General features: G+C 39.3%; 1 protein-coding gene across 1 annotated transcript; it reads left to right on the forward strand.

Moving 5' to 3' along the window:
- The first annotated feature begins 18,865 nt into the window (after nt 1–18,865).
- Nucleotides 18,866–44,491, forward strand: NEIL1 (nei like DNA glycosylase 1). The gene is made up of 10 exons (XM_053717401.1): nt 18,866–19,470; nt 22,453–22,572; nt 22,775–22,838; nt 24,940–25,039; nt 25,163–25,287; nt 25,681–25,708; nt 27,045–27,100; nt 27,658–27,976; nt 38,512–38,644; nt 44,298–44,491. The coding sequence occupies exons 1-9, from the start codon at nt 19,055–19,057 to the stop codon at nt 38,544–38,546; spliced, it is 1,263 nt and encodes a 420-aa protein (XP_053573376.1). The 5' UTR covers nt 18,866–19,054; the 3' UTR covers nt 38,547–38,644; nt 44,298–44,491.
- Nucleotides 44,492–72,089: the final 27,598 nt, after the last annotated feature.

The raw sequence follows: 72,089 nt of genomic DNA on the forward strand, positions 1-72,089 counted from the left end.
CAAGTTACTTTTAAAAAAGGTAAAATATATTCAGTGGCAAGGTTGGCACAAATTTGTTTGCCATATAAAGCATTGGGTCAGGCTTAGAACTTAAAATATGAAGTGGTTCATGCCCTGTATATATGCACACAGACAGAAATGAGTGACTCATCGGATTTCAACCCTTTTTAAATACCAGTTTAAATACCAGTTACTTATTCAGAAAAGGTAAAATATATGAAGTGGCTAGGTTGGCACAAAAAAATTGCTATAAAAAGCATTGGGCACGGCTGAAAATATGTATATTCTATGAAGATGTTCATGCCGAGTATATATCATCACAGAAATAAGTGACCAAAAAGATTTTAACACTTAAAATACCAGTTACTTATTCAGAAAAGGTAAAATATATGAATTGGCAAGGTTGGCACCAGATTGTTTGATATAAAAAGCATTGTGACAGGCTGAAAACATGTATATCCTATAGAGAGGCTTATGCCATGTATATAAGCACACATTAATGAGCGTTCCAAAGGATTTTAAAAGTTTTTAAATACCAATTACTTATTTAGAAAAGGTAAAATATATGAAATGGCAAGGTTGCCTGCAATTATTTTGCTATAAAAAGCGTTGGGCCAGGTTGATAACGTCTATTCTATAATGGGGTTCATACCCTGTATATATCCACACATAAATTAGTGGCCCAAATGATTTTAACCCTTTTTAAATACCTTTACTTAATAAGATAAGATAAAATATATGAAGTGGCAAAGTTGGCACCAGATTGTTTGCCTTAAAAAGCATTGGGCCATGCTGAAAATATTTGTCTATTCTATGATGAAGTTCATGCCGTGTATTTATCATCACAGAAATGAGTGACCCAAAAGGATTTTAACCCTTTTAAAATAACAGTTTATTATTCATAAAGGGTGAAATATATGAAGTAGCAAGGTTGTTACCAATTTGTTTTCCATAAAGAGCGTTGGGCAAGGCTGATAACATATCTGTCCTATGATGGGGTTCATGCCGTGTATATATCCACAAATAAATAAGTGGCTCAAAGTATTTTAAATCTTTTTAAAATAACTGTTACTTTTTGAAAACATAACCAAAATTGTTCCACATTTGCTATCTGTTTATTGCAATACTAGTGTTAAAGTCCGTGTAGACGGTCCAAAATGTGTCCAACTTACTAACCACTCCCTTATTTACCCACCTCTCCCTCCAAGAACCTTTGCCTACCATCTGACCCCCCCCATCCACTCAGATCTCCTCTCTCTTATCCCCCCTCCCTCCTTCACCCTCCCTGCCACTTTCAACATCTAATTTTCTGCAGCGCAGAGGTACCACCCGCTCCTGTCTATATCTATCACCAATCCCTCTATCACTATCCATATATCCCTCTATTGCTGTGTCCATCTATCCCTATCCATCTATCCCTCTATCTCTATACCTATCTCCCTATACCTATATCCATTTATCTCTATCCATCTATCACTATCCCTCTATCCCTATCTTAACATATATTTTTTTATGCAGCGCAGTGGTCCCAGCCTCTCCAGCCCCTCCAGCGATGGGGCTCCCACCTGCCTCCCTCCTTACCCTCCCACGCCACCGATTGGCACCACTGCTGCACAATACAGAAAGGGACACAGATTGCAGCAATGCCTCAATATTGAGGCATAGTGCATTACCATTTTCTAAGCAACCGCTGCAGAGAGGGCCAGTGATGGTGCCGATTGTTGGTGGCGTGTGAAGGATAGGAGGGAGACAGGTGGGTGGCCCATCACTGGAGGGAGCAGGAAGAAGGCGGTAGGGTGTGTGAGAGGGGCAGGAGCGGGTGGGAACGCTTATACTACGGAAAAAGTTGGAAGCTAGAAGGAGGGAGAGAGGGATAATAGATTAGTAAAATAAACTGGGAGAGGTAGAGTGGTAGGGGAATGAGGGTGGGCAAATACACTACAGATTTTATTTTATATATCTACTGTAAATAAAAAAAATACAAGCAAATAAATATAGTAAAATGGCTACTGGCAGACAGCTGAAAGTACATAACATGTACGCTAAAAGGTAGAAGGGGGGGTTAGAGAGCTGTTTGGGGGGGGTCTGAACAAAGGAGATCCCAGAGAAGCATTTACAACCATTTGTGCTATAATTGCACAAGCTGTTTGTAAATAATTTCAGTGATAAACCCAAAGTTTGTGAAAAAGTAAAAAAAAAATTTTATTTGATCGCATCTGGCGGTGAAATGGTAGCATGAAATATAGCAAAATGGGCCTAGATCAATACTTTTGTCTACTAACACCTTCACTGCTGGGCATAATACAAGTGTGGTGCGCAGCAGCATTTAGCGGCCTTCTAATTACCAAAAAGCAATCCCAAAGCCATATAAGTCTGCTATTTCTGAACAAAGGGGATCCCAGAGAAGCATTTACAACCATTTGTGCCATAATTGCATAAGCTGTTTGTAAATAATTGCAGTGAGAAACCTCAAGTTTGTGAAAAAGTGAACATTTTTTTTGTATTTTATTGCATTTGGCGGTGAAATGAAATATACCAAGATGGGCCTAGATCAATACTTTGGGTTGTCTACTACACTAAAGCTAAAATTAACCCTACAAACTCACTATAAGCTACTGAATTAATTCCGTCAATACTGGGCATAATACACGTGTGATGCACAGCGGCATTTAGCGGCCTTCTAATTACTAAAAAGCAACGCCAAAGCCATATATGTCTGCTATTCCTGAACAAAGGGGATCCCAGAGAAGCATTTACAATCATTTGTGCCATAATTGCACAAGCTGTTTGTAAATAATTTCAGTAAGAAAAAACATTGTGAAAAAGTAAACATTTTTTTTTATTTGATCGCATTTGGCGGTGAAATGGTGGCATGAAATATACCAAAATGGGCCTAGATCAATACTTTGGGATGTCTTCTAAATAAAAATATATAAATGTCAAGGGATATTCAGGGATTCCTGGCAGATATCAGGGTTCCAATGTAACTAGCGCTCATTTTGAAAAAAAAAATGGTTTGGAAATAGCAAAGTGCTACTTGTATTTATAGCCCTATAACTTGCAAAAAAAAGCAAAGAACATGTAAACATTGGGTATTTCTAAACTCAGGACAAAATTTAGAAACTATTTAGCATGGGCGTTTATTGGTGGTTGTAGATGTGTAACAGATTTTGGGGGTCAAAGTTAGAAATACTGTGGGGTTTTTTACATTTTTTCATCATATTTTAAAATATCATTTTTATTGGGGAGGACAAAATGCACATACAAAACAAGGTTATCTGTTGCTGTCACATTACAACAAGAGGTGGAGTTTCAATACATTGTTCATTGTATAGAATGCAGAGTCCATGTTTGACACGTTGCTTACTATAGCAAGATACCATTTGAGATTTAAATTACAGTAAATATCATGATACAGGCATGGCAATAGTGCATAAGTCCTAATCCCAAACTCTACTTCTTTCCTTTTTCTTTGTAACAAATAAAACCATAAACCTAACTAAACAATATAACCCTAACTAACTAGTTGTAAAGAAAAATCAAACCTCTGTCAGAGGTAACGAATACGGGCCTGCCGTGGCAGGGCCAATGTAATGTTGGGGCCTGGCTGGCAAAAAAAAAAAAAAGGGGGAAAGAGGGGGGTGAAGGGGGACTAGGTGTATAGGTTAGGATAGGTTTTTAGTTGAAAAGGTGGTCCCAGTCTCCTCTAAGTGTGTCCTCCATGAAGGCAACGGAGTCCCTAAAAGGCCTGAGGAGTAACCTTTGAACCTCTAGCTCGAAGGTGAGTATAAGTCTGCGCCATTTGCGTAGGAAACGGCTCAGTCTATCCTGAACACCGGATCTCACATCCATCTGCTCTACGAAAAGTTGTGATTTTAGAAGGTTTTTAAAACCTCCAAAGGAGGGGCCTTTATCTGATATCCAGTGTTGTAATAGGTGTTTCCTAGCCACTAAAATAATCAAGCTTAGTATCGAGTCTTGTTGTCGAAGCCTCTCATCCCATATCAGAAATATTATAGTCTCAGGCAGTAAGTCAATCTGTATCTGTAACTGCCTTCTCAGCCAAAATTGTATCTTCCCCCAGTACTGTCTAATTGGGGGACACTCCCATATGCAATGGAGAAGCCCGGGGTTAGCTAAGGCGCATTTAGTACACTTGTTCAGGGAGGAAGGCGCCCATTTTGCCAGTGCCCATGGGGTGAGGTAGGCCCTGTGCAAGAAACGTGTTTGGGATTCCCTGTATGAAGCCGACAGAGTCGCTTTCCTGGTTTTTTCCAGGCTATTCCTTACTTCTATCCAAGAGACCTCTCTCATACCCTCTCTGACCCAGCCTGTCTGTATCAAAGACTGATGGGAGGTGGAACGGTGGTGCAGATGTGTGTGGTAGATTTCCGAAAGCGAGAACCTACCCATGGCGAATAGTGTCTGAGAGAGGCGGAAGGGAGAACCTTCCCAAAAATCAGTACTGTCTCTGAGCAGAGCCCCCGTATAGTGACGAACCTGTAAGTAGGCATAGAAGTGCGTTCTGGGTATGTTGTAATCTCTCTGTAAGGCACCAAATGTTTTGATTGTTCTTGATAAGGGGTCTAACAGGTGTTTGAGTGAAGACATTCCCCACGTCTCCCAAATACGAAAAGGCAGGGTCTCAGAACCTGCTGGAAAGTCGGGATTCCCTCTGATCGGCAAATAAGGGGAGGCATGGCAAGTTTTGCCCAGATATTTATGTGCCAGCAACCAGGCCTTCAAGGGATCTTTGTATAACATGTTAAGACCCAGGGATCGGAGGGATTTTGCGTCAGGCGCGTGTGGAAGGTAGGCTAAAGAGACATTACCCAGCACCGCCTGTTCAAGATTTAAACGACAGAAGTGTCCAGTACCAACCTGCCAATCCACCACCAGGCGGATCAGTGCGGCCCAATTGTACAGGCGGAAGTCTGGGAGCGCCAGTCCTCCCTGGAGAAAGGGCAAGCTGAGTTTGTCTCTTGAGATCCTTGATTTTTTCCCCTGCCAGATAAAGGCTCTCGCTGCCGAGTTCAAGAGTTTGACAACGGGTTTGTTCAGCAGTAAGGGGAGCATGAGCATTGGGTAAAGCAATCGTGGGAGCACCACCATCTTGAGTAGGGCCACCCTTCCCGACAATGAAAGTGGGAGAGATCTCCAACTATTCATCTGGGCTCTGAGTTTCGCGCAAATGGGAGTCAGATTATTAGCATATAGTCTGTTGGGATTGGCAGAAATCCTGATACCCAGATATGTAATATCCTGGGTAGCTACCGAGAAGGGGTAACTCGTATCTGAGCCTCTAGTGCGGTTCAACCAACGAATCTCCGACTTTTGCACGTTGACTTTATAGCCGGAGAAGAGGCCAAATTCAGCAAGATTTCGCAGAATGTTAGGTAGGTGTGTTTGGGGGTCCTGCACGAATAAGAGCATGTCGTCCGCATATAGAGCCAGATGTTGCGGGACACCCGCAACATCTATACCTGGGAAAGTTTGACGAAGCTTGATGGCTAGCGGCTCTAATGCTAAATTAAAAAGGAGGGGCGACAAAGGGCATCCCTGTCTAGTACCCCTATGCAGTTGGAGGCTGGGAGAGAATGTGTTGTTCACTAGCACATTTGCCATTGGTGTCTGATAGATATTTTTGATAAGGTTAAGGAAGGGACCGGTAAAGTTGGCTTGAGCCATGGTATGAAACAAATTACCCCACTCCACCCGGTCAAAGGCCTTTTCCGCGTCTAGAGAGAGCAGAAAGGCCTCTGGCCTATCTTCCCTGTGAGTATGGGCACCTGACCAGAAGTGTTGGACAATCTGTAGGACCCTTCGCATATTAGCCGTCGATGAGTGCGCGTGCATGAAGCCAGTTTGGTCCTCGTGAATGATGCTGGGCAGAATAAACTTCAGCCTCTCGGCAAACAACTTGGTAAGAATCTTATAGTCCGAATTCAATAAAGAAATCGGCCTATAAGACTCAGGTAGCAGACAATCCTTTCCCGTCTTGTGGATTAATGTAATTGAGGCCGAAAGGAATTCCGGGGTAGGGGTTCTCTCCCCTTCGGAGTAGGCCGAGAACAGATCCACAAGGGTGGAGGCCACTTGCGATTTAAGAAGGCGGTAGAATTCTATTGGTAGGCCATCAGGGCCTGGCGCCTTTCCCATTGACATGCTCATAATGGTTTTTTCCACTTCGTCTCTTGTTATGGGGGCATTTAGCGTGGCCAGTTGCTCCTCCGAGAGTTTTGGGAGAGTGATCGTCTCCCAGAAGCGGTCTCTCGCCTCACTCCCCGTGGGGAGCTCGCTTGCATACAGAGAGGAGTAGTAGGAGGCAAAGGCTTCTGCAATGGCCCCTGAATCCCTCAGGACTCTGCCCCCGGCCTTGATCGCCGCGATATGTTTGGAGGAGGTGTTCAGTTTCACCAGGGTAGCCAAAAGTTTTCCAGATTTGTCTCCGTACCGGTAATATTTACCCTTGGTTCTTATGAGTGCCTGAGAGGCCTGGTATGCAAGGAGTGTATCATACTCCAGTTTGATGCTGGTATAAACGCGGTAAGTGTTGTGGGAGGGGGTAGAGCAGTACGCACGGTAAGCCTCCGCCAGTCTATCTCTCAATCCCGCAACTTTCTCCGTGCATTGCCTTTTTCTGCTGGCCATAAACGCTATAATGTTACCCGAAAGAACGGCTTTAGCCGTGTTCCAGAAGAGTTCTGGCGAATTTAGGTGCTGGATATTGTTTATCCTATAGTCATCCCAGCAATGAACTAGGTAGGACTGGAATTCTTGGGAGGTTGCCAGGTATTTTGGGAAACGCAGGGTACGCCTGTTGGGCACCTTGGGTGTGATGTCTAGAAAAAGTGCTATAGGGGCGTGATCAGAGACAATAACTTCACCTATCTTTGTATCTATGACCTGAGAGATCATCGAGTTTGAAATCAGAAATAGATCTATGCGTGACATGGAGGGCGTCGCCCTGGAAACACAAGTATAATCTCTGCCATCGGGGTTGAGTTGGCGCCAGATGTCAGAGACATCTAAGGCGCCCCCCAGACCCTCGAAGACTTCTCTCTCAAATTTGTCTGAAGCCCTGGGCAGGATTCTCGCAGCGCATCTGTTTGGGTCTCTAAGCCTATCACAGTGGGGGTTGGGGGCGAGATTGAAATCCCCACCTAAAATGATGTGTGTGTCCAGGTAGGGCGTAAGTAGGGTCGTAATGGAATCCCAAAACTTTCTGTCCCTTTGGTTCGGGGCATAAATGTTACATAGGGTGTATGTGTTGTCTAGGACTCTAATCTGCACCACTAGGTATCTACTTTCAGGGTCTTTAAGCACATCCAGAATCTCATATTCCAGTTGCTTACCGAAGAGTATAGCCAGACCTCTGCTAGCTGATTTGTAGGAGACGAATTCAACTCTTCCCACCCAGCCAGTCTGTAGTTTATTATGTTCTAGGTCTGAGAGGTGGGTCTCCTGTAAAAATACAATTTCGGCCCGTTTTTTCCTTAGGTGGGTTAAAATCGACTTCCTCTTGATAGGGGAATGAATTCCCCTACATTCCAGGAATATAAATTAAATCTTATCTAGTCGGTGAGGTGTGAGTGTCATGGGTATTGTCATAGCTAAGGTAAGTATGTTGTAAGTGACGTTGCAAACAAGTACAGGGTAAGTAGGCAAGAGGGGGAAAGGAAGAGGATAGTGAAATCGAGGAGAGGGGAGAGAGAGGAAGAAAAAAAAAAAAAAAAAATTCAAACCTTTGTGACGTGGGTGGAGGCTCCCGGTTCAGCCTTTCACCATGTCGGGCCCCAGCCAGGCCCCTTTGAACAGACATTGTAAACAATGGCGCTGTAAAGAAAATCAGATTTGTCATCAGAACCCAATCTAGTACAGCATTTATAATAAGATCAATGAAAGTTAACATATCATGACAGGCATTTTTTCCAACATGTGCGCCCAGAATAGAAAGCAGCCATAAAGAAGCTGCCTCAACTACAATCTCAAAACATTTGTAACAAAACCTTGTGAAGTCACAGCCAGGACAGTCCAACGGGACTGTCCCGGGTGTGGACCCTGTATCCAGGAGCGGGCCAGACACCTGGCCCCTCTCCAAGGAGAGTCCCTGCAGTAGTGTGATTAACTGAGACAAAGTCAATATCCATGTCCAATTAACCATTATTGCAATTTAAGTTTGAAACAATAGACATAATTAGACATTTATTAGCTGCGTCTAAATTTCTCATTCAACCCTCCTCTCCTCTCAGTTGTCTCTGGGGGCTGTGTGAGGGGCTGCGCACTAGGGGTTCATAGTTGTCTAAGAATTCCTGAGCAGCGGCGGGGGTTTAGAAGAATCTGGAGCCCTTGGAGGTGACCAGTTTGAGTCTAGCGGGGTACAGAAGGAAGGCCTGTTTACCCTCCTTGTGAAGCTGTGAGCATAGGGGTGAAAATTCTCTGCGGCGTTTCATTAGGTCCGCAGAGAAGTCCTGGAACAATAATAGTCTTGAGTTTTCAAACATCAGCTCGCCTACTTTTCTGTAAGCTCTCAATATGGCAGTTTTGGTTTGAAAATGCAAGAACTTAATCATTATGGGGCGAGGTTGTTCCAGATTCTGACTGGGTCTATCCGGCCCTACTCTGTGTGCCCTCTCCACCCCTCCAGCAAGGTCTTTAATAGATACATTCAGTAGCGATGGTAAAGTGTTTTCTATAAAATAAATCAGCTCCTGTTGTTTAATGGATTCTGGGAGACCAAGGAGACGCATATTATTGCACCTCAATCTATTTTCTAGATCGTCTATTTTCAGCTGGAGGGATGTGTTTTGTTTCTCTAAGTGTGCAATTCTACTCGATGTATTAATATTGGAATCTTCTAGATCAGATATTCTACCCTCCGCCTCCCCCAATCTGGTTGAAAACAATTTGACTTCGCCCGCCAGGGTGTCTACACCCCTTTGTAGGTTGTCAATTTTAGGCATAAAAAGTAGGGTGATTTGCTTTACAATAGGGTGTGTTTCCATCTGTTCCCCTTCTAACAGGAATATATACAAAATAGCACAGGAGTTTCAGCGCTAAAATCTAAAAAGGATACCTATGCCACTCTCCACTATCTCCCCAAGATAGAAATGGAACAAACAATATGGTGAATGAGAGGGCGCTAAAAGCTGGGTATACTTAACACACCTAATTGATTAAGATTATTATCAAAAGTAAGAATTCATCAAAGACGGTTAATTTTATAAATCATTTACTAGTGGGAATATTCCCTATTTGGTGCAATACATAAATTCATAAAAACAATGTATAAAAACAATTTCAGACACATAAAATATTTAACACGATATCTTCAATTTATACTTTTGGAATACCACCCTGATAAAAAATATATATATATAATATGCGCTTAAAAATGGAATTGATTAAATGCTTAAAACCTTAAAATCAATTTATTCCAGAATATAATGGACAGTCTCTGTAGTCCTTATTAAATCTTCAGCAGATGAAATCCCTTTTGGTTGTTATGGTATATTATGTATGAGACTTGTCTCCGTGATTATAATCAATATAATGGGTAAAAACGACAAATTGTTTCTTATTTTGGATACTTTGTATCTTTGCTTTGTTATGTATGTAGCTTTAACTCACAGATAGTTGCAGCGGCTGTAGCCAAATGCCGCTGTAATCCGTCCAAGATTCTGTGGTCCTTTATCACAACACGCTCCTTGCGTGTGGGCCGCTTTGTATGCTGCAGCTCCTAATCTCCGGCACAGGATTCACCACTCCCTCCGTGGGGAGGTGACCGGCTAAGGTACGCCGCTCCCTGCGTGTAAAAGCCCACATACACGGGTGAAACGCGTAGAAGTAAAAAGTTGCCTGTTTACCAGAACTAAACCCACTAGGTACCTAGTATTTGCCTGCGCGTATTAACGCTAAGAGCGGGTGCTCATTCCACCTCCAGGATTGCACTTACGAAGATCCAGATAATCTTTCACAAGCAGGGAGCTGTGAGGATTGGAAGCCAAAGACAACAGTCCGTCAGGTACTTACACGCAGGGAGCGGCGTACCTTAGCTGGTCACCTCCCCACGGAGGGAGTGGTGAATCCTGTGCCGGAGATTAGGAGCTGCAGCATACAAAGCGGCCCACACGCAAGGAGCGTGTTGTGATAAAGGACCACAGAATCTTGGACGGATTACAGCGGCATTTGGCTACAGCCGCTGCAACTATCTGTGAGTTAAAGCTACATACATAACAAAGCAAAGATACAAAGTATCCAAAATAAGAAACAATTTGTCGTTTTTACCCATTATATTGATTATAATCACGGAGACAAGTCTCATACATAATATACCATAACAACCAAAAGGGATTTCATCTGCTGAAGATTTAATAAGGACTACAGAGACTGTCCATTATATTCTGGAATAAATTGATTTTAAGGTTTTAAGCATTTAATCAATTCCATTTTTAAGCGCATATTATATATATATATTTTTTATCAGGGTGGTATTCCAAAAGTATAAATTGAAGATATCGTGTTAAATATTTTATGTGTCTGAAATTGTTTTTATACATTGTTTTTATGAATTTATGTATTGCACCAAATAGGGAATATTCCCACTAGTAAATGATTGATAAAATTAACCGTCTTTGATGAATTCTTACTTTTGATAATAATCTTAATCAATTAGGTGTGTTAAGTATACCCAGCTTTTAGCGCCCTCTCATTCACCATATTGTTTGCCCCTTCTAACAGGGTTTCAGAACTGTGGCCCTGAGTGGTTAAATCACTAGCAGCTCTATGGCGGCGGTCATTGGCTTTACTGCGACTCGCCATTGGGGTGTTAGTTAGAAATGTATCCATATACCTGGGGACTTGCAGGGTGGGAGGTGTGATGCTGAAAAGCCAGATATATGCTGTTTTTACTGAACAAGATGAGAGGTGTAACTTACAAAGACAGCAATACAAGGTGATATAGACACAGTATGTAGTACATTAACCATCAATGAGCATAATAACATACAGCAGATTAAGTAATGCAAGGATCTGCCAACAGTTAGAACATGAAATTTTTACATTCCCATCCCAGTCTGCAATCTCCTTGCAAGAGAATAGAATCCCAGTGTGAGCTAGGAACCAAACTGTGAATAAAGGCAAAAAAGAAAAAATACTGGTAGCAATTATATAACATACAGTACAATTCAATTGACCCTGTGGTTATAGGAGAGTGACCCCTGCATAGGGTTCTGTGAAGTTTCTGTCCTCTGGGAGTCAAAGTGTACAGGTATATTGTGACTTAGTTCCCCTCTCCAGGGGTCTTGGAAAACAGAGTGACCGCTCTCTTTCCCTTTTTTTTTCCTCCCTATGGTGCAGGGTTGTGAGAAGATGGTCAGTCACTGGGAGAGGGAACGCTTTAAATATTTGTTTTCCCAGGGTCCATAGTAAAGTGTCCTGTTAGGCTCAGGTGTAGGGCCAGTAAGGGCTTCCAGTAGGGGTCTGACCCCCAAAGGCCAGGCAGATATCGGAGTGGACACCTCCATGAGAAGTAAGAAGAGACCCAGTTCAAATGTTCAGAAGGAGTGTCAGGCAGGCCCAGACTAGTGCCTCTAAAATGTGGTAATATAGCCAGTAGCAACGGCCGAGTAATGGTGTGGGCAAAGGAGGCTCATGTGGGGGAGCAGGTGTAGAAATCTTACCCAGTATAGCGGGAGTTCACTGCTAGCATGGAATCTTTCCCCAGCGTGGCCGAGAGTCTGAGTCACCCGCACCCGCAATCCATTCCAAGGTGAAAGGACTCTCCCAGGTAAGTGAGTCGGTGTCTTGAGCAGTCGGTCGGTTACTGGCCGGCAGCGGCAAGGAACGTGGTCAGTTGCTCAGCAGACCATTAAAGCAGAGATCCGGAGTCTGGGGTGTCAGTCGTCGGGTGGAACTACGTTCTGTCTGCCTTTTCATCATATTTTATAAAAAAATGTATAGTAAATTATAAGATATGATAAAAATAATGATATCTTTAGAAAGTCCATTTAATAGTTAGAAAAACATTATATGTGTGGGTACAGTAAATGAGTAAGAGGGAAAACATAATTTATGTAAGAACTTACCTGATAAATTCATTTCTTTCATATTAGCAAGAGTCCATGAGCTAGTGACGTATGGGATATACATTCCTACCAGGAGGGGCAAAGTTTCCCAAACCTCAAAATGCCTATAAATACACCCCTCACCACACCCACAAATCAGTTTAACGTATAGCCAAGAAGTGGGGTGATAAGAAAAAAGTGCGAAAGCATAAAAAATAAGGAATTGGAATAATTGTGCTTTATACAAAAAAAATCATAACCACCACAAAAGGGAAGGCCTCATGGACCTTTGCTAATATGAAAGAAATGAATTTATCAGGTAAGTTCTTACATAAATTATGTTTTCTTTCATGTAATTAGCAAGAGTCCATGAGCTAGTGACGTATGGGATAATGACTACCCAAGATGTGGATCTTCCACGCAAGAGTCACTAGAGAGGGAGGGATAAAATAAAGACAGCCAATTCCGCTGAAAATAATCCACACCCAAAATAAAGTTTAAATCTTATAATGAAAAAAACTGAAATTATAAGCAGAAGAATCAAACTGAAACAGCTGCCTGAAGTACTTTTCTACCAAAAACTGCTTCAGAAGAAGAAAACACATCAAAATGGTAGAATTTAGTAAAAGTATGCAAAGAAGACCAAGTGGCTGCTTTGCAAATCTAATCAACTGAAGCTTCATTCCTTTACGCCCAGGAAGTAGAAACTGACCTAGTAGAATGAGCTGTAATCCTTTGAGGCGGACTTTTACTCGACTCGACATAGGCATGATGAAACAAAGATTTTAACCAAGATGCCAAAGAAATGGCAGAAGCCTTCTGACCTTTCCTAGAACCGGAAAAGATAACAAATAGACTAGAAGTCTTTCGGAAATCCTTAGTAGCTTCAACATAATATTTCAAAACTCTAGCTACATCCAAAGAATGCAACGAGTTTTCCTTAGAATTCTTAGGATTAGGACACAATGAAGGAACCACAATTTCTCTACTAATGTTGTTACAATTCACAACCTTAGGTAAAAATTTAAAAGAAGTTCGCAACACCGCCTTATCCTGATGAAAAATCAGAAAAGGAGACTCACAAGAAAGAGCAGATAATTCAGAAACTCTTCTTAGCAGAAGAGATGGCCAAAAGAAACAAAACTTTCCAAGAAAGTAATTTAATGTCTAGCGAATGCATAGGTTCAAACGGAGGAGCTTGAAGAGCCCCCAGAACCAAATTCAAACTCCAAGGAGGAGAGATTGACTTAATAACAGGTTTTATACGAGCCAAAGCTTGTACAAAAACAATGAATATCAGGAAGACTAGCAATCTTTCTGTGAAAAAAAGAACAGAAAGAGCAGAGATTTGACCTTTCAAGGAACTTACAGACAAACCTTATCCAAACCATCCTGAAGAAACTGTAAAATTCTAGGAATTCTAAAAGAATGCCAAGAAAAAAGATGAGAAAAACACCAAGAAATGAAAATCTTCCAGACTCGATAATATATCTTCCTAGATACAGTTTTACGAGCCTGTAACATATTATTAATCACAGAGTCAGAGAAACCTCTATGATTGAGAATCAAGCGTTCAATCTCCATACCTTCAAATTGAAGGATTTGAGAACCTGATGGAAAAAAGGACCTTGCGATAGAAGGTCTGGTCTTAACGGAAGAGTCCACGGTTGGCAAGTGGCCATCCGGACAAGATCCGTATACCAAAACCTGTGAGGCCATGCTGGAGCCACCAGCAGAATAAATGAATGTTCCTTAGAATCTTGGAAAAAGAACTATAGGCGGAAAAGATATAAGCAGGATGATACTTCCAAGGAAGTGACAATGCATCCACTACTTCCGCCTGAGGATCCCTGGATCTGGACAGATACCTGGGAAGCTTCTTGTTTAGATGAGAAGCCATCAGATCTATTTCTGGAAGTCCCCATATTTGAACAATCTGAAGAAATACCTCTGGGTGAAGAAACCATTCGCCCGGATGTAGTGTTTGGCGACTGAGATAATCCGCTTCCCAATTGTCTATACCTGGGATATGAACCGCAGAAATTAGACAGGAGCTGGATTCCGCCCATACAAGTATTCGAGATTCTTCTTTCATAGCCAGAGGACTGTGAGTTCCTCCTTGATGATTGACATATGCCACGGTTGTGACATCGTCCGTCTAGAAACAAATGAACGACTCTCTCTTTAGAAGAGGCCATGACTGAAGAGCTCTGAAAATTGCACGGAGTTCCAAAAATGTTGATTGGTAATCTCACCTCCTGAGATTCCCAAACCCCTTGTGCTGTCAGAAACCCCCATACAGCTCCCCAACCTGTCAGATTTGCATCTGTTGAGATCACAGTCTAGGTTGGAGGAACAAAAAGAAGCCCCCTGAACTAAACGATGGTGATCTGTCCACCACGTCAGAGAGTGTCGAACAATCGGTTTTAAAGATATTAATTGAGATATCTTTGTATAATCCCTGCACCACTGGTTCAGCATACAGAGCTGAAGAGGTCACATGTGAAAACGAGCAAAGGGAATCGCATCAAATGCAGCAGTCATAAGACCTAGAATTTCCATGCATAAGGCTACCGAAGGGAATGATTGAGACTGAAGGTTTCGATAAGCTGAAACCAAATTCAGACGCCTCTTGTCCGTCAGAGACAGAATCAAGAACACTGAATCCATCAGGAAACATAAAAAGGTTACCCTTGTCTGAGGAATCAAACAAACTTTTTGGTAAATTGATCCTCCAACCATGTTCTTGAAGAAACAACACTTATAAAAGACTGAAAAGGTTCTTTCTAGAACTTCTATGCATATATAGCAACTGAAGGAAATAATAGAGACTAAAGGTACCGATAGACGGAACCCAATAACATTATCCCTTGTCTGATAGAGACAAGGACAGTGACACAAACTATCTGGAAACCTAAAAAAGGTGACCCTTGTGTGAGGGATCAAGAGCTTTAGAAAAGAAGATCCTCTAACTATGTCCTGAAGAGTAAGTGAATCATATGAGATTCCGCATCCTCAGAAAATAATCTGAATGAAAACAGAAAAATGAAAATATGCATTTATTATATCTAATGAAAACAAATAATGCTATCAAAGACCATAAAAAGGCAAAATAGTATGAATAAAACTCCAAAACCCGGTTCCTCAAAAGAAACTGGAAGAAATACCCCAGAAGATTCCAGGTCTGAGCAGCGCTTGAACCCCATGGGTGCCCAGCCATACTTCAACAGTACCCAAAATATATAGGACAGAAACACAGTTAAAGAAAGTGTTAGCCTTGCTGGAATAAAATCAAAGAAATTTTGGACAAAATAAATTTCAAAGAAGCCTTAACCTGCCCCTTACCAGCCAAGCTGGAATACGGCACGTACATCGCAAAATTAGGGAGCTGATTTCGAACTCCAATTATAGACATGTTACTTGGGAAAGAACTCAGGAATTTGTTCCTTAATAAGAACAACCAAACTAGTATAAGCTTAAAGTTTTAGTCTTAGAACTCAACCTTGAAGCCCAGAGTAACAGTTAAGAATTGAATCCAATTATAAAACAAATAATTGATTATCTTAGAACAAAAGAAATATGGATTTTTTTTTATTTTTTTTTTAAATCACAAAATTCTTCTAGCTAAAAAAGCTAAAGACATAGATTAACCCTCATTTGCGAAAATATTCAATAAAATGAAGACACAAATGAAATTATTAGCATGATAGTCCGGTTTAAAGGACCAGCCAATACAGTGGACTTGCATAATCAATAAATGCAAAACAACAAGACAAATGCAACAGCACCTAGTCTAGTAAATGTTGTCCCTTTAACAATGCTAAAATAAATCATAATCTGATACTTGATCTTAAAGTAAACAGAGAAAATGAAGCAATTGCAATATCCAAATAAATCACAGGACCAAGAAAAGTACCTGAAACTAAATAATTTTCCATAAATAAGATACAACTATCTAAAGGAAAATAAATACTATTTTGCTATAGAAACAATAGCATAATTAGTAGAATTAGAGATAGCCCCAATAAATTGGAGAATCCTCCAAATTGAATTTAACTGCTGGCAAAGAATATAGTTTAAAACCTTTGAAGAAGGAATAAAGGAAAATTCTCAGCCTATTCCATTCCCTAGTATAGGGAATTGGAAAGAAAACCTCTAAAGAAATAAATAGGCAGAAATAATGTCAGCTAGTCTTAAAGAACTAGTTACCTTAATATCCAAAATAATCAACACCTTTTCAACAAAGAACAAATGTACTTTAATAATTGAAAAATAATAAAAAAGTAGATTTGTTAGTGTCAATATCTGATGAAGAAAATTTCTGAAAAAAACATCATCAGAGAAGGATAAATCAGTATGTTGTTGGTCATTTGAAACTTCAATAATTAAAAAAGAAGTGAAAAAGACCTAAAAATTTTATTAGAAGGCACGAAGTCAGACAAAGCCTTTAACATAGAATCAGAAAAATATTTCTTATAAGTCTTCTAAATATTTCTTGTAAGAAAAGAAAATATATAAAGCATAAATACTAATGGATTCCGCATGTAAAAGTATAACAAAATATCTTATTACAAACCATAGCTAAAGATAAACATTTATAACATTTAAAATAAATGAACTTAGCTTTGGTAGAACTGAAACTCAGTTAAGCGTTTTTCCAAAAGTGGCTTCTGATTCAGAGTCCATTTGAGACATCTTGCAATATGTAATAGAAAAAACAACATATAAAGCAAAATTGATCAAATTCCTTAAATGACAGTTTCAGGAATGAGAAAAAAATGCCAATGAACAAGCTTCTAGCAACCAGAAGCAATAAATAATGAGACTTAAATATTGTGGAGACAACAATGACGCTCAAATTTTTTAGCGCCAAAAAAGCCGCCCACATTATTTGGCGCCTAAATGCTTTTGGCGCCAAAAATGGCGCCACATCCGGTAACGCCGACATTTTTTGGCGCAAAAACGTCAAAAAAGTACTCAAAATTTTCTTGTCATTTCCGGCGTCATACGTGTCGCCGGAAATGACAAGAAAATTTTTGCGCCAAGAAAGTCTGCGCCAAGAATGACGCAATAAAATGAAGCATTTTCAGCCCCCGCGAGCCTAACAGCCCACAGGAAAAAAAGTCAAATTTTAAGGTAAGAAAAAATTGAATTATTCATATGCATTATCCCAAATATGAAACTGACTGTCTGAAAATAAGGAACGTTGAACATCCTGAATCAAGGCAAATAAATGTTTAAAAACATATATTTAGAACTTTATATAAAAGTGCCCAACCATAGCTTAGAGTGTCACAGAAAATAAGACTTACTTACCCCAGGACACTCATCTACATGTAGTAGAAAGCCAAACCAGTACTGAAACGAGAATCAGTAGAGGTAATGGTATATATAAGAGTATATCGTCGATCTGAAAAGGGAGGTAAGAGATGAATCTCTACGACCGATAACAGAGAACCTATGAAATAGACCCCGTAGAAGGAGATCATTGAATTCAAATAGGCAATACTCCCTTCACATCCCTCTGACATTGCACGCTGAGAGGAAAACCGGGCTCCAACCTGCTGCGGAGCGCATATCAACGTAGAATCTAGCACAAACTTACTTCACCACCTCCACAGGAGGCAAAGTTTGTAAAACTGATTTGTGGGTGTGGTGAGGGGTGTATTTATAGGCATTTTGAGGTTTGGGAAACTTTGCCCCTCCTGGTAGGAATGTATATCGCATACGTCACTAGCTCATGGACTCTTGCTAATTACATGTTATATGTGTGGGTACAGTAAATGAGTAAGAGGAAAATTACAGCTAAACACAAACACCGCAAAAATGTAAAAATAGCCCTGGTCCAAGGGCCACTAAACCCAAAATCTTTCTTTCATGATTCAGATAGAGAATAGAAATTTAAAAAAACATTACAATTTACTTCCATTATTTATTTTGCTTCATTTTTTAGATATCCTTAGTTGAAGAAAAAACAATGCACATGGTGAGCCAATCACACAAGGCTTCTATGTGCAGCAACCAATCAGCATCTACTGAGCATATCTAGATATGCTTTTCAGCAAAGAATATCAAGAGAATAAAACAAATTAGATAGAAGTAAATTAGAAAGATGTTTAAAATTGCATTCTCTTTCTAAATCATAAAAGAAAAAATGTGGGTGTCATGTCCCTTTAAGGGTAAGAAAATGTAACAATGGTCTGGTCACTAAGGGGTTAATGTTCATTCACAGTGGTTACCTTATAAATCACAATCTGCATAAAACACTGTGAATGGACATTAAGAGCAAGAAAGCTACAACATTTTTCGTTTTCATAATCATTGTCTATAGCTTGTTTGTTACATTAAAGTTGATTAAAAAAGAAAAAAAAGCTTTGAGTGGAGGTCACATGTTTCCTGTCTAGAGTGGAGCTCCACTCAGTTGGACCCTTCTCCTCAGCTCTAGTCTGCACTGCAGCTAGACTACTTTGGACCCTTCTCTCTCAAACAGCAGCACAGGAAATATACAGAAAGATATTTTACGTAAACTACAAGTCCCGACATGCCTGTTATACAATGGGAAATAAAACTGCACAAACCATTTACAAGAACTACAAGTCCCGACATGCCCGTTACACAACGGGAATGGGAAATAAAACAGCACACAAACCATTACAAGAACTACAAATCCTTGGGTATCACTTTTGCACAGAACCCAGTTTTAGTAAATAAAAAGCGCGTCATGGCAGTAAGATTATCAGGGTAAAACGTATGCCGTGCAGAAGACTATGGTAATAACTTTACAGCTTATGTATTGTACACACACTTCTGTCCTTACATAACCCGCCCCGTGGTGCAGTTATACAAGCAGTAGGCGGGTGTGTATCACACGTGTATGCTTTGTGTAATATTATTGTCATCAGTGTGTGCTTGTACAGTGAGTACAGTGTTTTCTTTGCAAGACTCGGTTATCACGTTTGTCTCCCACCTGAGTCCCCAATCGAAGCGATATGCCTGAGGGTCCGGAGCTTCACCTGGCCAGCATCTATGTTAATACCACCTGTGCTGGGCTGCGTTTTGGGGGCGCCGTGGAAAAGTCTGCGGTAAGCAAGAACCCCGAAGTGCCGTTTAGCAGTCGGGATTATACGGTTAGCGCTGTGTCCCGTGGTAAGGAAGTGAAGCTGATTCTAACCCCGGCGTCAGGCGATACTGTCGATATCATCTTCAGATTCGGGATGTCGGGTAGTTTCAAACTCTGCCCTGAAGACGAGATGCCCAAACATGCCCATCTGCGCTTCTACACCAAGGAGTTACCGCGCAGAGTTCTCAGCTTCGTCGATCCGCGGCGATTTGGTTCTTGGGAAATGAACGGCGATTGGCAGTCGGACCGTGGCCCGTGTGTAATGCTGGAGTATGACAAATTCAGGTGCGTTGGTACCGGGCAGGCCGACTGCTTGGCTGATGCTCTTGTGCATGTGCAGTTATTCTGCACTGGATGTGTGAAACTATTTGTATATTATTTTGATATTGGCAAAACAAATTGGCTATAAGAGATGGCTGCAACTGGATCAAATTAGAATATTTGATGACGAAAAGTGCACATACATGACATTATACACCAAGTTTTGTATGAAAATCGTTGTTTTCCCAAATGGCCCATTTTACCTACTGGAGTGTGTTTGCAAACGACTACTATACCTGTTTTTGTTATTTGAAGTAACTACTTTTGCCACAATTTTTTTAATACCTAACATGATAACTTGCAGGCTCAGCCCATTGTGATAGGTATGTTTTTGGTGATGGTTTTAATGAGAAAAAGTAATTTCAAATGCAGAAATATATATGAAGGAACAATTTCCCTTACATTTAACACTCCAAAGTCAGGTGAAACACATTAAGAGGAAAAACATTTTATAGTACTGTATACAGACAAATAATGGTAAAAACACCAAAGTGCCCTGGAATATATCTATATATCTTTTACTAAAAAGGAAATTAAATATTGGAAAACTTCCCTAGAATGGACACTCTGCCAAGTGTCCAAAAGATAAGTAATGTAAAAAAAACAAAGGAAAGGGAAGCGCTATGGATAGTTAGATTCAATATGAGAATATAAAATCAAAACCTATAATTAAATACTATTCAGCTCAATATATACGAGTGAGATTTATTCAAATAAAAACAATGATGTTTATAAAATATAGCAAATCGGCCAAGATGTTAATGTAACATAAAAATGTGTGATGAAATGAAGACTAAAACATATGGGATGGGTTAATAGCCCATAAAAGAAAATATACAGACAAATACGCAAACAAATACCACACACAATTAACCTTTTAGCGCCGTTATGGCGTTTGTATTCTGTCCAAACGGTGCTGGGCTTTAGTGCCGTTAGGACAGAATACAACGTCATAGCTGTGCTGAAGCCAACGGTGCTTCCTGGATGTGATCGCAGTCTGGAGGGCGTGTTGAGCATCATAGGGACGACCCGATCCCATAATTGAAATCTCGCAATCGTGTGATTTAAATTTGTCTACATCGGAACGTTGTTCTGATGTAGACATTATGACCCTATCATGAAAGGGTTAAAGTAGTAATACTGAATGATTGCAAATCAATGCCTCAGAGTAAAAGTTAAAGGGACACTAAACCTAATATTGTTCTTTAATGATTCAGATAGAGCATGTCATTTTAAGCAACTTTCTAATTTACTCCTATTATCAATTTTTTCCTCATTCTTTTGCTATCTTTGTTTTAAAAGAAGTTTTGTTCAGCCACCAATAAGCAAGCGCTATTCAGGGTGCTGAACCTAAAATGGGCCAGCTCCTAAGCTTTATACTCCAGCTTTTTAAATAAAGATAGCAAGCTGTGCCTGATACCCAAACTTGCTGCAGTCTTCAGTGTATTTACTAAATGCACAATACAACCCCTGTAAGTTGATACGCTTACTGATTAACTTTTACTCTGAGTTATTGGTTCGCATTTGATTTATATTCTCATATTGGATCTAGCTATCCATAGCGCTTCCTTTTCCTTTCTTACAACAAATTTTATAGTACAGTGTCTCTTTACAGCAGGGGCTCGGAATCATTTAAGAGTGCTTTGTCGATGTAAATATGGCATTCAGGAGTACCAGTCTGCGTGGCTAGGGCTATTTTCTCCCTTCTCAGTACAGTTAGGTGCAGCCTAAAAATTGTTTTGCACCACCATAGCACTGTCACTGGATCAGATCCCCCTATGCAGCATCTTGCTTAAGCCACATGCTCATAAGACAGATTAGAACCCTGATGTGCAGCCACACCCACATCAGATCAGACCCCTTGTTTTTCAGAACCCCTCTGTCAGCCACATGCACTCTTCACCTTCCAATAAAACCCTGACCGGCCGGCCCCTCATTCATCCCCATATACGTATCAGATCTCTACCCTTGACTTTGAAGCCTGTGTCAGTCTCATAACCACATCAGACCTAAGTTCTCAGACTACAAGCTGCAAATGCCATCTGTCTGCTTCTAATCTTATATCCCCGGGCCACTTAGAGAAAACCAAAGAAGCAGACGGCATCTCTGGGCTGTGCACTGTCTATCTCACACTGTGTTCTAGTCTTGTGTGGATGTAAGGAAGATAAGTGCTGGGTCATTCTGACAGCTAGACCAAAGGCAAATCACTACTTAGTGCAATACACCAAGTGCCATTGGTTGCTGAACCTGGGGTTATATTGTCTCAATATAGATATATCAAACGTGGGACATAGTCCCCAGATAGACAGATGGTTAAAACAACCCAGTGATCCTTCAATACACATGAAGGATGACATAGTGAGATCTGAGGGCTACCACTGTAGGAACTTGGGAAGGTTAAACAGCAATCCTACACACCACATGGTCCCTTTGCAGGCTGACACTGAAGTCCTGGAAATGGATAAAGTGTGCAGCAAAGTCTTTGGTTACATGGCATGCTGAGATACAGCCAAAAAGAGATGTGGAATACTATGGCCAGTATACTTGTAATATCATGGCTGCTAAATCCTTGTCCCCGTTTTTAAGGGGCCACTGGTGCCTTGAACCATGGGCTTTTCAAGTCCTGTTTCAAATACTCAATAATAATAATAGACTTTGAAATAAAATGTATCTTAACTACAGAGACATATATTCACTAATAAAATGTTCAAATGATCCAGGATCATTTCATAATTGCAAAAACAAAACACTTCTTCAAAAATAAGCTTCCACAAAAGCTAAAATAGAAATAAAGGAACCAGATTGTATGTTATAGATTTATTTATGACTTTGCAACATCATCAAATATGCAAGTTAATGAACACTGTGAAATATTTCTCAAAGTTGAGGCCTGTGGGCCTTACTCTCTTTGTTGATTTTTTTTTTTTTTTTTTTTCCCTCCCATAGGGAAAATGTCTTGAGTCATCTCACAGATAAAGCTTTTGACAAACCAATTTGTGAAGTTATGCTGAATCAGAAGTATTTCAATGGCATTGGGAATTATCTGCGGGCTGAGATCCTACACAGGTACTAACGTAACTGTATAATAGGCTTGTACCAGGAAGAAAGGTCTGTGTTTGTGCTGAAGGTGTCAGAGCAAAATGCTGTATCAAAAACGTTAATAACCCAGACACCCGTCTGTCTGATGTTTTTGTTTTTCTATTTTATGATAATACTTTTTTGAGGTTTTGCTGCTAAACCAATATTCAATGCATTATTTCTGTTTCAGGCTACAGATTCCCCCTTTTGTGCAAGCTCGCCCCATTCTTGAAGCTTTGAAGCATCCGCATCAGGTCTGTTTACTCTGTTTTAGATAGTTTGATTTTTCTGTTATCTTATTAAAACTAGTTGTAGGAAGAACTCTATTTCAGGGAAGACCAATTGGTGACCCGAGGGCCACATGTGGCCCTCTGCACTAGTTTTTGGAGCCTTCTCGGGGAAAAGGCAGAACTAACCATGTGTACCATAGTTTTTGCCCCTGGAGAAGCAGAACTAAAACTGTGGTTTTTGGGTTGGCACAACTCAAAGGAGTCCTCTGGAGTTGAGAGCAGCATACAGAGGGTACCTTGTAACCTAAATCTGGCCCTGTGACATGAGACATTATTAGGCAACATTATTTGTATGATTAATAGACATCAACTTATATGCAGCGCATTGGGCTTCTAAAATGTTAATCTGTGGCCCCATGTGTTAGAAAGCTGCTCATAACTGCTCTATAAGACTTAGAATTAGTCTATAGTTATAAAAAATATATACACAACTGAAGCAGAATTGTTTCCCCTGGATAATATACTGATTCCCATGCTTACAAGAATATTATTTTAGGTAAAAATTCCTTGTTACTTCAGGATGTTTTATGGACTTATAGATTTTCCACGTGCTTCAGATGCAATATACAACGTAACATATAGCTAGGTGTTGCAGCAAAGTGCTTTTTATGGCACCAAGTTTATAAAAAAGAAAAAAGATTTTAAAGGGACATTAAACCCCACATTTTTCTTTCATGGTTCAGATAGAGAATACTATTTTAAATAACATTCCAATTTACTTCTATTATCAAATTTGCTTTATTCTTTAGATATCCTTTGTTGAAGAAATAGCAATGCACATGGGTGAGCCAATCACACAAGGCATCTATGTGCAGCCACCAATCAGCAGCTACTGAGCCTATCTAGATATGCTTTTCAACAAAGGATATTGAGAAACTGAAGCAAATTGGATAATAGAAGTAAATTAGAAAGTTGTTTAAAATTGCATGCTCCTTTCTAAATCATGAAAGAAAAAAAATGTGGATTTTTTGTCCCTTTAAGTATAGGGTAAGGCAACTGACTAGATACCTGAATCAACTTGCATACAACAAGCCATAGAAGTATTTTATTGTGTTAGGGAAAGTACTTTTATGAATTATTTTTTTCATTTTTAATATAACACTAAGATTTAGTGGCGTACATGTCCTTCTTAGTTGGTAGTTTAAGCTTTTTGGATTTTTGGGTTATCGGGAAAAAAATAGTTGGGACTGCATAGTTTGGGAAACTAAAAATGAACACTTGCATAATAAGAGGTCGTCGGATTACCAAACATTTTATTGTGTGGTTCATGATAGCATAATTTGCATCCTTTGAGGTTATTTGGCAATTGGGAAATTTTACTATAAAAAAAAAATGATTGTGAATGTGTTTAGTGCACATATTTATGAGTGGCAATAGTCGCACAGTGACTGAAACATTTGGTCTTTTTCATATTTTGACATACCCCAGAGTGCGATTTTTGGATTGAATATTATATATGACATTACAATAATTTCTACAGACGTTCTGAGTGAATGGACAGAAACCTTTTCTGAACACAATGTTACCTATAAAATATATTACTTTTATTTTAGATATTCCCTTCTACAACCAAATTCTTTCATTTCAGCTATTGATGTTTAACTGACCAACTTCCCTTCTAATGGTTTATGTGAAATTGTAATTCTCACATTATGTTGATCAATTCCTGGACACCATAACGAACTTAAAAACTAAACAAATGTAGATAATTAGTTAAAAGTGCACATCATATGCACTTTAATTCCCTTAGCTGTACTAACTTATTCACTTGAAAGCAGGAGTTAATAGATGCATATAAAATCGAGTAACCAACATAAAGTGTGTTTATATTTAGATATATGTGGGATTCCATCAACAAGGCTTGAATTTTATTTTGTCCACTTTTTACTAATGTTTTCTCATCTGGGACATCATATTGGATATTTAGTTTGTGTTTGTTGATTTCTACAAATGTCTTCCCTGCAATGTTTGTAAACTAGCTGCTGTTTAGGAAAGGCTAGCTATAACCTAAATTAATTGGGAAAACAATGTCATGTGTGGGGTTTTCTCATTTTCCTATTCACAGGACAGTGATGTCTCTCTCAGTAAGAAAATAAAGATTAAGAAGGAGAGTCCTGATCTGCTGCAACTATGCAATTTAGTGCCTTTGGAGGTCATTAAACTAGGTATGTTGCTAAAGTTGCATTTGTGATACATAGAGGTAGTCAAGAAATTAACTTTATATTTTACTTGGGTTATTTTAATTAGTACTTTAAAGTGGTAGTTGATTGTAATCTGTTTCTCATTAGGAGGAAAAGGTTATGATCCTGAGCAATCAAATGATTACTCTGTCTTCGTGAAGTGGCTGCGTTGTTACTTTGTACCAGGAATGAACTCTCTCCGAGACCATAATGGGCGGACAATTTGGTTCCAGGTTTGCACAGTCTCCAACATAATAGAACATTTTCCTTCAGGCTATTGAAGTTTGCTTCTGTTACAAGGATGAAGAAGCATTCTGACTTTAGACAATTTTGTGGGGTTTTTTTTTGTTTTTGTTTTTTTGATTGGTTAAAGGCCATCTTCACACAATGGACAAAATGTTTTCTGGTATCTAATAAGAAATACTTTGGAACTCTTTAGAAGATCAGTTACTAAGGGTTATCGGGAGGCTTTGTTTAGTTAGGTCATGGGGATAATAATGGACACGTGAGATAATTGTATTTCTCTGGGTATTTTGGGTATTTTCATTTCTGGGTATATATGTGTATTGTGCCTTGAATTGTAAAATTTTTAGATAATCAGTAAATCTTGTACAATGTTGTTACAGGGTGATCCAGGACCTCTTGCACCAAAGGGTGAGTTTTGATGCACACACACACGTACATATTGTTAGGCATTCCTTCTACTGTGTCTCTTCACTCTGAATAGGTGAATTGTCTACAAATGATCTCTTTATGGTAAGAACTGGTTTTATACCTTTCCTTTTTTCCCGTTTTGTTCAGAATTGTCTATATGCCTCTTATGTTTCTACTATTTTGCTTAGCTTTAAAGCATCACCTGTACTGCATATCTCCATATTGACACTATTTTTTTTCATGCATAAACTACAGAATGGAAATACTCTTTAGCAGTCCAAATCCAATCCACAAGAAGTCTGATTATGACATTTGTGACAAAATATTAAAGGGACATAAAACAAGTTGGGCTATAGACAAAATATAATATGTACTTTAATTACTTTATCTGCAAATGTATACTGCAGTGCCTCGCCATTAACCCTTTATTTTTAGTTTCTCAATAGTAAAGCTCTAACTACCCCCCCCCCCCCACACACACACACACACACACACACACACACATTTCCTTCTATGGCTGTATCTATATCTATTGTTTTGGTAGAATGCAAAAATGCATAAGGATTATCTGCTGGAGCATGCCTAGAAGCTGTAAACTCAGTTAAAACACAATGCCTGTGTCTAAACACTGGGGGAGTTGGCTTCTCCCTGCAGCTTAGCTATGTAATTCATTTTGCTTATTTTTGAGAATTTTAAAATGCTTGCCATCAATTTAATTTTTTTTTTTTTTTTATGCAAACTATTTTTAATTAATTAGCCCTTGTAGGATATGCACAGATCTCAACCTGTTTTATGCCCCTTTAATGTTGTGAAATCTCAGTGTTTGTGGCCCTCAGACAAAATGTTTATTCTCAAGCTAAATAATGTTTTATTAAACAGACATAAAATACTATGTAATTAGAAGACATTTTTGTAATATTAAATTAACATAGAAGTGAAATAAGAACATTTTCTGAATTAATGAATGTGTTGTTTGGATACAATTAGTTTTTTAGTGGCCAGACTTCCCCAACCACTTGCCTTACTTAGAGTGCCCAGTTAAAATTTGTTACTGCAGTAGACTAATATTGCCACTGTTAGACAGATATGTGACCGGGTTAGTCTTGTGATGCCTGCAGTCTGTATTTCCGATTGTCAATGAGAAAACCCCTAACGATCAGTTAAATTTCAGGAAATGGGGGGGCAAATACTGATTATATTATGTTTTTTCACCACATATAGTTAAACATTTTAGAATAAAATGTCCCTTTAATCACACTATGTATTGTCCTGTAATACCGATCCTTTAATATTTCTTCAGCTTTAACATGCACCTTTTTTTTTTTTTTTTATACAGGGCAGAAAGCAAAGAAGAGATCTCCATCTATAGGAACAAAGAGGAAGCCTGTGAAGGTAGAAAATGCAGTGTTAAATTTGCATGTTGCTCATTTCTTACATTTATTTGAATTTCTTGATGGCAATACTCTGTAATAAAACACTAAAAAGGGATATGTATTATAAGCAGGATGACGAGTGAGACCCTGCTCTAAGTATGAGGTACATTATATCATCATAGAAAATTATTTAGATCCATATATCAGAATGTTTTTGCAATATTATTTCATTATTTATTTTGCCCCTTTCTTCTGTAATATAACAGATAATTGTTTTTTAAATTAATTGAGAATTGGAAGTGCCCACTGCAGACTCCTAACCCTGACACATCTATCCCTAAATGGGCACCAACCGAGTGTTGAGATAAGACACTGCAAAACTGCATGTTTTGATAATACAATGAGTGGCTTGGGTTACCTGCTTCAATAACCAGTCCAGAATGCCACCAACAAATAAGTCAAGGAGTGGGGGTTTATGCAATTGATAACCAATTGCTGCACACTTCTTTATTTTAATACTACAGAAAACGTGCATAATTATAAGGCGTTCTTTTCACATATTGTCTTTATTTGCAGGTAGAGAAAACAGAAGTAAAAAGGAGTGGAAAAAAGATTCTATTAAAGAAAGAGGACACAGAAATAAAGCATGAAGAGAATGCTGTAAAGGTTACAGTTAAGAGGAGAGTGAAAAGGACTGGAGACAAAATGGAGAATGGGAAGAGAGGAAGGAAAACTTCTTCTAATAGAAGTACTGCATTAGATACAGATTCCCCGGCTCAGAAGGGGGGTAAGAATACACCAGCAGTTAAAACCAGACCCCAAAGACGCAAGTCTAGCACTACCCCCATAAGTATAGACTCGCCAAAGCCAAAAATGAGAGAGCTGCGGAAAACTGGTAAGTAATCAAACCATCTTTTTTTAAATGTTCATCCTTTCAGCTGGATAGCTGAGATCACTGCTTCTTCTCAATACTAACTCCATAATAAAACACCAAACCGATTTGTATTATAAGATGTAACTCCACACTTTCTTACTGTGATAGCAATAATGTTTGGCCAATCAGGAGTACATATTCTTAATCAACGTGATTCAGGCACAGATGGAGGTAGAAGATGATACCATACTTGGCTATAGTTATTTAAAGGGACAGTCTAGTCAAAATTAAACTTTCATGATTCAGATAGGGCATGCAATTTTAAACAACTTTCCATTCGACTTTTTGCATCAAATTTGCTTTGTTTTCGTGGTATTCTTTGTTGAAGGCTAAACGTAGGTAGGCTCATATGCTTATTTTTAGGCCATTGAAGACTGCTTCTTATCTATTTATAGATAATATAGATAATATTAAACTTACTCTGATAGTTATTTATGAGTAAGCACTAATTGGCTGAAATGCAAGTTTGTAAAACAAACAAAAAAAAAACAACACACATAAGGGGGCAATGTGCAGAGGCTTAGATACAAGGTAATCATAGAGGTCAAAAGTATATTAATATAACCGTGTTGGTTATGAAAAACTGGGGAATGTGTAATATAGGAATTATCTATCTTTTTAAACAATAAAAATTCTGGAGTAGACTGTCGCTTAAAACATCCTCTTTTATTTATTTCAGGGGGAGAGGGGTAATAAAAAGGTTTAAACCAAATTCCTGGTCAGAATATAGGTCCTTAACAACCCACATTGGAGTTGTTGTGGGCTATAAAACCCTTCATTGTGAATGATGACTTGAATGTTTCTGATTTGCTTGTTGTCCGGGAGATAAATGAAAACAAAACCCATATTATTTATAAAAATCCATTTTATTGCCTGTTGATGATGCACTCAATGAAGAAATTTTCCTTTTCAAGGAGGGTTGCAGCACTAACCACCTATGAGATCTGTAAATAGAGAATTTCATTTTTGAACAACTTTATAATTTACTTCTATTATCAATTTTTCTTCGTTCTCTTGTTGTCTTTGTTAAAAATCAGGGAAGTAAGCTTAGGAGCTGGAGCATTTGCAAGTATGTTATCGTTTTGCAATGGCACTAGATGCAGCACTATTTCCTGCCATTTAGTGCTCCAGATTACTACCTGTGTATCTATTCAACACATAATATCATGGGAACAAAGCAAATTTGATAATTGAAGTAAATTGGAAACTTTTTAAAAATGTTAAGCTCTGTCTGAATCACAAAAGAACATGTTTGGATTTTATATCCCTTTTAAAGGTAAGGTAAAGTTAAGCAAACTCCTTTACGCCATCTTAAACTTACTTGAAATTTAGCATAAGTTTAATTCATCGTGTTTTTTTAAATATGGATAAATAGCGTCATTTTTTATCATTTAATTATCCGCCGTTCGGATTGTTTCCTCCGCCCGACATGTTATGCAACTTGATTGACATGCTACCTCTATATCGGCATCCAATCATCGTTTTCCCCCCGGGGTGGTCAGCCCTAACATTGAATTGTCACTACGATACTATGCGCATGCGTTGAACGTGAATAATCTTATTTCCTGAGGGTGCTCGTTCATTAGAAGCACATGCTCTGTTTCACTTAGTTTCCACTTCGGCTTAGAAATTGGCATTATTCAGCAAGTATACTGTCTAACTGCGGCAAAAACCTGATATTGCTGTAATGAATATTTTAAACGGTAAACCTTTTTGTTTCAATAATAATTGTATAAATTAAATTACATATTTTATATATCTATTATTGGAAAGATCAAAGAAAGACAGACAATATTCATAACTAGCGCTCTAAATTTTAAACTCATTTGCAAAAAACTTTGAATTACAATTTCAACTAGATAATATACTTTGTAAGTAATTTACAACTATTAAACTATCATTGGAGAAGCGCATGTAGGGTCTGAATGTTAGTACTAGCCTTATGTCACAGAATATCATATTGATTTTTTAAATTTTGATAGTTTCTTTTATTTAAAATAATTAACTATATACATTTATATATTTCATTTGATCTATTTACTGTTAAACGAAATATGTTTTAACATGTTATGATGAATGTTTATTTTAATAATTGATTTCAATGCAATACAATGTATCTAATAGGTATACTTTTGTTAGGTGTAAGACCGATACTCATTACTAAGAAATGTAAAGAACTATTTGCAGTAAGAGATTCTATATTTTCCAAAGTAAAGTTCTCTTTTAATATTCACAAATTTTATGATTTGAATAATAAGCTTTGAGAAAACAAAACTATAACAATATATTTCGTTTTGGATGATACATATCTTCTATTTCATTCAACAAATGCAATACGAAATGGTTTTACATTGTTATTTTTACACATTACAGTTTGTGTTTCAATAACATTGAATAATGATATTGTTTAGAATAAACTATAATGTCACTTATTGTTATATAAACTAAATGAATAAATACTATTGTTTGACATTTCATCCCTACATCAGATTTGTATTCGCTTAACTTTCGTTTTATATTTATTTGTCTTTATGTAGAATTAAATTATTTCATTTGTATACTAATAGCTTAGTTTTGATGATAAAAACCGTATTAAATAATTGCTTTCAATTGTAGATTACGTGATCACAGATAACGTTCATTTTTAAAGGTATCCAGAGCATGCTATACATGCAGTTTACCTAAATTCAATATATTGCATGGTTCAATAATAAAAACTGTGGTGTTCTAATATTATGAGTATAAATTAGTGTAAGTTCATTATCAAGGTACTAATTCATAGTGCATATACATTTTTTTAAAAGCCTGACATCTTATTCTGAATTCGATTTTATAGCTATAGTATATTACCTGCATTTTAAAAAATCTGATTGTAAAATATAAGAATATTTTCTCTTGTAAGGTGTATCCAGTCCACGGATCATCCATTACTTGTGGGATATTCTCCTTCCCAACAGGAAGCTGCAAGAGGATCACCCACAGCAGAGCTGTCTATATAGCTCCTCCCCTAACTGCCACCTTCAGTCATTCTCTTGCAGCTCTCGACAAGGGAAGTAGCTACAGAGATGTGGTGACTTAGTGTAGTTTATCTTCAATCAAAAGTTTGTTATTTTTAAATGGTACCGGAGTTGTACTGTTTTTACCTCAGGCAGAAATTAGAAGAAGAGTTTTGCATGAGGTTTTTGATGATCTTAGCAGGTTGTAACTAAGATCCACTGCTGTTCTCACACATAACTGAAGAGTATGGGAAAAACTTCAGCTGGGAGAACGGCCTGCAGAATCAACTGCCTTGAGGTATGTTCAGTATATTTTTTTCTAGAGAGATAATAAGAAGTCTAGAAAATGCTGACAGTGCCTGATATATTTGAGGTAAGCCTGATTGCAGTGATTTAATAACGACTGGCATCATGCTTGCAGTAAAGGGTAATTTTCATGTTAATTGCTCTAATAGCTTGGTATGTGAAACGTTTACATGTGTTATAAGGAACGTTTTTTACTAAGGGTGATAAATCTTTCTTTGGGGCCTAGTTTTTCCACATGACTGTTATTTGACTCCTAGGAGTAGTTTTTTTAGGCCCTCTGACTTTCAGTGCATGGTGGGAGGGGCCTATTTTCGCGCTCTAATTGCGCAGTAACTTTTCAACTCTGAGACATCCAGCTTCCCTGATGGAGTCCCCTGACATATTGGACCTCTGTAAAGGGTTTTTGTGCCAACAAAAGTCGTTTTATGGGAAGGTAGGAGCCATAGTAGAGCTGTGGCAGTTTGCCTGTGACTGTTATAACGGTTTTACCGTTTTTTGGCTTCGTTTTTGAGCCTGAGGGGTTAATCATCCATTTGCAAGTGGGTGCAATGCTATTTTACCCTAGTACATACACTGTTAAAATTTCATAGAGTTAACTGCTTTTTTCACTGTTTTGCAGTTTTTGTGTTTGTTTTTTCTCTTAAAGGCACAGTACCGTTTTTTATATTCTGCTTTTTTATATTAATTAAAGTGTTTTCAAAGCTTGCTGGTCTCATTACTAGTCTGTTAAACATGTCTGACATAGAGGAAACTCCTTGTTCATTATGTTTAGAAGCCATTGTGGAACCCCCTCTTAGAATGTGTACCAAATGCACTGATCTTACTATAAGTTATAAAGATCATATTCTAGCTTTAAAAGATTTATCACCAGAGGAAACTGACAAGGGGGACGTTATGCCGACTAACTCTCCCCACGTGTCAGAACCTATGACTCCCGCTTAAGGGACGCCGCTCAAGAGGCGCCAAGTACATCTAGCGCACCCATAGCGCTAACCTTACAAGACATGGCGGCAGTTATAGATCATACCCTTACAGCGGTATTGTCCAAACTACCAGGGTTACAAGGAAAGCGAGACAGCTCTGGGGCTAGGAAAAATACAGAGCACTCTGACGCTTTAGTAGCTATGACTGATATCCCCTCACAATATGCAGAAGCTGAGGAAGGAGAGCTTCTATCTGTGGGTGATTTTTCTGACTCAGGGAAGATAATTCAACCTGATTCTGATATGTCTACATTTAAATTTAAGCTTGAACACCTCCGCATGTTGCTCAGGGAGGTTTTAGCTACTCTGAATGACTGTGACACCATTATGGTCCCAGAGAAATTGTGTAGATTGGATAAATACTATGCAGTGCATGTTTACACTGATGTTTTTCCAATACCTAAGAGGTTTTCAGAAATTATTACTAAGGAATGGGATAGACCAGGTGTACCGTTCTCTCCCCCTCCTGTTTTTAAGAAGATGTTTCCCATAGATGCCGCTACACGGGACTTATGGCAAACGGCCCCTAAGGTGGAGGGAGCAGTCTCTACCCTAGCTAAGCGTACAACTATCCCCGTCAAGGATAGTTGTGCTTTCCTAGATCCAATGGATAAAAGGTTAGAGGGTTACCTTAAGAAAATGTTTATTCAACAGGGTTTTATTCTCCAGCCTCTTGCATGCATTGCCCCTGTCACTGCTGCTGCGGCCTTCTGGTTCGAGTCTCTGGAAGAGGCTCTACAGGTAGAAACCCCATTGGATGATATACTTGACAAGCTTAAAGCTCTTAAGCTAGCCAATTCATTTGTTTCTGACGCCGTTGTTCATTTAACCAAATTAACGGCTAAGAACTCAGGTTTTGCTATACAGGCGCGTAGGGCGCTATGGCTTAAATCCTGGTCAGCTGACGTTACTTCAAAGTCTAAGCTTCTCAACATTCCCTTCAAGGGGCAGACCCTATTCGGGTCTGGACTGAAGGAGATCATTTCTGATCTTACTGGAGGAAAAGGTCATGCCCTTCCTCAGGATAGGTCCAACAAATTAAGGACCAAACAAATTAATTTTCGTGCTTTTCGAAACTTCAAGACTGGCGCGGCATCAACTTCCTCTAATACAAAACAAGAGGGAAATTTTGCCCAGTCCAAGCCGGTCTGGAGACCTAACCAGGCTTGGAACAAAGGAAAGCAGGCCAAGAAGCCTGCTGCTGCCTCTAAGACAGCATGAAAGATCAGCCCCCGATCCGGTAACGGATCTAGTAGGGGGCAGACTTTCTCTCTTCGCCCAGGCTTGGGCAAGAGATGTCCAGGATCCCTGGGCGTTGGAAATTATGTCCCAGGGATATCTTCTGGACTTCAAAGCTTCTTCCCCAAAAGGAAGATTTCACCTCTCACAATTATCTGCAAACCATTCTTACATTGTGTTCAAGATCTCCTAGTTATAGGAGTGATCCACCCAGTTCCAAAGGAGGAACAGGGGCAAGGCTTCTATTCAAATCTATTTGTGGTTCCCAAGAAAGAGGGAACCTTCAGACCAATCTTAGATCTCAAGATCCTAAACAAATTTCTCAGGGTCCCATCCTTCAAGATGGAGACTATTCGAACCATCCTACCTATGATCCAGGAGGGTCAATATATGACTACTGTGGACCTAAAGGATGCTTATCTTCACATTCCGATACACAGAGATCATCATCGGTTTCTCAGGTTCGCCTTCCTAGACAGGCATTACCATTTTTTGGGTTAGCTACGGCACCAAGAATCTTTACGAAGGTTCTGGGGTCACTTCTGGCGGTCCTAAGGCCGCGGGGTATAGCAGTAGCCCCTTACCTAGACGACATTCTGATACAGGCGTCGAATTTTCAAATTGCCAAGTCCCATACGGACATTGTTCTGGCATTCCTGAGGTCTCATGGGTGGAAAGTGAACGAAGAAAAGTGTTCTCTATCCCCTCTCACAAGAGTTTCCTTCCTGGGAGCTCTGATAGATTCTGTAGAAATGAAGATTTACCTGACGGAGGCCAGGTTGTCAAAACTTCTAAATTCCTGCCGTGTTCTTTATTCTACTTCTCGCCCTTCAGTGGCTCCGTGTATGGAAGTAATCGGCTTAATGGTAGCGGCAATGGACATAGTGCCGTTTGCCCGCCTACATCTCAGACCGCTGCAACTCTGCATGCTCAGTCAGTGGAATGGGGATTACACAGATTTGTCCCCTCTACTAAATCTGGATCAAGAGACCAGGGATTCTCTTCTCTGGTGGCTATCTCGGGTCCATCTGTCCAAAGGTATGACCTTCCGCAGGCCAGATTGGACAATAGTAACATCAGATGCCAGCCTTCTGAGCTGGGGTGCAGTCTGGAACTCCCTGAAGGCTCAGGGATTGTGGACTCAGGAGGAGACACTCCTTCCGATAAACATTCTGGAACTAAGAGCGATATTCAATGCTCTTCAGGCTTGGCCTCAGCTAGCTGCGGTCAGGTTCATCAGATTTCAGTCGGACAACATCACGACTGTAGCTTACATCAACCATCAAGGGGGAACAAGGAGTTCCCTAGCAATGTTGGAGGTTTCAAAGATAATTCTATGGGCAGAGATTCACTCTTGCCATCTATCAGCTATCCATATCCCAGGAGTAGAGAACTGGGAGGCGGATTTTCTAAGTCGACAGACTTTTCATCCGGGGGAGTGGGAGCTCCATCCGGAGGTATTTGCACAGTTGATTCAACTTTGGGGCAAACCAGAACTGGATCTCATGGCGTCTCGTCAGAACGCCAAGCTTCATTGTTACGGATCCAGGTCCAGGGATCCCAAGGCAGCACTGATGCTCTAGCAGCGCCTTGGTCCTTCAACCTGGCTTATGTGTTTCCACCGTTTTCCCTGCTCCCTCGTCTGATTGCCAAGATCAAGCAGGAGAGAGCTTTGGTGATTTTGATAGCACCTGCGTGGCCACGCAGGACTTGGTATGCAGATCTGGTGGACATGTCATCCTTTCCACCATGGACTCTGCCGCTGAGACAGGACCTTCCACTTCAGGGTCCTTTCAACCATCCAAATCTAATTTCTCTGCGTCTGACTGCTTGGAGATTGAACGCTTGATTTTATCAAAGCATGGTTTCTCAAAGTCGGTCATTGATACCTTAATACAGGCGCGAAAGACTGTCACCAGGAAAATCTATCATAAGATATGGTGTAAATATCTTCTTTGGTGTGAATCCAATGGTTACTCATGGAGTAAAGTCAGGATTCCTAGGATATTATCCTTTCTCCAAGAAGGATTGGAGAAGGGTTTGTCAGCTAGTTCCTTAAAGGGACAGATTTCTGCTCTGTCTATTCTTTTGCACAAACGTCTGGCTGAGGTTCCAGATGTTCAGGCGTTTTGTCAGGCTCTGGTTAGAATCAAGCCTGTGTTTAAACCTGTTGCTCCGCCATGGAATTTAAATTTAGTTCTTAAAGTTCTTCAAGGGGTTCCGTTTGAACCTTTGCATTCCATAGATATTAAGCTCTTATCTTAGAAAGTTCTGTTTTTAGTAGCTATATCCTCGGCTCAAAGAGTTTCGGAGTTATCTGCTTTACAATATGATTCCCCTTATCTCATTTTCCATGCAGATAAGGTAGTGTTACGTACCAAACCTGGTTTTCTGCCTAAGGTGGTATCTAATAAAAATATCAATCAGGAGATTGTGTAATAGACGTTCCTTCTTTGAAGGATTAGGACACAGTGACGGAACAACAATCTTGACGTGGTTCGCGCTTTAAAGTTCTATATACAAGCTACTAAAGATTTTCATCAAACATCTGCATTGTTTGTTGTCTACTCTGGACAGAGGAGAGGCCAAAAGGCTTCGGCAACTTCTCTATCTTTTTGGCAAAGAAGTATAATCCGCTTAGCTTATGAGACTGCTGGCCAGCAGCCTTCTGAAAGAATTACAGCTCATTCTACTAGAGCGGTAGCTTCCACATGGGCTTTTAAGAATGTGGCTTCTGTTGAACAGATTTGTAAGGCGGCGACTTGGTCTTCGCTTCATACTTTTTCTAAATTCTACAAATTTGATACTTTTGCTTCTTCGGAGGCTATTTTTTGGAGAAAGGTCTTACAGGCAGTGGTGCCTTCCGTTTAAGCGCCTGCCTTGTCCCTCCCTTCATCCGTGTCCTATAGCTTTGGTATTGGTATCCCACAAGTAATGGATGATCCGTGGACTGGATACACCTTACAAGAGAAAACAAAATTTATGTTTACCTGATAAATTTATTTCTCTTGTGGTGTATCCAGTCCACGGCCCGCCCTGTCATTTTAAGGCAGGTGTTTTTTATTTTTAAACTACAGTCACTACTGCACCCTATAGTTTCTCTTTTCTCTTGCTTGTCTTCGGTTGAATGACTGGAGGTGGCAGTTAGGGGAGGAGCTATATAGACAGCTCTGCTGTGGGTGATCCTCTTGCAGCTTCCTGTTGGGAAGGAGAATATTCCACAAGTAATGGATGATCCGTGTGCTGGATACACCACAAGAGAAATAAATTTATCAGGTAAGCATAAATTTTGTTTTTTTCGAAAAAGGAATATTTTGCGTTTTTAAAAAATGTTAGAAGAATGAGGATTGTAAAACAAGTGATTACATTGCACTAAAATTTCAATCTTTTATATTGTAATATTATGAAATAAAAGAAATATCATTGAAATAACTGTAATTCAGTAATGTAGGTACATATATTATTTGCATTGCTTGGACTTACTTAGCCATTAGAAGAAACAAAGTCAATTTGTAATTTCACAATCTCTATTAAGCGTCTGATATCACTGGCAGTATAGTACTCAATGAAGAATGTACTTTGAATACTATGTATCAGGTGTAAGTCACGCTTGCGCAGAAGAAAATTTGCTGTGAATGTGCTTTTGGCCGACGCAGAGAGTGGGTGGGATCGCTCTGATAGGAAACAGTAAAACACGGAAGTAGCTGCTGGGAGGATTCGGGTAGGAAACGGAACGAACATATTTAATTGTATACAAATGGAATAGACACACAGAAAAAAAGTTAGCGACTGCTTTATAATAACGAAGAATGTTTTGGTGTAATCGCAAACCAAAAAATTTACCTTCACTTTAAGGAAGCATGCTGTACATAAACGTCTCGCATGAAAGAAAAGGTTATCCACTTTAAAGTAAGGGGCTTCATGCCCTTCTAGGGATTAGGTGATATCCATAAGGATAGCGCCTAACGTTTAGGCATATCTGAACGTTACAAGGGGCTCTAACACTCCCATTTAAGCACTAAAATGGGGTAAGTGACTCCCTTTTGAATTAAACACAAATATCCACTTTAAAGGGATAGTCTACTTAAATTGTTTTATTGCCCATTCCCCAGTTTTGCATAAACAACACTGTTAATATACTTTTTACCTCATTGATTACCTTGTGTCTAAGCCTCTGCTGATTGCTCCCTTTTTAAGCCTACCTAGGTTTAGCTTTCAAAAAAAGAATACCAAGCGAACAAAGCAAATTTCATGATAAAAGTAATTTGGAAAGTTGTTTAAAATTGCATGTCCTATCTGAATCATAAAAGTATAATTTTGACTAGACTATCTCGTGTGTTTTTTTGTTTGTTTTTTTATAGCTGCAAACAAGCATTTTACCAATCGGTTCTGACTGTTGAATGGCTTGTCCAACTTAGTGTGGCTTTTTAGCTTATCTAAGATATTTCTCAGCAACCATTTTTTTTTTCCACACAAAAAACACCACATCCACTAAACAATGAAATCCATCTGCATGGCAAATTGTAAGAAGATTGACTCAGAGGTTTTGTTGCGGATTGGGCTGATTGTTTTGCTATCTCTTTTAAATTGAAAAATATCTATGTATGTACTCAATGTAAATACATTTTCAGTATTTATAGTCACTGAGGGTGCACAAAAACTGAAAAAATCGTGTAAAAAGAGTTAGTGATAACATTTTCTACCCCATAAAAAAAAAAACATTACAAATATCACACACACCTTATCTATTGTATACCATGGGTAATTAAAGTTCAAGTAATTACTTTACTGTGTTTTTTTTTTTTTTTATTTATAAATCACTAACTGCATACAAAATAGATGCTTCCGTATTTGCAGCCGCAAGCTTTGGAAAGAGTGCTACAATCGGAAAGCAAGTGTGATTACATTTATTAAACAAGAATTGTGTTCAGTTTTGGGATATATATTTCATGGTTTTTCATTTGTATAACAGCTGGACGTCAAAGGACCACAAAACGCAAGTCTTGAAAGAGAGTCATCAACCCTGCGCTATTCAAGCAGACATCTGGACCTTTTGCCTCTATAAATGGATACCTGCCTTTAAGGTGGCTCTGACTGAAAAATGCTTTTCTCCAACATAGGTGTGTCCGGTCCACGGCGTCATCCTTACTTGTGGGATATTCTCTTCCCCAACAGGAAATGGCAAAGAGCCCAGCAAAGCTGGTCACATGATCCCTCCTAGGCTCCGCCTTCCCCAGTCATTCTCTTTGCCGTTGTACAGGCAACATCTCCACGGAGATGGCTTAGAGTTTTTTAGTGTTTAACTGTAGTTTTTATTATTCAATCAAGAGTTTGTTATTTTAAAATAGTGCTGGTATGTACTATTTACTCTGAAACAGAAAAGAGATGAAGATTTCTGTTTGTAAGAGGAAAATGATTTTAGCAACCGTTACTAAAATCGATGGCTGTTTCCACACAGGACTGTTGAGAGGAATTAACTTCAGTTGGGGGAACAGTGAGCAGACTTTTGCTGCTTGAGGTATGACACATTCTAACAAGACGATGTAATGCTGGAAGCTGTCATTTTCCCTATGGGAATTATGTAAAATAACCGGCAGGCAATTTATTGGACACCTTATTCTCTAGGGGCTTTCCCTAATCATAGGCAGAGTCTCATTTTCGCGCCTCTATTGCGCACTTGTTTTTGAGAAGCATGACATGCAGATGCATGTGTGAGGAGCTCTGATACATAGAAAAGACTTTCTGAAGGCGTCATTTGGTATCGTATTCCCCTTTGGGCTTGGTTGGGTCTCAGCAAAGCAGATACCAGGGACTGTAAAGGGGTTAAATATAAAAACGGCCCCGGTTCCGTTATTTTAAGGGTTAAAGCTTCCAAATTTGGTGTGCAATACTTTTAAGGCTTTAAGACACTGTGGTGAAATTTTGGTGAATTTTGAACAATTCCTTCATACTTTTTCGCAATTGCAGTAATAAAGTGTGTTCAGTTTAAAATTTAAAGTGACAGTAACGGTTTATTTTAAAACGTTTTTTGTACTTTGTTATCAAGTTTTTGCCTGTTTAACATGTCTGAACTACCAGATAGACTGTGTTCTGAATGTGGGGAAGCCAAGGTTCCTTCTCATTTAAATAGATGTGATTTATGTGACACAAAATTTAGAGAAAATGATGCCCAAGATGATTCCTCAAGTGAGGGGAGTAAGCATGGTACTGCATCATCCCCTCCTTCGTCTACACCAGTCTTGCCCACACAGGAGGCCCCTAGTACATCTAGCGCGCCAATACTCCTTACTATGCAACAATTAACGGCTGTAATGGATAATTCTATCAAAAACATTTTAGCCAAAATGCCCACTTATCAGCGAAAGCGCGACTGCTCTGTTTTAGAAAATACTGAAGAGCATGTGGACGCTGATGATATTGGTTCTGAAGGGCCCCTACACCAGTCTGAGGGGGCCAGGGAGGTTTTGTCTGAGGGAGAAATTTCAGATTCAGGGAAAATTTCTCAACAAGCTGAACCTGATGTGATTACATTTAAATTTAAATTGGAACATCTCCGCGCTCTGCTTAAGGAGGTGTTATCCACTCTGGATGATTGTGAGAATTTGGTCATTCCAGAGAAACTATGTAAAATGGACAAGTTCCTAGAGGTCCCGGGGCCCCCCGAAGCTTTTCCTATACCCAAGCGGGTGGCGGACATTGTAAATAAAGAATGGGAAAGGCCCGGTATACCTTTTGTCCCTCCCCCCATATTTAAAAAATTGTTTCCTATGGTCGACCCCAGAAAGGACTTATGGCAGACAGTCCCCAAGGTCGAGGGGGCGGTTTCTACTCTAAACAAACGCACCACTATACCCATAGAAGATAGTTGTGCTTTCAAAGATCCTATGGATAAAAAATTAGAAGGTTTGCTTAAAAAGATGTTTGTTCAGCAAGGTTACCTTCTACAACCAATTTCATGCATTGTTCCTGTCACTACAGCAGCGTGTTTCTGGTTCGATGAGCTAGAAAAGGCGCTCAATAATAATTCTTCTTCTTATGAGGAGATTATGGACAGAATTCATGCTCTCAAATTGGCTAATTCTTTCACCCTAGACGCCACTTTGCAATTGGCTAGGTTAGCGGCGAAAAATTCTGGTTTTGCTATTGTGGCGCGCAGAGCGCTTTGGTTAAAATCTTGGTCAGCGGATGCGTCTTCCAAGAACAAATTGCTTAACATTCCTTTCAAGGGGAAAACGCTGTTTGGCCCTGACTTGAAAGAGATTATCTCTGATATCACTGGGGGCAAGGGCCACGCCCTTCCTCAGGATAGGTCTTTCAAGGCCAAAAATAAACCTAATTTTCGTCCCTTTCGCAGAAACGGACCAGCCCCAAGTGCTACGTCCTCTAAGCAAGAGGGTAATACTTCTCAAGCCAAGCCAGCCTGGAGACCAATGCAAGGCTGGAACAAAGGAAAGCAGGCCAAGAAACCTGCCACTGCTACCAAGACAGCATGAGATGTTGGCCCCCGATCCGGGACCGGATCTGGTGGGGGGCAGACTCTCTCTTTGCTCAGGCTTGGGCAAGAGATGTTCTGGATCCTTGGGCACTAGAAATAGTCTCCCAAGGTTATCTTCTGGAATTCAAGGGGCTTCCCCCAAGGGGGAGGTTCCACAGGTCTCAATTGTCTTCAGACCACATAAAAAGACAGGCATTCTTACATTGTGTAGAAGACCTGTTAAAAATGGGAGTGATTCATCCTGTTCCTTTAGGAGAACAAGGGATGGGGTTCTACTCCAATCTGTTCGTAGTTCCCAAAAAAGAGGGAACATTCAGACCAATCTTAGATCTCAAGATCCTAAACAAGTTTCTCAAGGTTCCATCGTTCAAAATGGAAACCATTCGAACAATTCTTCCTTCCATCCAGGAAGGTCAATTCATGACCACGGTGGATTTAAAGGATGCGTATCTACATATTCCTATCCACAAGGAACATCATCGGTTCCTAAGGTTCGCATGCCTGGACAAGCATTACCAGTTTGTGGCACTTCCGTTCGGATTAGCCACTGCTCCAAGGATTTTCACAAAGGTACTAGGGTTCCTTCTAGCGGTGCTAAGACCAAGGGGCATTGCAGTAGTACCTTACTTGGACGACATTCTGATTCAAGCGTCGTCCCTTCCTCAAGCAAAGGCTCACACGGACATTGTCCTGGCCTTTCTCAGATCTCACGGGTGGAAAGTGAACGTAGAAAAAAGTTCTCTATCTCCGTCAACAAGGGTTCCCTTCTTGGGAACAATAATAGACTCCTTAGAAATGAGGATTTTTCTGACAGAGGCCAGAAAATCAAAACTTCTAAACTCTTGTCAAATACTTCATTCTGTTCCTCTTCCTTCCATAGCGCAGTGCATGGAAGTAATAGGTTTGATGGTAGCGGCAATGGACATAGTTCCTTTTGCGCGAATTCATCTAAGACCATTACAACTGTGCATGCTCAGTCAGTGGAATGGGGACTATACAGACTTGTCTCCGACGATACAAGTAGATCAGAGGACCAGAGATTCACTCCGTTGGTGGCTGTCCCTGGACAACCTGTCACAGGGGATGAGCTTCCGCAGACCAGAGTGGGTCATTGTCACGACCGACGCCAGTCTGGTGGGCTGGGGCGCGGTCTGGGGACCCCTGAAAGCTCAGGGTCTTTGGTCTCGGGAAGAATCTCTTCTCCCGATAAATATTCTGGAACTGAGAGCGATATTCAATGCTCTCAAGGCTTGGCCTCAGCTAGCAAAGGCCAAGTTCATACGGTTTCAATCAGACAACATGACGACTGTTGCGTACATCAACCATCAGGGGGGAACAAGGAGTTCCCTGGCGATGGAAGAAGTGACCAAAATCATTCAATGGGCGGAGACTCACTCCTGCCACTTGTCTGCAATCCACATCCCAGGAGTGGAAAATTGGGAAGCGGATTTTCTGAGTCGTCAGACATTTCATCCGGGGGAGTGGGAACTCCATCCGGAAATCTTTGCCCAAATTACTCAATTGTGGGGCATTCCAGACATGGATCTGATGGCCTCTCGTCAGAACTTCAAGGTTCCTTGCTACGGGTCCAGATCCAGGGATCCCAAGGCGACTCTAGTAGATGCACTAGTAGCACCTTGGACCTTCAAACTAGCTTATGTATTCCCGCCGTTTCCTCTCATCCCCAGGCTGGTAGCCAGGATCAATCAGGAGAGGGCATCGGTGATCTTGATAGCTCCTGCGTGGCCACGCAGGACTTGGTATGCAGACCTGGTGAATATGTCATCGGCTCCACCATGGAAGCTACCTTTGAGACGAGACCTTCTTGTTCAAGGTCCGTTCGAACATCCGAATCTGGTCTCACTCCAACTGACTGCTTGGAGATTGAACGCTTGATCTTATCAAAGCGAGGGTTCTCAGATTCTGTCATTGATACTCTTGTTCAGGCCAGAAAGCCTGTAACTAGAAAAATTTACCACAAAATATGGAAAAAATATATCTGTTGGTGTGAATCTAAAGGATTCCCTTGGGACAAGGTAAAAATTCCTAAGATTCTATCCTTTCTTCAAGAAGGTTTGGAGAAAGGATTATCTGCAAGTTCCTTGAAGGGACAGATTTCTGCCTTGTCTGTGTTACTTCACAAAAAGCTGGCAGCTGTGCCAGATGTTCAAGCCTTTGTTCAGGCTCTGGTTAGAATCAAGCCTGTTTACAAACCTTTGACTCCTCCTTGGAGTCTCAATTTAGTTCTTTCAGTTCTTCAGGGGGTTCCGTTTGAACCCTTACATTCCGTTGATATTAAGTTATTATCTTGGAAAGCAGATAAGGTGGTTTACGTACTAAACCTGGTTTTCTTCCGAAAGTTGTTTCTAACAAAAACATTAACCAGGAGATAGTCGTGCCTTCTTTGTGTCCGAATCCAGTTTCAAAGAAGGAACGTTTGTTGCACAATTTGGATGTTGTTCGTGCTCTAAAATTCTATTTAGATGCTACAAAGGATTTTAGACAAACATCTTCCTTGTTTGTTGTTTATTCTGGTAAAAGGAGAGGTCAAAAAGCAACTTCTACCTCTCTCTCTTTTTGGATTAAAAGCATCATCAGATTGGCTTATGAGACTGCCGGACGGCAGCCTCCTGAAAGAATCACAGCGCATTCCACTAGGGCTGTGGCTTCCACATGGGCCTTCAAGAACGAGGCTTCTGTTGATCAGATATGTAAGGCAGCGACTTGGTCTTCACTGCACACTTTTACTAAATTTTACAAGTTTGATACTTTTGCTTCTTCTGAGGCTATTTTTGGGAGAAAGGTTTTGCAAGCCGTGGTGCCTTCCATCTAGGTGACCTGATTTGCTCCCTCCCTTCATCCGTGTCCTAAAGCTTTGGTATTGGTTCCCACAAGTAAGGATGACGCCGTGGACCGGACACACCTATGTTGGAGAAAACAGAATTTATGTTTACCTGATAAATTACTTTCTCCAACGGTGTGTCCGGTCCACGGCCCGCCCTGGTTTTTTAATCAGGTCTGATAATTTTATTTTCTTTAACTACAGTCACCACGGTATCATATGGTTTCTCCTATGCAAATATTCCTCCTTTACGTCGGTCGAATGACTGGGGAAGGCGGAGCCTAGGAGGGATCATGTGACCAGCTTTGCTGGGCTCTTTGCCATTTCCTGTTGGGGAAGAGAATATCCCACAAGTAAGGATGACGCCGTGGACCGGACACACCGTTGGAGAAAGTAATTTATCAGGTAAACATAAATTCTGTTTTTAAATGTTTTAATCCCAGATTAAGTGCACACTAGGATGTTATGTATATACATGTATATAAACTATTGTCCTGATTTTTTTTATATTACATCAGATCTGTATTTTAATAACAAAAAAAATGTAAATGTTTTTTTAATGGTGAAATGGTTAAACACAATAATAAAGAATTTAGTATGTATTTTCTTAACTAATTAGTGTCCAATGTGTTATTAACCATATTTTAATAAAGGGACAAACGTCTTTTTATTTACTTTTTATATATAAATGCATTTTCTATATTAATCAGTTAAGTACAAAAGTTCTAGATCTGAAATAAATTATTTGAAACTTGCAAAACACTACATATCATGCTAACAAAATGACAAGCCATAATACCGTACTTTTACATCCAACATACAGTATTTTCGTAAGCTATTTTGTCAGTCCTTAAAATAAGCTTGGTGCCTACACTTTGAGGTCCCAGACCCCAGTACATTCTAGTATAAGTGCAGCTCACCTCCAGGTCAATCTGCTAGCACAGCTCAGTTGCAATAAAGCTTGAAGGGCAGCTTTCTACTCTCCGTGCCTCAACTCTCTGTCCTGTTAAATGTGCTAGTACAGCAATTACTCTTACTTGGGGAGAAAGAGGGTTGGCACATGATGGAGAGCTGCATGCAGTAAATTAATCAGATCACCCACCAAACAGGTGCCACTTTAAGATGGCAAGGTGCTATAGTAAACTGGCATCACACTCACTCAAATATAGAGAAGTATAGAATTATATAGATGATTCAATATTGCTGTGTAATAGAACTGCTCAGTCATTACATGAGGTTTGTATTTACAAGTGATATGCTCCCCCACAAGGCTGAGTTCTTTAACAATCTGCTCTATTATTCCAAAGGAAACCACCTCCCCTCTTACTCATCTCAACCTTCTATACAGTATACTTAAGTTGAATTTATTGTTTTAATTATATTAATGAAGCTTTGGGTGTGTAATTAAACAAATATATATAATACACACAATGATAAATATTACTAGCTCTGTACTGGTTGTTTCATATGAATACAGTTTGATCAAGAATGTATATTAAAGGGACACTAAATTCAAAATTAAACTTTCCAGTTTCAGATATAGCATGCAATAAAAAAAACTTTCAAGTTTACTTCAATTATCAATATGTGCACAATGTTATGTATATACTTGGAGGCCCAACTCGTACTGAGCATATGCAAGAGTTCACATTTATGCATTTCTGGTTGGTGGATTGCTGTCACGGGATACAGGGGAAGAGAAAAAGTAATTGGTGTGTTGGGTTAATAAACTATGCGCTGTGGGGGTAAAAGCTAGGGAGTCTCGAAGAAGTAATCTCACAAACTTCAAAGTGGGGGTAAAATCTGGATTGGATGAGACTCTTAAGCGCTTGTGCTTAATTACCCAATAAGGAAAGATAGTCTTACTATGTAGTTGGATTCAATGAGATCTATTTATTTTTAGAATTATAAATACATACAATAAAATTTAAAACAATAGAAATTGATTCTTAAAACAAATCTAACTGGTTGGCCAACCATACAGTGTGAATAAAATGTTATAATATGTTTTCCAATCCCTGTTACTTAGTGTGTTATACAAACATATCTGTATATTTGAATTTTTGAATTTTGGTTTAATTGCAGATATTTTTTATGGATTTGATATAGTGGACTTGTGAAGAAGTATGGTATCCACAAAGAATATTCGCAATATTAATTCTTAATTACCATATTTACCATATTCGTTTGTTTAAAGCTGAACATACATAATTAAAATAGCGTCAATGGTATCAACAATATAATTAAAATAGCGTCAATGGTATCAACAATAGTAACAAATAATAAAAGTGAAACAAAAATAAAGTGATACAGTAAAAATCGTATAAGTTATGAAAGATAAAGTCTTTCTGCCGTGATCGTTAGAGTAATTGTTAATTGCTTTTTGTTAAAAGCGCTGTTGTTAAGTCCTCCGTGGGGATAGTATGTGCGGGCGTGCTGCAACACGTTTTTATCTAATTGCTATATATATTGCGATTATAAGTCACTGTTAAGTAGTTTTGGTTATCTGTCCTTCACATTAACTTCCTTAGTTGGTGTAGGTATAATAAATCTTACCCGTTGTTTCTTTTGGGATACTTTGTTTCTGGTCTAGTTTCTTTTTGTACCCAATTCAATCTTTACTGTGATGAATGTGGATCGGAAGCCGGGATAGCCGCTGCCGGTGTTGTAGTGGTTTCAGTATGTCGAGTTGGTTTGTCTCTGCGATTACACACACTTGAAGAAGTAGATGCTGGGGTATTGTGGTAGTGTGCTTTAACCGTTAATCCTTTTGTCAGATGGCTGGGCTTTTTGCCTGGTTCAGGTTTTCAAAACCTCTTGAATTGTTGCGAATGTGTTCTGTTTAGATCCGTACTCTATTTGTTTCAGAGTATCCGATCTGCAGGTGTCCACAGGTTTCTTTAGGCCCAATTATTAGGTAAGGTATTTCAGTTGTTCTTGGCGGTCCTTTGAAAGGAGGACTAGGTGCTTTGAAGGTTGTTCTTGAACGCTTCAGAATATCTTTCAAGCGTATTTGTTGGTCCGTGGTTTGATGTAGTCTTGGCGGTCCACTTCGAAAGTGGACTATGAAAATGTTCAGTGTAGCAAGGAGTAGGCAACGCGTTTCAGCTGATTAATACAGCCTTTATCAAGCATCTTGATAAAGGCTGTATTAATCAGCTGAAACGCGTTGCCTACTCCTTGCTACACTGAACATTTTCATAGTCCACTTTCGAAGTGGACCGCCAAGACTACATCAAACCACGGACCAACAAATACGCTTGAAAGATATTCTGAAGCGTTCAAGAACAACCTTCAAAGCACCTAGTCCTCCTTTCAAAGGACCGCCAAGAACAACTGAAATACCTTACCTAATAATTGGGCCTAAAGAAACCTGTGGACACCTGCAGATCGGATACTCTGAAACAAATAGAGTACGGATCTAAACAGAACACATTCGCAACAATTCAAGAGGTTTTGAAAACCTGAACCAGGCAAAAAGCCCAGCCATCTGACAAAAGGATTAACGGTTAAAGCACACTACCACAATACCCCAGCATCTACTTCTTCAAGTGTGTGTAATCGCAGAGACAAACCAACTCGACATACTGAAACCACTACAACACCGGCAGCGGCTATCCCGGCTTCCGATCCACATTCATCACAGTAAAGATTGAATTGGGTACAAAAAGAAACTAGACCAGAAACAAAGTATCCCAAAAGAAACAACGGGTAAGATTTATTATACCTACACCAACTAAGGAAGTTAATGTGAAGGACAGATAACCAAAACTACTTAACAGTGACTTATAATCGCAATATATATAGCAATTAGATAAAAACGTGTTGCAGCACGCCCGCACATACTATCCCCACGGAGGACTTAACAACAGCGCTTTTAACAAAAAGCAATTAACAATTACTCTAACGATCACGGCAGAAAGACTTTATCTTTCATAACTTATACGATTTTTACTGTATCACTTTATTTTTGTTTCACTTTTATTATTTGTTACTATTGTTGATACCATTGACGCTATTTTAATTATATTGTTGATACCATTGACGCTATTTTAATTATGTATGTTCAGCTTTAAACAAACGAATATGGTAAATATGGTAATTAAGAATTAATATTGCGAATATTCTTTGTGGATACCATACTTCTTCACAAGTCCACTATATCAAATCCATAAAAAATATCTGCAATTAAACCAAAATTCAAAAATTCAAATATACAGATATGTTTGTATAACACACTAAGTAACAGGGATTGGAAAACATATTATAACATTTTATTCACACTGTATGGTTGGCCAACCAGTTAGATTTGTTTTAAGAATCAATTTCTATTGTTTTAAATTTTATTGTATGTATTTATAATTCTAAAAATAAATAGATCTCATTGAATCCAACTACATAGTAAGACTATCTTTCCTTATTGGGTAATTAAGCACAAGCGCTTAAGAGTCTCATCCAATCCAGAAGAGAAAAAGTAACCCAGGTGCAAACTGATATACACATTCAATATATACGTGAGCACCCCAAGATGGTGCAAAACATTAAGCCTTTAATCACCACTGTAATTTAAAGCAAATTCAATAGTCATACAATATTTACATTAAATTATCAACTAGTTTCAAATAGAATTCATCTCAATTTCATAAAAGGACTGCAAAATCCCAATCCCTATTCATACCAATTGGTTCAAGCATACCCAGCTCATATATCCAAAAGGATTCCTATTGTTTTAAAATGAACTATCACATCCTCTACGTGGCTTGGGGACAAAATCAATCATTTTAAAACTTGACTAATTTAATTTATCACATGCTTGGATTGTTCATATTGTAACATGATAAAATTAGCTTATTTTCATCAACCATGTACAGGTGAAAAATATCCCATTAAACGTTATTTTACTTGTCACACCACTTTTGTTATTTACTTGGTTAAATGTCCGTGTGGGCGGCCCTTACATAGGGGAAACTACAAGGTGGATCCATGACAAAATTGACCATAGAAGCAGCTTCAGAAATAGGAATAGCACCACCCATGTGGCTAATAATTTTCTTTAAAGCAGGGCATGCAATAAATCGGTTACGTTTTCAAATGATTGATTTTCTTCCCAAGGCACGTACAGGAGGTGATAGAGTACATTTTAAAATGTGAATCCTTATGACTTTGTGATTTAAGTACTCTTGAACCGATTGGTATGAATAGGGATTGGAATTAAGCAGTGTTATGATTTTTTTTTTAAATGAGATTATGGAGATGAATTCTATTTAAACTAGTGTAGAATTTAATATAAATATTGTATGACGGCAGTTTGAGAGAGCTCCGGCTATTTAACTGCTTTGATCTCATAAAAGTATATTTTATTCAGCTAGATTCGGCTCTTTGAAGTTTTCCCATACAGCAGAGACAACGTACAAGCCATCTGACGGAGTATAGACTGCGGATTTTGCTTGTCTCAAAGCAGCGTACATAGAGGCCTATCGTCGGCCGCCGGAGGGTCGGGGCTCCACTCCGGTGGTCGTCTTGGGCCATATCCAGCTAGACCCAGCTAGCACACCCTCCTCAGGGACTTACCAGCTTCCTACAGGGTGCGACAGTATAAGGAGGCCGACCACTCCATAAGATCAGAGACTGGTATGTACCACTGCCCCCCTGCTTAGCCTAAAGGGACACAGCATAACTACCATATACAGAGACCCAATATTGCCCCAGCTCTGGACAATAAAAATTAAACAAGGCGCAGCTTACCCATGTGGTCCACTGACTTGAGAGAGGGCCTCCACCTAGCAGTAGGAATCACTAGGCCTATAACTAAGCAGGAGCGTACACGTGGGTTCTACCCTACAATCCCCACATACTGCTTAGTTGGGCCCTGGAAGCAAGGACGTGTCTTATTGGAGTAGCGGCCTCTCTAAAGAACCCAGTCACTCTTATCAGCCCGGCCTGGCTAGGCCTCTGGGAGGGTATAGTTACAGTGGGAGGAAAAGCGCCAGTTTAACTCTCGGCCTAACACAGACACCAATATCCAGCCTTATAACTTTGAGGCCATCTAGGCTTATCAAAAGAGTCATTTAGGGTTTTATATTCCATGCCCTGACAGCAGCTTTAACCTCTCACAGAGTCTCCACTTGTACCATCTACCCACTCCCTATCCTGGTATTTCAGCTTGCTTAGCCTATACCCAGGATAGTTATAGGGAGAATTTTTGGAGGATTAGTTTGTCACCAGACGTGAGACAACCTGCAACATGAAAGTTATTTGAGCAATAAGTGGGGCAGAGTGGCAAGACCTTACAAGCATGAGTTAAAGGATGCAACTGATATTATAATTTCTATATGATTGTCTGTGAGCACTTCCCCTGACCTTCCCTAATATACCGGGAGAGCTGAACGTCAATAACATCACAGGTGCTCTCAACCCAAGCTATTTGGGAATAAAGGGCCTATCCTCCTATATAAATCCTCACATTGTACAGCAGAAATTTAGATATACATTCAGAAGGCAAGATTAAAAACAAAACCCAAACGGTTAAAGATTGCCTATCCAGGTCGCAAGCCAAGCAGAAAGTGGCAGAGAAAACGGTACACAATATGGGAGACAGCCCTTCCGCTAGCTCTAGTGCAAGCCAAACCGCACATTCTCTTGACACATCAAATGCTGATCTCTTGTCTGAAATCATAGTTCTCTTTCAAGAAGAACTAAAATCAGCCCTCTCGGAGATCAAGCAGGACATAAAGGAAATTGGCAACCGCACTTCTGAGATAGAGGAGCGCCTAGACAACATTTCGGAGGAATTGCCTCCACTACAAGCTTCACTGCAAGAACATACGGAACACATAAGCAAGTTGGAGGCTCAGATTGAGGATTTGGAGAACCGGTCCAGGAGATCAAACTTAAGAATTAGAAACCTCCCGGAGTCTTATAAGAATCTACAAGAAACAGTCATAGAGATATTCCAAAAACTGACTCCCGGGTCTGAGACTGACATGCTATTAATGGACAGAATCCACAGAGCTTTGTCTAAGCCACAAAACAACACGGCCAGAGATGTGACTTGTTTGTCAGTGACATGTCAACTTTCTTAATTATTGTTACCAGAGCGATGCTACTTTTTGTCTATAGTCATGTTAGGACCGCAGAGAATTATGCTTATTTTGTATACAGATTCCTACTACACCAAGGCTTACCTAACCCATTAGGGTTTTAGTACATAAGGATATCTCCACATCTAAGGCTTCAGCAACTCTATATGTTATATACGTTTCATCAAAAATGGCACTCACTACCTAATAATTCTATGTTATGTCGATTAAAATAATTAGATAAGTCTGAGAGTGGTCATACAAACCCCTAAAAAAATAGGCTAGCTAGTGTGATGAGTGTGTGCCTGAAAAACAGATATGTTATTTGCACCATATATTTAAAATCTGTCTCTGTGCAGTCATTAGTGCAATCCCTTGTGAGTATGATATGTTATAACTCCGATGCTCAGAGATTGTGAGAAGAAAGGGTTAAGAAGCAAAGCTCATTTGAGCAATCTGAGCAGGTGTCTGCTTGTGTGCATATTGCAATAATATTCCTTTCGTCGAAACAATAAACAGCCTAACAAGGCTTACTCACTCAGTCCATCCGGTGTAGGAGTTAGATGACTGCAGTGGTCCTGGGCGTCCTCACTTGGTATTCACGGAAAGCACTCTGGATGCTTTGATCCGCCTACACACCGCTTGTCCCGATTCGCTCCCTCTAGTTCCGGATTGATCACATGGGATGGAAGCACATACGTCACCGGTCACCTAATTCCTGTCCATACGTATTGCAGGCAAAAAAACACACTCTCACACTACCATATGGTTGCTAGTGCATAGTGGTTGCTCCATGGGGATTCTTGGGTAGGGTCTGGCAAAGATTAAGATTGCAAAAAGATGTCCAAGAATCCAAGTAGTTAAGATTTCAATGCTTTATTCCAAAAATATATAAAAAGCACAAACCATCAACATGGGAAGGTGGGTTAAAATAATTACACATAACGTCAGAGGTCTTAACTCTGACATCAAAAGAAAGAAAGCAATTTCTGAGTATAAATCCTTAAAAGCACACATAGTAATGATTCAGGAGACACATTTTACCAGGGCCTACACTCCCAAATATTGGGGCAAATTGTATCCGATACAATATCACGCCGTAAGCGACAATAAGAAAAAAGGGGTTACTATTCTATTTCACTCATCACTTAATTTTAAAGAAGAGGAGGTAATCAGAGACAAACACAGAAGGTTCCTGATAGGGGACTGATACAAAATACTCCTTTAGTTCTTGTAAATGTTTATGCCCCCAACGAACATCAAGATAAGTTCTTGATGCAACTTAGTAAACGACTAACTATCTAGAAAATACATAAAATGATAATAGGGGGGACTTTAACACTACCCTAGATAATAAAATAGATCACTGCAAGGAACGGCGGTGAATTCTAATCGCACACGTCACAATACAATTTTAAAAGACTTTGCTTCCGATCATAATTTGATCGAGTGCTGGAGATCCAGGAACAGAGGGATGAGAGTCTACACATAATATTCACCTATGCATCATACCCACTCAAGAATCGACTATATTTTAACAAGTCAAATACTAACTCCCCTGGTAATAAAGGCCACAATCACTAATTGTGCTTGGTCAGACCACTCAATGGTTGAAATCATAATGACTGGATTAGTTAACCCAAACAGAGTTAGGTCTTGGACACTTAATCCTAATATACTCCAAGACAAGTTTTTTTTAGAGAGGCTCCATAAACACATTTCCGACTTCATTTTAGTTAATGAAGGCTCCACACCCAACCCAATACATACTTGGGGCGCACTAAAGGCATATATTAGAGATCTCTTGATAGCAGAATCTAATACTGCTAGTAGGAAGCTCCAGATTGAACGGGGCCAACTAAAATCAGAAATAAAATCCTTAAGGAGACAATCCATCACCAACCCAAGGCGGCAAATTATGACACAATTGAAAAATAAAAATGCTGCTCTTGATAAGATAATGAATAAGGAAGTAGCTAGATCAATAAAATTAATCGACTCCCATTACTACATTTACAGCAACAAACCATATAGAATGCTGGCTAATAAACTAAAAGATATTATAAGATTTTCAACAGTACCCCAAATACAGGTAGATGGTGGTAGAGTCACTAATGACCCTTCATATTGCCAACACGTTTGCAGATTATTACAGAAAATTATATAATATTCCTGAAGACAACAGAGATAATGATAAAGTATCTGAATTGGATAGGTTCCTTGACACTAGCAAACTCCCAGTCCTTGATGAGGAGGATTTGAATGCTCTAAATGCCCCAATCACTCTGACAGAGGTTACACTAGCTATCAAGGAACTTAAGATCTCTAAAGCCCCAGGCCCTGATGGTTATTCTGGAGTTTTTTTTTACAAATCTCTGAAGGATCTACTAACTCCCCAACTAGTCAAAGTGTTTAACTCCATAATGCAGGAGAATGATATTCCAAAAGAACTCTTGATGGCGAGAATAACAGTCATCCCAAAACCAGGGAAAAATAAACAATACTGTAGTTATTACCGCCCCATATCATTAATAAACCAAGATCTGAAACTCTTCACAAAAATATTAGCAGCAAGGCTAAATTCCCCACTCACTAAATTTTTTTTTTTTTAAATTTCTTTTATTGGGTATCCAAAACAAAACAGAGTATACGTATACATACAATGGTCAATACAAGCATAAATGTTGAGATTTTACATGTGAAAATTTTACATTGTAATGACTCAATTAACAAGAGGAAAAAGGTTTGGATTCCTTTTAATAAATTTCTCTGTGAAACAATAAATCAGACTGAAAACAAAAAAGAAGAGAGAAAAAAAAAAGAAAAAAGAAAAAACTAGAATGTAATCCTGACGAATTAATTATGTAGTGTGAGCGCGCAATACCCCTCAGAGAGCCCATATAGTTTAAAAACTATTGGTGACCCATAAGACTCTTTATAACTAACCTCTTCTTTGTCAGCCCCTTAGCCTCTCCTTTCTGGTTATACTACCTCTGTGGTTCCAATACCATGTCTCAGTGTCAACCCTTGTATCTGTGTTCTATGTAACCCTCCCACATCTCTTTCAGCTGAGCATATATCTCCATGCATTTTATTCGCATGTAGTGGTATTCTTCCATTTTTAAGATGTCATTACACTTATGTATCCATTGTGTTAAGTCTGGGATGTTTCTCGATTTCCATTTCTGGGCTATTAGGTTTTTCATGCTGTTACTTAAAATACACAACATTTTTCTTTGTGCTGTCGTAAAGTTTTTAGGTGTACATAAGAATAACCATATTTTAGGGTCTGGTGGAATCGTTTTTTCTAGTATCTTGGAAGCTTCGGTGGCTATACTTTCCCATATTGGTGATATACTGTTACAAGACCACCATATATGTGACATTGTACCCCTCTCCATTTCACAGCGCCAACAAGTGTTGGTTCTTGTATGAAATAGCTTTTGAATCCTGACAGGTGTCATATACCACCTGTGAAGTATTTTGAGATTTAATTCTGTTAATTTGGCTGACACTGATGACTTAGCTATATTGTGGAAGACCCTCTTAGCCTCGCCTTGGTTAATATCAAGACCTAGTTCGTCATTCCATCTCTCCAAGTAATATGGGTTGTGACCCCAAGGTTGTATCTGAAAGATTTTGTATAATATGGAAAGGGAATGGCCTATTGGTTTTGACGATGTGCACATGTTTTTGAATTGAGTTAGGGGTCTAATTAGGTTTCTCCTATCGCTGTGTTTAGAGATAAAGGAGATACATTGCTGATGAAAAAGCCAGTCCCTAAACATCTGAAGGCCCTCCTCTACCAGTTTATCCCTTGTGTAAAATGCCTGTTCATTGCCTAGTTGGCGTACCTGCAGTGTTCTGCTTGTCATACTAGTTCTGTAGCGGGAGCAGCGAGACCCAGGTGTAAAGTCTTTATTTTCACTAAGAGGGGTCAACGGGGAGTGTCTAGAAGACACATGTGGGAATCTTAGTAAGATATTACTCCAAATTTTAAAGGTCTCAGAGGTCAATGTGTGTAGCTGATGGTCCCCATTTGTACCGCCCAGGCCAGCCCAACATTGGGATCCCAAATGGTTAAAGCTTGACATTTCATGTTCCAGCTGTACCCAGGCCTTATTTTGAAAATTATAGTGCCAGTCTAGTATTCGTTGTAGAAAGATTGCATATCTGTATTTCACTAAGTCGGGGACTCCCAGCCCGCCATTCAATAAAGGTGTACACATAATATTTTTGTTTATTCTGGCCGCTTTCTTGTCCCAAACAAAATCTAGGATTTTTGACTGCAGGGATGAGAGAAAATTAGTTGGGAGTGGGATAGGTAGAGCTTGCAAGACATATAATATACGGGGCAGGACATTCATTTTAAATATATTGATTCTCCCCGTCCAGGAAGTTTGTAAGGATCTCCAGGAGGATGGATCCGCTATTAAGCGTCTTTGTAAAGGGATGTAGTTAGTGTTGAATAAATCTTGTGTGTTTTTTGTGAGCTGGATCCCCAAATATTTTAGTGATTTTTCCTGCCATCGGAAAGGACAGATGTTTTTTAGTTGAGTAAGGTGGGCCTGATCGAGGGAAATATTAAGTATTTCTGATTTTGATTTATTAATTAGAAAATTGGAGGCGAGCTGAAAATCCCTCAGGTGTTGTAGCACATGTGGTAGTGAAGTGAGTGGATTGGTAAGGGTAAATAGGATGTCGTCAGCGTATAACATGATTTTATAGTCTCTTTCTTTAATTCTGACTCCCTCAATGTCTACATCATTCCTAATTTTAACCGCCAGAGCTTCCACCGCACACGCAAACAGCAGAGGGGACAGGGGGCACCCCTGTCTCGTACCGTTGCTTATTTGGAAGGGCTGAGACAATACCCCATTCACCTGAACCCTTGCCGATGGGGAACAATATAATGCCATAATTTTCGATACAAAAGGGGACCCAATTCCAAATTTTTGTAATATTGACCGCAAAAATTTCCACCGGACGCGGTCGAAGGCTTTCTCCGCGTCCGTGGAAATCAGTACTAGTGGGATATTTTGTGATGTCGCGTAATCTATAAGGTCAATGGCTCTTACCGTATTGTCCCTTGCCTCCCTACCAATAACGAAGCCTACTTGGTCCATATCAATTATCTGGGGAATGACAGGGTTCAGTCTGTTGGCCAACAATTTAGCAAATATTTTTATATCATTATTTAATAAGGATATAGGTCTAAAATTTTCCACTCTATCTGTATTCCTACCCGGTTTGGGGAGCACCACTATATGTGCAGTTAGGGATTCCTCTAGAAAGGGGTTCTTTTCCGAAATGGATTGAAATAATTCTAATAATTGGGGAGATAATATATCAGTAAATTTTTTATAGTAGTAGGTTGTAAAGCCATCAGGGCCAGGTGCTTTCTCATTAGGAAGATCTTTAATTATGCACTTTATTTCCTTTAATGTGAAAGGTTCATTAAGGCGGGTTCTTTCCTCTTCCCCTATATTTGGTAGCATTAGTTGATCTATAAATGTGTGGGCGTTATCCGAGGAGGGTTCCTGCAGATTATATAATTTCTCATAATAAGCGCGAAAAGCTTCAGCAATATGTGCAGATGAGGTGCTCTCCCCCCCCCCCTATGGTCTTTTATTTTCATTATAAAGGATTTATTAGTTTTGCGTTTCAGCTTCCTTGCGAAAAGCCTGCTACATTTGTTGTTACCCTCATAAGACATTTGTTTTAATTTAAGAGCGGATACCTTACACTCTTTGTCGATAATCATATTAAGCTTTCCTCTGTAATCCAGCAGGCTGTCTAGTGTTTGTGTATCATTTGGGTCTTGTTTATGAGCTTTCTCCAGTTCCTCAATCTTATTCAAAACCGACTCAAAATATGTTCTTTGCTGTTTAATTTGGTGTGCTTTTATACTCATAAGTTCCCCCCTAAGAACCGCTTTATGGGCTCCCCAACGGTATTTAATGTCAATATCTGAATTGGAATTAAACTGGAAGAATTCCTCCAGAGCTTTTTCTATTTTTACTGTGTATGTAGGGTCGTCAAGGAGTCTGTCGTCCAACTTCCATAGGTAGCTAGTACCCTCCCTGGTATCCCAATGCATTTTGCAGCGGACCATGGAGTGGTCAGTCCATGATGTGGAGAGTATCCTACAGTTCTCAACCATTGCCAGACTAGTAACATCCGTGAGGATGTAATCTATTCTGGAATATCTAACGTGGGGGTGAGAATAGAATGTGTAATCTTTCACTGTTCTGTTAAGTATTCTCCATGTGTCATGTAGGGCTAGATCTCTAATGTACTTTTTTAGCTTATTAATGATTGCGTGTGCGGTAGAGGATGTCCCTGTGGAGTTGTCCAGTGTGGGGTCTAATGTACAATTGAGGTCTCCACATACTATCAAGGTGCCCCTCGCTGCATCTAGTATGGCGTTAGATAAGGATTTAAAAAATGTGTCTTGTGATGTGTTTGGAGCATAAGCGCTGACCAATGTTACTTGTTTATGAAACAGCTTGCCCACTAGAATTAGGTATCTCCCTGAAGTATCCTTTATGCACTTGTGGGCTTGGAATGCTATACCCTTCCTAAACAGTATGCCAACCCCACCCTTTTTGGTGTTGTTGGAAGCGTAATAAGAATCTCCGAATTTGTATTTAAACGTCTGGGGTTCTCTATTCTTTAAGAAGTGCGTTTCTTGTATAAAGACCACGTCGCCCTTCCTTTCTTTGAAATCTCTCATAGCTACATGTCTCTTAGATGGACTATTGAGGCCCTTAGCGTTAATGGAAATGAAGGTGATTCCCTTTTGCTTATTTATTGATTCCATATATTATATTGTGTTGAGAGCACCCATAATCACCCAAAGTTCCTGTTTGATAAATGCGTGTATAGTAATCCCCCCAAGTTGTCATGCGCCCCCAACTAGTCTGGAATTTGTGATATTTGTACGTCAGTCTATGAAAATCTACAAAACTAACAAAAACATATAATAATTTTGTAAAAACAACCATTAAACAGTGAACTGTTAGAACAAAGTAATAATTCAGTGCAAGGAAAAAGGTAAAGAAGGAGGAATGCTAAACAACAACATCTCCCTCTCATGTGAATGTACTTCCCAACCACCCAACAGGCCACACAACATGTCACAAAACCAGCATGTTTAGGCATAATGTTTAACTCTTCCCATCCCCACAGAAGTAAATTGCATATTCATTTTTTAAAAGAAAATAATTTTTTTTTTTTTTTTTTAAAATTGAACACAATCTCACCCATCAATGTTCCGCTTCATGTCTCTTGGACGGTAGAAATCATGGCATTTTTGTTAACAGGGTCATTTCTGTCCTTTTTTCGTTTGCCATAGCTCACCAGCTGCCATCGGTTTCTTCCCTGAAGTGAGCTCTGATCCGATTGCTCCTCAAGATCAATGCTCCCCTGGGGTTCAAAGTCCGGGGGAGTGTTGAAGGTTATGTTTAGTCCCTTAGAAAGAGTCTCTAGGTCGTGTGGTTCTTTATAGGTAAAGGACTTGCCGTCGAATGAAACAACCAAGCTAAAGGGGTACCCCCAACGATATTTAATCTTTTTGTCCCTGAGCGCTCTAGTTATAAAAGCAATGTCCCTTCTCCTCTGCAGCGTGTTGGGGCTCAGGTCCAAATAGATTTGTAGGTTGTGATCCATGTATAATATGTCTCTTAGTTGGCGGGCAGCAGTCCACACCTCCTCTTTATCTTTGTATCGTAGGAACCTCAGTATCACGTCCCTCGGAGGGGCCTTGTCTGGTGGGGGAGGTCTGAGGGCCCTATGGACCCTATCTAATTCCACATTTGGGGCTTGCTGGTCTTTCTTCAGATGGCGAAACAGATCTTGGACATAGGTTTCCAACTCGGTGTTAGTGATTTTCTCTGGTATACCGCGGATCCTTAGATTATTTCTGCGGTTTCTATTGTCCATATCATCTAGTCTGTCCTGTAGTGCGGACAGTTTAGCTTCATGTATGTTAGCTTGTGTTATAATTGAATCAGTCAGGGTATTCAGTGTCTCCTGTGTCCCCTCTATATCTTCCAGTCTAAGCCCAATCTCAGAAACCTCTTTTCTTATAGTTGTAAGCTCCGATTTAATTAAGTTCTTTAAGGAATCAAAGTCTGTTTTTGAAGGGAGATTGGCAATATCAGATTTTAGTTGATTCATTAGCTCCACTGGAACCACTTGTTGTTGAATGTTATCTGTATGAGACTGTGTGTTGCTCCCTGTGTCTCTTTGCTCCATATTAGTCGTCTCATTGGTGCAGAAAAAGTTGCTCACAGACACAGGCAGCGTTGCTTGTTTATTAGCTTTATCCATTTTTGGGCCCTTTCTTGATGCCATTGCGATCGAAAAATAAAACTTCCTTTATCACTCTTAGGAGTACACCGTTCCCCTTCACCAGTTCTTATAAACACCAGCCGCCCAGCAGTCCAGAATACCAGAGAAATGAGGATATGAGACTGTTTATTTTCCTTCCTTGTATTTAAGCTTTACATGTGGGGACCGTGGTTAGCATGCCTGGTTTTTCGGTCACTTGTGTCTTATTTGCGCTACTGTTGTGCCCCTGTTGTGGTGTCAGCAAGTTCCTCTATATTTCGTCCAGCCGCATATCTAGAGTAACGGGCTTACGCCACGTGGGGGTATAGCTCAGATCGCAGCATGTTCAAAGATGTGTACCCGTTTGGGATATGTGCGGCAGTATCGGCCAGATTGTCTATTTGTAGCCTACAGGGCAATTTGACAGTGCGCCCTGAGCTAAATATGTTTCCACCTCTGCCGCCCCATACACCCACACAGAGACCGGGAGGGCTGATGGTATTGTTAGGCAAGATGGCGCCGGTCCCTGTGAGTGCATGAGCGTATCTTTACAAGTGCTGATTACAGACCTGCGTTCACGGCATAGCTCCCCTCGGGTTTCCACGAACGCAGGGTGTCTTTAGATGTGGGTTGTGGCCGTCTGCAGTATCGGTGGCCGGTGACAATATGAGGGATATGAGTTATCCAGACCGGAGCTCTATCTCAGTGCGGCCATGTTCCGGCACGGCCAGGCTCCGCCTCCCCACTCACTAAATTAATCCATTTTGACCAAGTTGGATTTATTAAACACAGAGAAGCGTCTGACAACACGCGCAAGACTATAGATCTCGTGAATTTTGCCACAGCTAGGGGAACGCCTTCTCTGTTCCTTTCCTTGGGTGCAGAGAAGGCGTTCGACAGGATTAACTGGGGATACATGCATGCAGTATTACGCAAAGTGGGAATCACAGGAGCATTTTCCACTGCGTTAACCAAATTATACTCCAATCCAACTGCATTTATTAAACTATCGGGGTACCAATCAAATTCCATACCTAATAATAATGGCACTCGACAAGGCTGCCCATTATCGCCCCTCCTCTTTGCCCTTTGTATTGAGCCTCTTGCGATCAAAATTAGAGACAATCCAGACATAGCTAAAATAACCATAGGAAATTCAGAGTATAAAGTGTCCCTGTTTGCAGACGACATTGTACTATCATTGACCAAACCCCTATCAGCTCTCTCCCCATTATACGACATAATAAGCCACTTTGGTAAGCTCTCTAACTATAAAAAAAACGAGGATAAATGCGAGGCATTGGGGATTAGACTTCCTCAGCACACCAAAAAGCTAATGGAGCTCAATTTTTCTTTCACCTGGGCTAAACATAAACTAAAATATTTGGGAATCAGCATTCCAAATAGTGTAGATTCCTTATACCAAGCCAATTATATCCCTATGTTCTTGCTTATTAAAAGCCTAATTGCAAAATGGCTAAAATTAAAACTCGTTCTATGGTAGAATTATAACTAGGGTTGCACCGATACTAGTATCGGTACCGATACCAAGTATTTGCATGAGTACTTGTACTTGTGCAAATGTACCGATACTTAAACCGATACCTCCACTTCCTACCCAATATGCTATCTTGTGGCGTTTTTTCAAACTGCATGTTCTCATTTCATTTTAAACTGGAGTGGAGACTAAACTAAAAATTGTTTACTACTGTTCTGCCAATACAAATTGTTGTTATTTGTATTATTGTAGGAGAGATCACTGTACCTTGTTCAGACAAACCCCTGAAGTACTGGGCAGTTAATAAACAGATTTCCAGCTCTGGCTAAAATGGGCCAAAAAAAGTTTCTGCCCCATGCAGTAGTGTGGAAAGTTCAACTTAGAGTCGAACCTCCATAAATATGTCAGATTGATGTTATATAAAAGCCCAACAACCCAATTGCATAACCCCTTTAAATTTAATATTTTATTGTAATATTTTTTATTTATAAACATGTTCAGTGAACTTTGTGACAAATAAAACAGTTTTATTATTTCATAATGTCTTTTGAATTACAGTCCTTTATTATTATAAAGAAGGAATCTTAAATAATTAGTCTGTATTGTGCTTGGTAAACTGTCACATGACATTTAAAAAAAAAGTATCGGTAATTGGTATCGGCGAGTATTTGAAAACAAGTATCGGTACTTGTACTCGTCATAAAAAAAATGGTATCGGTGCAACCCTAATTATAACTACCAAAATTACCATACTCCCAAAACTCCTTTACTTGTTCCACACTCTCCCAATCCTGATTCCTATTTCAGAGCTCCATAAATTACAGAAAGAAATACTAAAATGTATATGGCAGGGGAAAAAAGCAAGAATAAACAAAACACTTCTGTGTAAGATGAGGAAAAAGGGATTGGGGGTCCCAGACTTGATTGCTTACTATTACTCAGCAAGAATGTCCCAAACATAACAGTGGTAGAAAGTGAATCCTAAAGAGCAGTGGATTCAAATTGAAGCTAAAATGATGAATGTCGAACACCTCTTCCAACTATTATGGGAACCTAAAACATCTAAAAATCCCCGGAAAAACACCTTCATAGCTATAAGACACACTATCCAAATTTGGATTTAAATTTTCCCTGGTTCAGGTACGGTCCTTATTTGATACTCAGACACAACAAAAGTGGGCGAATAAAAGCTTGTATAGAATTGATGATGCTTTCATTAATAATATCTTAACATACAACCAATATGTGGCCCTAGACTCTTCAGATAGGAACATCTAGTTTCATTACCTACAACTAAAATCAAGGATTATCGAGATCTTAGGCAACAACAAACCTCCTACTGCAAATGCTTTTGAATTAATGTGTATTGCTAAGAACCGTATGGAGGGCCAAATCTCATCACTGTATCAGATATTTAACTCCCCTGTTGATGAGAGAAAGTCCCCCTTTTTAGTGAAATGGGAGCAAGATTTAGGTTATTCTTGGCCAATTAAGACGTGGTACACTAATTTGTTCCAAGGCCTATCTTTCTCACTAAACGCTTCTCTCAGAGAAAACTTCATGAAAGTAGCATTTAAATGGTACCTCTACCCAACAAGATCTAACAAACTCGAGATAGCAAACACCCAACTTTGTTACAGAGGGTGTCCACACAAAGGCACTTACATGCATATGTGGTGGGAGTGTGAAAAGATTAAGGACATTTGGGACCAAACGTCTACTTTAATCAGCATTATATTTCACACCCAGATTAAGTTAACCCCTGAGCAGGCCTTAATACAATTCCCAGTAACACAAATACACAATAGACATAGAAAACTCATTATGACTATTTGCACTGTGGTTGGAATTGAAGTAGCGAGGTTTTGGAAAACAGTCCCTCCCAATTTCACACATATCACAAAGAGCTTAGAGTGTCATTACAAAATGGCTAGCTTAATAGCCGAAAAACTTGATAATTGTGATGGATTTATAGCTCTGTGGGAGCCCTACATTATGTACCATGATAATATAGCAAATCAGTTTGTCTAATTAGCCTTTATTGAGAGTTCTTATGGTATCGTTCCTCCTGATTAAGCTCATAGCACAGACAATTTCACTAATATAGGAGAGAATCTTATAATTGGTAGTTTAAATCAATGAAGAGTAAGCCACTTACCGATAGTATAATTTGAAGTAGCCAGGGTTGAAGATCTCTAAAAGACTAGGGGCATGACTAACCATCTGTGTATGTATTGTTTGTAGCATCTTGACATGTATTGATTGTATTCAAATTATTGTTGCGCAACTTTTTTCTTTATATGTATAAAATGATAATAAAAATATTTTCAACATAAATATTGTATGACAATTTGATTTAAATTATAGTGGCGATTAAAGAGTTAAAGGGACATAAAACCCAAATTCTTTCTTTCATGAATTAGAGCATGCATTTTAAACAACTTTCAGACTTCTATTATCTAATTTGCTTCATTCTCTTTATATACTTTGTTCAAAAGCGTATCTACCATAATTAGTCTCAGAAGCTGCTTATTGGTGGCTGCACATAGATGCCTCGTATGATTGCTCACCCATCTGCATTGCTATTTCTTCAACAAAGGATATCTAAAGAATTAAACAAATTAGATAATGGAAGTTAATTGGAATGTTGTTTAAAATTGTATGCTCTATCTGAATCATGAAAGAAAAAATGTGGGTTTCATGTCCCTTTCAGGTTTTAGAGATGTTTTAACGCCATCTAATGGTGCTCATGTATATATTGAATCAGTTTGTCTTATAGCATGATTAAGGGAGTGAACTCGAAATGTTGCTATTATGTTTGATCAGTGATATTTCTGCAGTGTTTTTTTAAACAATATATCTGAATATTCCAATGAAATGGATTATCAAAAATAGACGGTTGTGTAAAGCCGTATAAAGCTATCCTGTCCTTATTAAATTTGAATATTGAACCAGCAATGTCCATCAGACAAAAAAAAGAATCTTGTTCTATAAAGTCCAAAAAATATGAGAACTGAAAATATGACATACATTTTATATACTACCTTAATGTTTGATTACTACTGTAAATAACTGTTAAAGATATAATTATATTCCACAACACAAAGAACATTAGCATCAAAAGTGGCGTACTCAGATGTCAAGGAAGAGCTTTGCATATACCACCGGACAGTTCCCCCAGGTGTGAGAAAGAAGGGAGAGAAAATTACTTTAGGACAACTCCACCAAACATGTATTTCAGAACCTACATTACCACATTTTCTCCAACATTGGGGGGATTGTAAGAGGGCATCCTTGACAGTCTCAAAGGCATATAGTGCCATCTTAATATAATGTTTAAATATAGTTATAGTTAGCACAGTACAATTTTTTTTTCGGAAGATCAACAGCTAGCTGTAGCTGTTTGTCTGTAATATTAGTGGCCAGGTCTTTCTCCCAAGCCCCGAGTTGCTAAGGTCTACCAGCGGGCACATCATGCATCAACAGCCCATAAAGGAGAGTGCAAGGGGTTTCTATATTCTTTTATCTCCCCACCCAGCATTTCTCCCAATTAATAGGCTCACTAAATTGAAATCTAGGGAATCCCCAAGCTTTGACAAAACTGTACAGTTTATTACATTCAAATTGATTGGCAAGCATCTGAATAAATACAATTTGGGCAATATAGTCATTTTGATAGAGGCAATTCTTCCTCCTGGCTTCAGAAAATACATTCAGGAGCTTTCTCTGCCATATGTGAAACCAACTTGATCTGTATGAAGAAGGGTTGGAAGGACTAATTTAAGTCTGTTGGCCCATAATTTACAGTACAACTTAACATCCATGTTTATTAAGGCAATAGGCAGATAGCTGAGTAGGGTCTTTACATGATTTGGGGATGGTCAAAATAGTTGCCTCAAGATATTCTCTACGTAAAATCCTCGACTCCCAGGCTTCTGTGACAACCCCCAAAGGGTCTTGATTTTTATATTGGAACCCAGTTGCATTGGAACAGCACTTCCTTACAATCACGACCCTCAGGAAAACCTGGATTTGGGAACAGGATCCTGAGAGGTCAGTGGTGGCACGGAGGCCTTTAATAATTAAAGGGCAAAAACAGAGGCGAAGTCAAAACAATCCAAAGTCAGGGCAGGCAGCAGACAAGCGAGGTAACAAGGGCAATTTGAAGTCAGGTACCAGGAAATCTGTATAACAAAATAGAGTTAACACAGATGAAATACAAGGGAACTCCAGAATCAGGAAGCAAGGGAAATAACCAAGCACTGACTGGGGGGCGTGCTAAGAATTTATAGGGAAACCGGTCACCTGCCCCCAGTAGGTGGAGCAAGTAGAGTCAATAAGCGGTCAGGGACTCAGCACCATCTTGGTTTTTCTCAGAGTCCCTGGCCTACTCTCCTCCATCAGACCCTTTCTCCCTTCCTATGCTCAAACACTGCCATTTTACCACGATGACACACTCGCCGCAAAACTCGGTGGCGAGGAGAGGGGAAGACAGTCGTAGGCCGGCGATACGAGTCCCGGGAGGCAGAGACCGTCACCGCACCACCCCTAGGATCCCAACGGAAGCTAGGAGCGGGTAAGTGACCGGTCGTGCCGTGACAGCTTCGTCAAAAACCTTCAACAAGAGAGGATTAAGTAACTGCCAAAACATTTTATTGAAAATAGCCGTATAGCCATCTGGGCCAGGGGCTTTATTGCTTTTTAGTTGTTTGATGGCCTTAGCAAAACTAGACATACTAAAGGGAGAAGACAAATTGTTCTTAGTGTTTTTAGAAAGAGAGGGTAAATTTAATTGTCTCAAAAAATCAGTTACCTCGGCATGCAGAAAATTGTAAGGAGAATGGCTAGATTTTAAAGGGATACTGAACCCACATTTTTTCATTCATGATTCAGATAGAACATGCAATTTTAAGCAACTTTCTAATTTACTCCTATTATCAAATTTTCTTCATTCTCTTGCTATCTTTATTTGAAAAGCAAGAATGTAAGTTTAGAAGCCGGACCATTTTTGGTTCAAAACCTGGGTTGCGCTTGCCCGATTGGTGGCTAAATGTATCCAACCAATAAGCAAGTGCTGTCCATGGTACTAAACCAAAAATTGGCTGGCTCCTTAGCTTAGATGCCTTCTTTTTCAAATAAAGATAGCAAGAGAATGAAGAAAAATTGATAATAGGAATAAATTAGAAAGTTGCTTAAAATTGCATGCTCTATTTAAATCACGAAAGAAAAAAATTGGGTTCAGTATCCCTTTAAATTATGTTTTTCATAGTAGCTAGCAAAGGCGTCACCTATATCTCTAGAATTAACCAACCTGCCCTCATGGGATAAAGCTGAGATTCTGGATTTGGCTGCCTTGTCTTTCAATTCATGAGCTAAGATATTGGATGCTTTATTCCCTTGAATACAGGAGTTGTTTAATTTTTTGAGTGGCTGCCAATACTCGTTCAAATTCTTTATCTTTTATTTGTTTTCTAAGAAATTCAATTTCTCCTGTAAGCATATCAGAGGGATTAGCATTATTAAGAGTCTCTGTGTGCAGAGTAAAAACTAACTGTCCAAGGGGAGCATTTTGAGTCTTATTCCAAGAAGAGTACTCTTTTTATACAAATCCCTTGGCTATAGGTTTTCAAGGTGGCCCACAAAACTTGGTTAGTAACTGAGGAGTCTGCACTGGTCGCCATAAAGTCGACTATGGAGGATTCCATAACCATTTTAAATTCTGGGTTTGTCCATAGGCTGGCATCTTCCACAAGGGCCAAATAGCAGCTCGGGACTCAGAGCATACTGAAAATGTAATGGCATCATGGTCTGACCATGAACAAACACATAGCTTTGAATCTAGGACTATTTTTTTTTTTTTACAGACTCCTGGACCATTAAAGGGACACTGAACCCAAATTTTTTCTTTCGAGATTCAGATAGAGCATGAAATTTTCAGAAACTTTCTAATTTACTCCTATTATCAAATTTTCTTCATTCTCTTTGTATCTTTATTTGAAAAGCAAGAATGTAAGTTTAGATGCCGGCCCATTTTTGGGGAACAACCTGGGTTGTCCTTGCTGATTGGTGGATAAATTCATCAACCAATAAAAAATGTTGCCCTGAGTCCTAAACCAAAAAAAAAAGCTTAAATGCCCTCTTTTTCAAATAAAGATAGCAAGAGAATGAAGAAAAATTGATAATAGGAGTAAATTAGAAAGTTGATTAAAATGGCATGCTCTATCTGAATCATGAAATAAAAAATTTGGGTACAGTGTCCCTTTAATAGTCTATTCTAGAGTAGGTGGTTTGGGGGGGGGAAATAGTTTTTCTCACTAGGATGACATAAACGCCAAACATCATACAAATTGTAAAAGGATATAAATTCTCTTGGGAGCCTATTAAAAGGAAAACCACAATAGGCTCCTCCAACTCTGTCTGATGAACAAGACAAAAAAAATTATTGTGAAGGTGAAGTCTATACAATAATAGAAAATGTAATGAGGTTGGATGCGACACCTTACTGTCAGTATATCTTAGGGTTAAAAATATAATTTTATTTATATTATTCTTTAAAATAACCTCCAATAAAATGTATATATGAAACAATTGAAATTAATTTTTATTCCTAAATTCTTTAGATTAGTTAAAATTTATATACACATTGCAATATATTTATGTAGAGACAAGATTATGAATCAAATTATACACGCTTATGCTGTTATAATAGTCTTTACAAAGATCATAAAAGATATACCTTTAAAATTAACCTTACTCGGGGGGGCGTGTCCTGACGGCAACCATGTTAGACTGCAGATTTGGAGGCTCCTAAAATCGAGAAGATAATCTGTCGAATATATTTGAAACTACTGGGGATACAGTAACATAACATGTGGATTGCACTTTGTGAACTGATCTCACATCTATAGATGATGCTTTCATAGGTTTTACACTATCCGGAGCCCTAGATCAGATTACTGGCGTACCAAAGTTGAGGCCTTCCAATAATTATCCTAACTCTCCCTAGCCTTCTGTGGTTAGCGAGCCCGCCCAACTGCCGATATACGATGGAGCTACAGCATCAGACTTTATGCGATCTACTCGCCAATCTGGGTCACAAGATGGATAACCAGTTTAAGGCCCTTGTTGAAATAATAAGGAGCGGCCCTACTCTACACACAGATGAACAACTCATTACCTCTGAGCCTGCTGCTCGCCTTGTGTCTGTAGACCGACATGGCATACCACCATCCTTGCCGCCTAATTCTGTGAAGCCAGAGACGCCTACGCACTCTTCTGCAAGCAACCCGGCCTCTGATATGACGCCTCTCCTAGTCAGCTCACCCTCGCCTGACAGCCTTACTACTGAAGTTGAAAGTACGAAGTATGTACTAGAGCGCTGTCTGGAGTCGCGCCTTGCCGTGCAAACCCTGCTCCCGCAATGGCCAGCTACTGCATTACTAGGAGACTCTACAATTACAAGTTTGCCCCTTGTCTCTCATAAAGAGGATGCAACCGATTTACAAGTACAAATGCCAGAAGCTCTCCTTCTCCCTTTGTCTGCGGTTCCAGCGACGCTGTGGCTAAGAGGTGAAAGCCTATTGTTTTGTTTTCTATCACTAATGGGGAGCATACCTATCGTACCGGATAGAAACACCGGTCCTTACTACTATAATCTACGGACTGCAGGCTATGGAGGACGACATGGGATTGGCTGAATATATTTGCCTTATAGGTCTGATGCCCCATTCTTCTTATAACCAGCCTTGTTGATGGGGTTGTTGTGGCCATGTACTATCACTAACTTTGTTTTGTTAAACCCTGGCATAGAGGTTCTTTTGTTTTGTTTAGTTTTTTTAGATCATCCCTTTATGTTATAACATGCTTGCATCACCTAAAAGGACAGTCAACAATAAGTACCCTTCCCCTGCTATATATAATCCTGTATTGTGTACTAGAGACCCCAAAATATTAAGTTATTTCAGCTTACTGCTTTTTCAAAAATGTACAAAGGGGAAGATAATAATTGTCAGCTATTTTACACTCCCAGGCGCATGGATATAATTATTCTACCCTAGTAGGATATCTATAATATGTATTTTTGCCTTCCTGTTTTATATAGCTAATTTTGCAATTTCTAGGCAGTTCATGACTGATGGCCTGTCTTTCTCCTATAGTAGCTAACTCAGCTGGCATACACCTGAGTTACTACCCATCTATAGGGACATAGCTAGGAATGTATTATACAAGATAGCAGGAAAACTTCAATAACCATGTGTCCTTAACTTTTTGCATTAATGCTTCTACCTAGCAGTTTCAATGGGTATCAGTATTTCAAACTCTAACATTTACTTCCAAGTGTGGAGAAACCCTTCTCTTTTACCTATGCTAATATATATCCTCTTGTTCCCTAGGTTCACATTTAAGAATTTATATGTACCCCTTTGTGCTATTTGTGTATATACTAGTTTTGCCTTCTGTTACAAATTTCTCTCTTTTTAAAAACCTTTATACCACATCAGTTACTATAACATACTATTTACACAGATATTTGAGCATCCATTTAATAATGGTCTATTTTAGCCACGCGCCACATCCTGCATAATTATGGTTATATATATTTACACTCATTCAGGTCCAAAAGCCTACTAAACCTCCCCACGCACTTCTCCCACACCATAACAGTCCTATCTTTTGCGCTCATGTACTCACAACACGCATAGAAAACTATTTTCCTGAGAGATGTAGGTGTGTATATATATATATATTGTATTCACTGCAAGTCACGTAGTAAGCTCGCAATATCACCCCCTTTTATTATAGGGGTGATTTGCCTGCCACACACTAATACAAGGTGCCACATGGAGAACACATATTTGTATATCTGATTCTTGTTAGAGCTCCCAGATACCCTCTAAACTCTCCGACTAACCTATGTAGTCACAATAAAATTCGCTTTACAGCATATACTTTTGCGCTCTCCCAATTCCCATATTATAGTTTCTGTGTTACCACATAATATTAGTTACTAGCCTTGCATATGCCATAACAAAAGAATACATGAGTACATCAGGGTTACCTTCTGAGCCTTAATCTCCACTTTTCCTCTAAAACTATAATAAGGCCCAAGATATTTCTACACCTGGGCTCAGCATTGATTATCATATTCCCTGTAAGTCACACACACCGCAGCTGGGGCATGCCCTCCTTCTTACATCTTTCCTATACGAACGGCTCTAGCCCGTTGTACCCTTGTTCCTAATATCTTACATGATCATTTTACTTACTATATAACTATACACTTATAAATTAGTCTCATGAAGCTACCATCTGACAAAACATTATTAATAAAACGGGTCCAAGAGTGACCAGGACAGTAGCTATTTCACATCTCCGTTCTAAAAGAAAATGAGGTCTCATTTAAGTTTCTCTAGTTTATCTTAATTTCTGTTCTTCATTTATGATTTAGACACCTGTTAATAATAAGAAGGTTTAACCGTATGCCTTTCTTAACCAAGCAGACAGTCTTACCTTGTCACTAGCTAATTGTAATGGAGACTTTTGCAGCTTTTGAAATATCATTATCGGAAAAGTTAATGTATATTCACATATTCTACGAGAGACAAACTTGATATTTTTCTATATGATGTACTACATATGACTGTTTAGCTCTATCTATTTAGTTTATGGCTTAAGTAACAAATCCCTCACCAATCTTTCCTTGGTCCAAAAGCTACCACTCCAAATGCTAATCCCCCCAAATTATAAGCTTAGTAAGGCCCAAGGGAACTGCAATTGTTTTAAGAGGACTTAATTAAGGATAATATTTGAAAAAAAGAAGTGCGAGGAGCCATCTGGCTGTTTCTCATTAGCTCTACACTTATGCTTAAATGGTTATTTATTGCTAACTTACCACGCCCCCCCCTCCCCTCCCCTCATTCTTATTTTGAGCGGCTTTTGCCCGCTGCTTACCCCCCCCCCCCATAACCACTACTAAGGTCCAAAAGCGGCCTCACAAATGCCAATTTCCCTCCTCATTTCTCATTGGAATTCTCAGGTCCAAAAGTGACCCCTCCTCCGAGTAAAACAGGGAACCCTACCTAATATATAAAAAAGAGGTTTCATTCTTAGATATCTGTACTTTTCAATCGTCATTGTATACCACCACTTATTATATGAATGAATATTGTAACATTGACTTGCGATATGTAATACTTGTCTTCGAAGTTCAAACATGATCATATATGTCATTTTAGCTTCACCCTCAAAAAGTGCCTTAGTGAGTAACTAAAAGGGCTCACGACCAGTTTAAAGAGAGACTCAAACTTCTTATCCTTGTTATTGTTTGGACTATTACTCTCTTGCTCAATAGCTACTTATCTGTAACGGGCATACTACGCTTACATGTGTGGCAGGTCTATTTACATTGTTTTGAATGGAAATGTAATATCGTATCTGTACATCGATGTCTGTTAAGTTTTTCTTGTTACCATGTCTAATAACCTCAATAAAAATACAATTAAAAAAAAAAAAAAAAAAAAAAATTAACCTTACTCACAATGAATCGCATTAAAATACCACCATAAAATACCAGAATATGGTCCGCTAACTTCACAGTGTTTAGATAAACAATATACCAAGATACTTCACACAAATCTTACTGGGTCTCAATAGATTTAAGATAACTGTCAGACACGTATAATTAAATTAATTAGCCCACAAATGATTCTATATAACTTCAATTAGAAACATCAGAAATTGTATATATTATTAATGCAAACAGCCAATTTATATGCCAATATGTCTGACCTGAAATGACCTCTTATTTAGCCACAATAAGGCAAATTCTAATATATATATATATATATATATATATATATATATATATATATATATATATAGCAATAACTGAAATTCATTTATGATATTAAAATACAAAATTATTTCTAAACATTAATCTTTAATACCAGTATGCTTACTACAATCTAACTAAAGCTTTAGAATACCTTTGTTTAAAATATTAAATATACAATTGCTTATACTTTACCAGATCACCAGTTTGAGAATTCAGTTAATATCCAAATATGTCTTAGGGGAATTATGCACATTTGTAAGAGAATTAATGAGTGTCCCAACATATTTGTTTTACAGAAAACTGTGTTCGCACACTGGTCTCTCTATAAGCAAAAATGGCAGCAAGCAGGATTGCAAGAGTTACCAAGAAAAACTTTTCAGCCAAGTCTTTTTCTTTTTTCCTGTGTGCAGGGAGTTTTTGTCTGAGATCATTCGATAGATTTGGATACGCTCTCTTCTCTGATTGGCT

This window comes from Bombina bombina, chromosome 6 (assembly GCF_027579735.1).
Source record: "Bombina bombina isolate aBomBom1 chromosome 6, aBomBom1.pri, whole genome shotgun sequence".
Lineage (NCBI taxonomy): Eukaryota > Metazoa > Chordata > Amphibia > Anura > Bombinatoridae > Bombina > Bombina bombina.

Bases quoted from the DNA above. Each gene is read 5' to 3' on its own strand.
- NEIL1 (XM_053717401.1), top strand. From the start codon at position 19,055: ATGCCTGAGGGTCCGGAGCTTCACCTGGCCAGCATCTATGTTAATACC. The intron at 25,709-27,044 runs GTGAGTTTTGAT...TTTTTTATACAG, and splicing joins AGGACCTCTTGCACCAAAGG to GGCAGAAAGCAAAGAAGAGA. The intron at 27,977-38,511 runs GTAAGTAATCAA...TTTGTATAACAG, and splicing joins GAGAGAGCTGCGGAAAACTG to CTGGACGTCAAAGGACCACA.